Below are 72,089 nucleotides of genomic sequence, written 5' to 3'. Positions count from 1 at the left end.
AGAAAATAGGCGGCGGGTGATTGGGAAGTGGTTAAAAAAATTAAAAATCCTGCCCAAAATATACTGACCCAGACTTTGACCTTTGAGCCTTAGTGGACCCAAACACTAATCTTGGCACTGACCTAGATATAACCTTGATCTAGGCTTTTTAACTTTATTTTTTATTTTTTTACACACGCTTTTTTTTTGTCTCCCTGCAGAAGAGACAAAGTTACAATGTATCTCTCTTCTCCATTCACAGAAAGAGCAACACGGGGGCGGGCTTCACAGTGACTGATCACTGTGATAGCCAATCAGAGGCTACCACAGCAATCAGGTGACCCAAAATCGGGAGTTCTGGGTCCCGATCGTTAGTATGGGGCCCTGGGCTCTCGGTGAGACCCCGGTCTCTGTGCTGGAAGCGTGCTGCGCGGAGTTCTCCCAGCACAAAGGGAAATACGCAAATGTGCGGCCCCACAGCAAAAAACCCCGTGCAGTGGGGATGCATATTTGTGTTACGTCGGCATCAAGGGGTTAACTCATAGCTCCCAACTGTCCCTGATTTTGAGGGACTGTCCCTCATTCAGAACAAAGTCCCTCTGTCCCTCTTTCCTCCTCATTTGTCCCTCAATTTTTGTCTTGTCTATATTGTTAGGAATTGGATGAAAGGTTTAGCGCTGTAAAACACTTTTTGATAGATAAGTAGCGAATTTTATATACAAACCGCTGCATTTGTAAATCCAAAAGCCACTATAAAAAGCCAATATAAAGGAACAGTAGTGGTAGAAAAGTATTTCTGGGTTTAACCAATCATTATTTTTTTATTTTTTGTATAATTTTTCTTTAAGGGGGGGCGTGGCAGGGGGTGTGTCCTATGCCTACATACTTTTGCTAATAGGTGTCCCTCATTCCTATCCCAGAAAGTTGGGAGGTGAGTTACCTTGTGAATGTGGCTGTTTCTATATAGATAAAACAATACAAGAATCGTTTGACCTTTTGTTTTTAAATAAGCAGTGGAATCGCTACAAAGTTGCAGTGGATGCCACATCCCTTGACGACGTCAGCCTATGATGAAACGCATCGGGTGGAGCTTACGGCAACACGCGCTGCCACAAGGAGGAGACGCGGCGTCCATCTTTCTGGTGGGGAGACACACAGACGCGGACCATAGGCAGAGGAACCACTCTAATGCTGTCCTGACTCCACCTCCTGCCTTATGATTTGATGTGTGCAATAAAACCGTTGAACCATAATACGCTATGAGGAATGCCATGTTCTTTTATCTTTATTTGAGCCATCCAGTTTTGGAAGGGAATATATCTGCCACCTTATAAGATTGGAGGAGTAATATTACTACCGATCTGATTGCTGTATATGACTTTTGTAATGGGGGTCCCGGCCATCTGGTAAGAGGCAGTGTGATTTCTGGGCTTGGTGGCGGTTCTCCTGGCTTGCAGTTTCTTACATCTTGTTTGGAGTGGACACTTATTTATTGTGGATTTGTCCTTATTATATGGACTTGTATATCTGTTACCCATTTATTGGATTAATACAATTCAGGGCCCAGACTGCAGGTACCCCCTTTGCTCCTTGAACTCTTCAGGGTCCACTGACTATGTACCCCCTTTACACTTCAGGGTCCTCAACCTAGGTACCCCCTTTACAACTAGCTGACCTTGGATCCCCGAACCTCTTCCGGAGTGGTCCCCTCTGACTCTAGGCAGACCCCCAGGGGCAATCCTCAGTACTCAGGACCTGTGTAGGCTTTCCTGGGACTGGACCTCTCTCTCTCTCTCCACAGGCTCTCGGCACACCGGATCCCCCTCAGCTCAACTCAGCACTCCCTGGACACTCAGGCGACACCCCGAGACATCCACTTTCCTCAGACAGGAGGAGAGACAGCCACACTCTCCTTCCTGGGACTCTGCTCCCGCCAAAGACACCGTGCCATGCACTTCCCCCCAAACTTATAGCCACTCCCAGAATCCCTTGCAGCATAATCTGCCTTCTGGGGTAGTTACAAGCTGGGATGTGTCCCCTGATTGGGCTTCCCACACTGCCCTATGAGAAGCCTCTCACAGGAGCGAGTGGGGATACTTCTTCCCTCAGCAGGCACATCTGGAAACCATGACACCCTGGCTAGATAAATCACAGCCCTGCTGTTAAGCAGACAAGGCCCACTATGGTTTTACCTAGCACCTACCTGTGGGTGCTACAAAAGCATGAACCCAGTTTTACCATGGGGGTCGCCGTGTGGCAATTACACATAATGGTAATTTTCATAAAATCCAATTTCCATCTCTGGATAGGATAAATCCCACCCCACGTGGAGGGGGGACTGGAATGAAATGTTACTCCAATGTGAGTGAAGATGGATCCACAAGCTTGAAGCGACATCCCCCCCTGGCCTAAACAAACCCATAAATTCCTAATCATTCCTACAGTAGGGTGACCAGACGTCTTCGGGTTTCAGGGACTGTCCACGGATTGAGGAGACTGTCCCTGGTCCAAGTCGGTCCCTGGTTTTGTCCCCGGATTCAGGGCAGGATTAATGTAGACAGGGTATCCCATGCTGGCTGAGAAACAGCCTGGTGGCTCGGATGCAGACGCCCCCTGCTGGACGATCTCACTGCCGCTCCTGCTGCTGTTCAGTGGAGGAGAGGCAGAGCCAAAAAAAAAGACTGTGTGGAGGGCTGAGAATGAGAGAAGAGTAGATGGGGGGGGGGGGGGGGGGTCTGTTTGTACACAGATGTGGGCAGTGGGGGTGGAGGGGTCAGAGTTGATGCAGCTGAATGGAGCGATGGAGAGTTTATCCATTGTGGGGGAAGGGCTAAGAGGTTACTGCAGAGATAATCTGTAAGAGAAGGGTGCAGAGGTGAGCTATTGATGTGGGGGGAGAAGAGTCCTCTGTGCATAGAAAACCTCTGAACCCAGCACTCTATGCCTAACACCCTCCTGTATAATATGTAGTCCTGTGCCCAGCGCTCTTTGTATAATGCAGTTCTGTGCCCAGTGCTCTGTGTATTATGTAGTCCTGTACCCAGCGCTCTGTGTAATATGCAGTACTGTGCCCAGCGCTCTGTGTATTATGTGAATTATGTAGTCCTGTGCCCAGGGCTCTGTGTATTCTGTAGTCCTGTACCCAGCGCTCTGTGTATTATACAGTCCTGTGCCCAGGGCTCTGTGTATTATGTAGTCCTGTGTCCAGCGCTCTGTGTATTATGGAGTCCTGTGCCCAGCGCTCTGTGTATTATGCAGTCATGTGCCCAGCGCTCTGTGTATTATGAATTCCTGTGCCCAGTGCTCTGTGTATTATACAGTCCTGTGTCCAGTCCAGTGCTCTGTGTATTATGCAGTCATGTGCCCAGCGCTCTGTGTATTATACAGTCCTGTGCCCAGCGCTCAGTGTATTATGTAGTCCTGTGTCCAGCGCTCTGTGTATTATACAGTCCTATGCCCAGCGCTCGGTGTATCATGCAGTCCTATGCCCAGCGCTCTGTGTATTATGCAGTCATGTGTCCAGTGCTCTGTGTATTATGCAGTCCTGTGCCCAGCGCTCTGTGTATTATACAGTCCTGTGTCCAGTGCTCTGTGTATTATGTAGTCCTGTGTCCAGCGCTCGGTGTATTATGCAGTCCTATGCCCAGCGCTCTGTGTATTATGCAGTCCTGTGCCTAGCGCTCTGTGTATTATACAGTCCTGTGTCCAGTGCTCTGTGTATTATGTAGTCCTGTGCCCAGCGCTCTGTGTATTATGCAGTCCTGTGCCCAGCGCTCTGTGTATTATGTAGTCCTGTGCCCAGCGCTCTGTGTATTATGTAGTCCTGTGCCCAGCGCTCTGTGTATTATGCAGTCCTGTACCCAGCGCTCTGTGTATTATGTAGTCCTGTGCCCAGCGCTCTGTGTATTATGCAGTCCTGTGCCCAGCGCTCTGTGTATTATGTAGTCCTGTACCCAGCGCTCTGTGTATTATGTAGTCCTGTGCCCAGCGCTCTGTGTATTATGCAGTCCTGTGCCCAGCGCTCTGTGTATTATGCAGTCCTGTGCCCAGCGCTCTGTGTATTATGCAGTCCTGTGCCCAGCGCTCTGTGTATTATGTAGTCTTGTACCATTTTCCAATAAAAAATAAAATAAAAATATGTTCTAGATTTAATTTTAAAAATCTGGTCACCTTATCCTACAGGGCCTTGTCTCCGGTGGGTTTGAGAATTTGGACCCCTTTGAGATATATATTGGAAGCCTTCACTCTATTTTTATTTTTTTTTTCAATTTTGCTGCTTTTTTTGTTTTATCTTCTTATCTTTTTTCCCTTGTCTGTTTTAATTATTTTGTAAAATATCTTTGAATGTTAGGATTGTGTCGTTATCTCTTGAAATGCAAATAGGTGTTTGCATGTCTATCCATTGCTATTGTCATGATATATCTATCCATTACTATTGTCATGATATGTCTATCCATTGTTATTGTCATGATATGTCTATCCATTACTATTGTCATGATATGTCTATCCATTACTATTGTCATGATATGTCTATCTACGCTCGATGTAGAGCTCAGCACACGCATGCTTTGTTTACACAAATATGTATAGGTATGGAATGGATTGCTGTAAAGTATTGTTTTTTGGCGCAATGGTATCCATCTCCACCAGGGGGCAGCAACAGCCTACTGCTTGCCCAACTGTGATGTTTAATTTTATTTTTATTTTCCTTTTTTTTTGTCTTCTTTTTCATATTTTTTTTTCTCTGATGTATAGCAACATCCACTTGCGCCCCTAGGAATCAGCCCGATGTGCGTGTGCCACCTGCCCGTATGATTGGACAAGTGGCATGGTTTTCCAGGGCATAGGACGCACCCCCTGGAGAGGTTAGGACCGGGTTTGTGAAGCCTCACACACTGTGGTACCAGGCCAGGTCCTTAGGACTGGTTTCATCATACTTTACTAAGCTTCACACACCGTGGTTCCAGGCCAGGTCCTTAGGGCAGGTCCCATCATACTTTACTTATCTCCACTGCGTGTATCGGCTCGGCTCCCCTCGGCACTGCTTGTCCCAGCTCGGCTCTGTTTGCTTTTCCACTGCGTGGTACGAGTCGGCGCGTTTCGGCACTATATAGGCTCTACTTGGCTCGGTTTGCTTTTCCACTAAAGTAGTAAGTGGGTGGGATTACAATGTAATCTAATGACGGTGACAATTCTCTGACCAATCAGTGGCTAGTAGTGACGACCAATCAGGCTGCATGCGAAGGATTGTGGGATTTGGCATAGGTACGGCATGCTTGGAACCCCAACCGAGGTGGTACTGTTTAAGCGAACACGTACCATGCCGTACCATGCAGTGCACCCACCGTAGTCCCAGGATAGGTCCTTAGGTCTGGTTCCATCTTACTTCACGAAGCCTCACACACCGTGGTCCCACGCCAGGTCCTTAGGTCTGGTTACATCTTACTTCACGAAGCCTCACACACCGTGGTCCCACGCCAGGTCCTTAGGTCTGGTTACATCTTACTTCACGAAGCATTTCACACCGTGGTCCCACGCCAGGTCCTTAGGTCTGGTTCCATCTTACTTCACGAAGCCTCACACACCGTGGTCCCACGCCAGGTCCTTAGGTCTAGTTCCATCTTACTTCACGAAGCCTCACACACCGTGGTCCCACGCCAGGTCCTTAGGTCTGGTTCCATCTTACTTCACGAAGCCTCACACACCGTGGTCCCACGCCAGGTCCTTAGGTTTGGTTCCATCTTACTTCACAAAGCCTTACACACCGTGGTCCCACGTCAGGTCCTTAGGTCTGGTTCCATCTTACTTCAAGAAGCCTCACAAACCGTGGTACCAAGCCAGGTCCAAAGGATCTAGGAGCTTAAGACGTTAGGGGAGTTTTTTGTTATTACGTGAAGTATGATGGAACCAGTCCTAAGGACCAAGCCTGGCACCACGTTGTGTGGAGCTTAGTAAAGTATGATGAAACCAGTCATAAGGACCTGGCCTGGCACCACGGTGTGTGAGGCTTCATTAAGTATGTGCAGTGGCTCCCCTCCTAGCCTTCAGGTTGAAGATGGGAAGGTCTAAAGCAGGGAACCTCAAACTACGGCCCTCCAGCTGTTGTGGAACTACACCTCCCATGAGGCATTGTAAAACTCTGACATTCACAGACATGACTAGGCATGATGGGAATTGTAGTTCCTGAACAACTGGAGGGCCATAGTTTTAAGACCCCATGATCTAAAGTGTGAAGAGCTGGTGGAGGGCTCTCAGCACTCCCAGGGACCGGTGTCACTGAGAGATGAAAGGACATTGTCCTTCCATGTGTAGCGCTGCCCCCTCAGGAGTCTCTGACTATTTTGGGTTCCCTGTTTACTTCTGAGTCCTGGTTGGAGCACAACCCTTGCTTCCACCACCGTAATACTTTGGCCAGATATCCTCCTGGTCATCACACAAAGGATAAACACACCACTTTTGATGAACAATTATTTATAGTTTATAAGAGGACCTCATATAAGAAATAAATAATATACAGGCATACCCCACTTTTAAGTACACAATGGGACCAGAGCATGTATGTAAAACGAAAATGTACTTAAAGTGAAGCAATACCTTTTTTCATTTCTCAATGCATGTAAATACACTGGCTCCATAGGAAATCTTGGTCAGCTTGACATGGCATTGCTCCCAAACCATAAGTGACAGGGATACCAAACTTGGGGAGCATGTTAAGGGGATCCAGGACTTTGACATGGTAGATTATCTAGGCAAGCTGGCTGGCCACAAATAGGATATGTTGTAGTCCCGGGTCCCCTCTCGGTGCTCCCTAAGTTTGGTATCCCTGTCACTTATGGTTTGGGAGTAGTGCCATGTCAAGCTGACCAAGATTTCCCATAGACGCCAATGTTAAAAACTGGGAGTAGTGCCATGCCAAGCTGACCAGGCTGTGTCCGTACTCACGAGTGTACATAAAGTGAGTGTACTTAAAACGGGGTATGCCTGTAACACAAAACAGGGCCTCTTTAAGTAGACCCAATCATCCTGCAGGACTCAGATTTTACCCACTTCAGCCCCGGAAGGTTCCTGACCAGAGCATTAGTTGCACATTGGCACTGTGTTACTTTAACCACTTAGGGGCACCCTGATGGGCACATTTTATGTTAGGGGCACCCTGATGGGCACATTTTATGTTAAGGGTCACACTGATGGGCACATTTTATGTTAAGGGGCACCCTGATGGGCACATTTTATGTTAAGGGACACACTGATGGGCACATTTTATGTTAGGGGTCACACTGATGGGCACATTTTATGTTAAGGGTCACACTGATGGGCACATTTTATGTTAAGGGACACACTGATGGGCACATTTTATGTTAAGGGGCACCCTGATGGGCACATTTTATGTTAGGGGCACACTGATGGGCACATTGTATGTTAGGGGCATCCTGATGGGCACATTTTATGTTAGGGGCACACTGATGGGCACATTTTATGTTAAGGGTCACACTGATGGGCACATTTTATGTTAAGGGACACACTGATGGGCACATTTTATGTTAAGGGACACACTGATGGGCACATTTTATGTTAGGGGCACCCTGATGGGCACATTTTATGTTAGGGGCACACTGATGGGCACATTTTATGTTAGGGGCACCCTGATGGGCACATTTTATGTTAAGGGACACACTGATGGGCACATTTTATGTTAAGGGGCACACCGATGGGCACATTTTGTTAGGGGCACACTGATGGGCACATTTTATGTTAGGGACACACTGATGGGCACATTTTATGTTAGGGACACACTGATGGGCACATTTTATGTTAAGGGACATGCTAAAAGGCATATTTTATATTAAGGGGCACACTGTTGGGCATATTTCATGTTAAGGAGCATGCTGATGGGCCTATTTTATGTTAAGGGGCCCACTGTTGGGCCCATTTTATGTTAGGGGCACACTGATGGGCACATTTTATGTTAAGGGTCACACTGATGGGCACATTTTATGTTAGGGGAACACTGATTGGCACATTTTATGTTAAGGGGCACACTGATGGGCACATTTTATGTTAAGGGACACACTAATGGGCACATTTAATGTTAGGGGCACACTGATGGGCACATTTTATGTTAAGGGGCATGCTGATGGGCACATTTTATGTTAGGGACACACTGATGGGCACATTTTATGTTAAGGGACATGCTAAAAGGCATATTTTATATTAAGGGGCACACTGTTGGGCATATTTCATGTTAAGGGACACACTGATTGGCACATTTTATGTTAGGGGCACTCTGATAGGCACATTTTATGTTAAGGGGCACACTGTTGGGCATATTATATGTTAAGGGACACACTGATTGGCACATTTTATGTTAGGGGCACTCTGATAGGCACATTTTATGTTAAGGGGCACACTGTTGGGCATATTATATGTTAAGGGGCACACTGATGGGCACATTTTATGTTAAGGGACACACTGATGGGCACGTTTTATGTTAGGGGCACACTGATGGGCACATTTTATGTTAAGGAGCATGCTGAAGGGCACATTTTTGTCAAGGGACACACTGAAGGACACATTCTATGTTAGGGGCACACTGATGGGCACATTTTATGTTAAGGGGCACGCTGATGGGCACATTTTATGTTAGGGGGAACACTGATGGGCACATTTTATGTTAGGGGTCACACTGATGGGCACATTTTATGTTAAGGGGCACGCTGATGGGCACATTTTATGTTAGGGGGAACACTGATGGGCACATTTTATGTTAAGGGGCACGCTGATGGGCACATTTTATGTTAAGGAGCACGCTGATGGGTACATTTTATGTTAAGGGGCACGCTGATGGCCATATTTTATGTTAGGGGGGCACTGTGATGGGGACACCTGATTTAAGGTGGCACTCTGATGGAGATACCTGAGGCAAGGTGGCACTGTGAAGGGGACACCTGATGTGAAGGAGCACTCTGCTGGGCACCCCTGATGTGATGGGGGACACCTGATGTAAAGGAGCACTCTGCTGGGCACCCCTGATGTGATGGGGACACCTGATGTAAGGTGGCACTCTGATGGAGATACCTGAGGCAAGGTGGCACTGTGAAGGGGACACCTGATGTGAAGGAGCACTCTGCTGGGCACCCCTGATGTGATGGGGGACACCTGATGTAAAGGAGCACTCTGCTGGGCACCCCTGATGTGATGGGGACACCTGATGTAAGGTGGCACTCTGATGGAGATACCTGAGGCAAGGTGGCACTGTGAAGGGGACACCTGATGTGAAGGAGCACTCTGCTGGGCACCCCTGATGTAATGGGGGACACCTGATGTAAAGGAGCACACTGCTGGGCACCCCTGATGTGATGGGGACACCTGATGTAAAGGAGCACTCTGATGATGACACCTAATGTAAGGAGGCACTCTGATGGGGACAAAAAATGTAATGGATGAGGCACCAGATGTAGGGGGGCCTTCTGATGCAGAAACCTAATATAAGGGGGCACTGTGATGGGAATACCTGATGTAAGTTGGCACTCTGATGGGAACATCTGATTTAAGGGGGTACTCTGATGGTGGCCACTGATTTATGGGGGTAGTCTGATGGGGACACCTGATATAAGGGGATACTCTCGTGGTGGCCACTGATTTATGGGGGTAGTCTGATGGGGACACCTGATATAAGGGGATACTCTCATGGTGGCCACTGATTTATGGGGCTAGTCTGATGGGGGCAGTAAATGTAATGAATTACTCCGGTAGGGGCACCTGATGTAGGGGATAATACTATTGGCGACATTTACATTTACAGAGTATTACCAGAATGTGTGGAGGAAACAATAACAAAAGTGCTAGAGAGCGTGGCTTGTGCCACAAAAAGTAAAGTAGACGCGTACAATCTTTCATGTCACAGACTTGAGATTTGGAGCTCGGCCGGAAGAAAATTTTAGTAACCGGACCTCCATGAATTTTAATTCAATACTCCTGCTATACTAGATCCTGTTAAATCTGAACTGCAAAACACTGCCATCTTGTGGCCATTTAAAATCGTGGAATCAGTAACAATGCAGTTGGTTACACGCTATTTGGGGCCCGGTGTGGCGATTTTGCCTCTGGCTATAAGAGAACCCACATGATTGATAGGAATAATTCTAACACCATGCGCGGGGAGGAGGGGGGAAGTGTTGTATGTCAGTTCTATCCCATACTTCTCCTTCTGTGGAAAACACATTCCTGAAAAGGTATTACAACATTAAAAAAATGAAATGTTTGTGAGGTGTTAGGATGAGTAAGCATCCGGACTGACGGCAAGGTGAAATCAGACCTGACCTATGGAGGATATATTGCCGCCATGTTTTAATGACAATAATGAATATGGCGGTTTATAAATACCCAGCCAGAGCCAAGAGCAGCTAATGGGATTCCTCGCATTGCAATTATATCCAGCGAGTCCTCGGCCAGAATTCCTCGGCAGCGGCAGTAAAGCAAAATGACATCAGACGGGAACACACTGGAAGAGGCAACACGGATAACAAGATTGTGATTACAGCCCGTCTTCATTTCCACTTTATTAATTGAAAAATCTTTGGGACATGTGGCCGGGAGAGGCGGCTAAAGATGGATGCGCCGAGAGATTGTTTCCAGGGCCGATATGTCATGGAGCGCCTTCACCAGCAGAAATCTTAACAAGAAAACTTGGGAATGGAAATGTAGACAATTAATGGCGCCCGCCGAGCTGCGCTAACCTCTGATATATGACCGCAGGTTTAATGTACCAGATGGGATTTCTTCATTCTGTCCACCGGCAGCTTGTCAGGGATTTGGCTGGCAGTGGTTGACCGCAGAGGATTCTGGGAAGGCGTGAGACATTCCATCACGGCTGATAATGAGCGGTTTACACGCACAGAAGAGTAAGGGGCTCAACCAATCAAACTTCCTCCACTGGGAACAAATGGAAGGTTGGAGGAGAGGTCAGATGGAGATAACCTTTATGGTTATAATGCATTTTAAATTGTTTGGAAAGCCTCGGCCTCAAGATATGTTTCCTACAATTCATTTCAACAAAACCAACATGAGCAATGTGCGATTTCCCGGCGTCCTTCACGCCTTCCCCCAGGACCATGTTGGTGGCTTTTTCATATCTGTCAAATAACGGCTCTTTGTCTTCCAGCTGCTGAAATAAATGCGTAAACCATGTAACACCACGAGGTGTCCATGAACTATGGTCTATGGAGGCTTCACACAAGACCCTTCCTCTCCCGGAGAACTGAACTAGAAGACAAATAATTTCAGCCGTCACTATGAGGATTTCCACCTCCTGGACATGTATGGTGTATATCAGGGGTCTTCAAACTATGGCCCTCCAGTTGTTCAGGAACTACAATTCCCATTATGCCTAGTCTTGGCTGTGAATGTCAGAGTTTTACAATGCCTCATGGGATGTGTAGTTCTTCAACAGCTGGAGGGCCGTAGTCTGAGGATCCCTGGTGTATATAGTGCATGGCAATTCATTGTAACAAAAGCAGGATTTACTGGCAACAAGTATAATAGTCATTTCTCTACCAACAACATCCCCAATGAACACCCAAGAACTACAAACCCACCTAACCAAAAAGTTGGGACTTTCAGCCTCAAGCTAATATGTTTTCTCCAATTAATTCAACAAAACCAACATGAGCAATGTGCGATTTCCCAGCCTCCTTCACTCCTTCCCCCAGGACCATGTTGGTGGCTTTTTCATATCTGTCAAATAACGGCTCTTTGTCTTCCAGCTGCTGAAATAGATGCGTAAACCATGTAACACCACGAGGTGTCCATGAACTATGGTCTATGGAGACTTCACAGAAGACCCTTCCTCTCCCGGATTTTGTCATCTGCATTCATATATGGGGGAGTTTGGCGCCATATGCCTGTTGCCTTTTGACAGGATCAGTGCACACTCCCTTCTTTGAATCGCCTCGTGACGCTGGGAGCAGCTTTTGTGCTTTTTTGAGGGGGTATACATGTTGCTCTCCATCTGGTGATCGCCACTTGCCATTTTTTGGTTACACACTGGCTTTTAACTCTACTCCTACTTCCATTCACTTACCTAAGGTAATTTTTCAGTACATTAATCTTTTACTCACCTTATGGTTATTTTTTATGCTTCTTCATTCTCTTCACTTTTCACTGCAGTGAGATATTTGGGTTGTTGCTCACCCTCTTGTTCACTACCACCTTATTCCTTTTCACTCTTTCCTTCAATCTTTGTCCTCCTTGATACACCTGTAGTCACCTTGGGGTTCTTTCTTTTCCCCTCACCATTGTTTCACATTCCTATCTACTCTATCAGCCTGGCATCACTATATACTTACCTTTTTGGGCAATTCTGGTACCGAGTCCTTGCCTTACCATGCATGGCACCCAGCTACTATATCAATTTCCATGATATTTATACTCTTTACTATATGAATATACCTATTATATTGTCATATATATTTATAGGAACCATATTGGACTTCTAGCTGAGGCTGTGGCTTTTACTCTTTGAGATGTTTTCCCTTTTACACCTCTGCCCTCTCACTCCACATGCACATGGCAGTGCTCCCTCAGTTCCCGGGCTAGACGGTCTCCAAGGCCCTCCTTCACAAGTCCCCTTTTGGCTACCATTTGTACCATCCTGTAAGTTTATTTATCCATCATGACAGACATTGCCCTGCTAGGGCTATGACACTTTTAGACACTTGTCACATTTTTTGGCATTCATATTTATTATTATTTTTCTTGCTAGACAAATCGATTGCTTGTGCTCCTGAAGAGTGTAGAAACACGAAACGCGTAGAGCATAACAGGATGCAATCCTCATGTAACCATTTTATATGTGTCTGTCTATAATATGACTGTACTTCATTTTTTTGATACATTATATACTTCTGATATGTCTTGGTCAGACTGGTATTATTTATGCTCATCATTATGTGTTTTTTACATGAATCAATATTGTGACCATCTGTTGTACTTTAATAAATTGATATTTTTTATACTCCTATGTTTTGCAATCAGATCTATTCTCATGCCTCATTCAAAGTCCCAACCCTTCTCCTTTGATTCCTCTCCCGGAGAACTGAACTAGAAGAAAAATCATTTCACCCGTCACTATGAGGATTTCCACCTCCCGGACATGTATGGTGTGTATATAGTGCATGGCAATTCATTGTAACAAAAGCAGGATTTACTGGCAACAAGTATAATAGTCATTTCTCTACCAACAACATCCCCAATGATCATCCAATAACTACAAACCCACCTAACCAAAAAGTTGGGACTTTCAGCCTCAAGCTAACCAACAACCCAACCAACATGAGCAATGTGCGATTTCCCGGCGTCCTTCACTCCTTCCCCCAGGACCATGTTGGTGACTTTTTCATATCTGTCAAATAACGGTGCTTTGTCTTCCAGCTGCTGAAATAAATGCGTAAACCATGTAACACCAAGAGGTGTCCATGAACTATGGTCTATGGAGGCTTCACACAAGACCCTTCCTCTCCCGGAGAACTGAACTAGAAGACAAATCATTTCACCCATCACTATGAGGATTTCCACCTCCCGGACATGTATGGTGTATAATATAGGGCATGGCAATTCATTGTAACAAAAGCGGGATTGACTGGTGTAGGAGCACTCCAAAGGGAGCTGCTGAGTGGGGGTCCCCCTGGGTTACCGCTGGCAACAACAGTACCTTTAAGCATGTTTTCCAAGTGTGAGCACCTCAGACAAGGACCAGTCCAGTCTCTTTGGTTTTTAGGGTTTATTTGAGAACTTGGATGGGAGAAGGGAGAAGTGGGATACTCCAACAACTGAACTATGCACAATTAGGCAGGGGCACAGAAAAATGCTGCTTGACGCTGATTAGCGCTTTCTTGACGCTGGTTAACGCTGACTGATGCTGGTTAACGCTGACTGATGCTGGCCTCAGCTAGGTCAGTTACTAGACTAGACTTAGCAATGATTAAGCACATGGTGTGAAACGCGTCTGCTGATCCAGTTTATCTTGTACGTATGTTCAGTGTTGGACCTTTGATTTCACAATAAATTCAAGTTTCAAGTTTCCTATTACCAGAGATGTATAGTAACTAAGTAGAACTACTGTACTTCACTACTGTATTTAAGTACGGAAAGGCGGTATCTGTACTTTCCTAGAGTAGAATTTTTTTCTCCTACTTCCACTTTTACTTCACTACATTTTTTCGATGATTTCAATACTTCTACTCCGATATTTTTTTTTTGTGCTGCATAGTTACTCGTTACTATTATAAAAATTACCACTGCCAGAACAGTAGATGGCAGATTTCATGAAGCTCAAAGCATGTGTATTATCAGCGCATAGGAAAATAAATGCTACTGTATGTATAAATAAAAGCTGCATTTGAAATAATAAAAAACAATATGATGTTCAAACTTTTGACTTCTTTCTTTAATAACTACATAACACAGTACTTGTACTTTTACTTTCAGTACTTGAGTAGCAACATTTAAAAAAAAAACTACTTGCAATACTTAAGTACAAAAAATGTTGAATACTTTAGTACTTCTACTCAAGTCACTTTTTGATCGAGCACTTGTACTTTTACTCAAGTATGGGTTTCGAGTACTTTATACAACTCTGCCTATTACTGGAGGTGCGGCTTTCTTTCTACAATATATATGGACTTTCCAGGTTGCGGACCTTGGCAAGCACCCAGCTTCTTAGGATTACCACAGTCATCTCAGGATCTCTTGTGTTCAGCTGATAGCCTTTGAGCGGTGATTTGTTTCTTTCCCTGCTCAGTTACTAGACTTCACCTCTGACTGTGGAAAAGTCCTTTGAGCCCCCTGAGGTACTTCTTCCTAGGGTAGCTGTCTTTGATGCAAACTGTATTGCTGAACACTTCAGGGCCCTTGCTGGCGCCCCCTTTACTCCCCAAAACTTCAGGGCTTCACTACTTGGCACCCCCTTTCCTGTGCCCTCCTGGTAAGCTGGCTCCTGGATCCCCTTTGACCTCTCTGGAGGGGTCCCCTCTCCTAGGCAGACCCCTGGGCAGATCTTGAGTACTCACGACACTGTTTTTCCTGAAGATCTCTGTCCAGCAGCTCCACTCGGTCAGCAACTCTGGATTCCTTGCAGCCCAGCTCAACCTCCGATCCCTAGGCCAACTGCCTGGACCACCTTCACACTTTACAGAAGGAGAGACATCCGTCACCTCCTCCAGGGACTGATGCTCCCGCCAAAAGACACTCTGTCACATGCTCCCCTCCAATTTATGTCCAATCCCAGGATGCATTGCAGGAATGCCCTCCCACTGGAACCGACATAAACCAGAATGTGCCACTGGCTAGGTTTCCTCCACTGCCCAATGAGCTCCCTGATTGGCTGCAGTGGGGACACTCCCTCAGACCCAGTGAATCACACTTGGAAACATGTAACAGGCTAAACTAATAGATCAGGCCCTCCTGATAAGCAGACAGGGCCACAAATATGCTTTTCCTAGCACCTACCTAGGAGGGTGCTACATCGGTAACAAGTATGATAGTGATTTCTCTACCAACAACATCCCCAATGAACATCCAAGAACTACAAACACACCTAGCCAAGAAGTTGGGACTCACATCAGTACGATGTCGGACATTGCATGTGATTCGGAGCGCACTGCTCTGCAAATCCCATGCGATGTCTGTGCGATGCGAATTCAGCCATACAGATTGTACAGATTATACGGCTGAATTTGCATCGGATTCGGACACAACTCACACAGGACCCTTTTTTTGGGTCCGCAGCAGAATTGAATCAAAAGGCGGTTCAAACCTATGCAATCCGATTCATGTCCGAGCAGACAGTTCACACTGCGATATGCAAACTGATCTGGGGGTGTCGTTAACTTTGTATTGACACCCCCAGCATATGGCCGTGTGAACTGCCTGTGATTTGAATGCGATTTGGGAACCCGCAGTGGATTCGCAGGGTTCCGCATCGCATAGGTGTGAACCGGGACTTAAGGTACTGTCTATATACAAGTGTCAACCAGGATTAAAAGTGTAACAATGTTTTATTTAATCAAGTATTAAAAAGTATAAAATATCACTTGCCGACCAGCCGCCGTACTTATACAGCCGTAGGTCGGCTCTGTCCCGCAAAATGACGTACCTATACGTCCTTTCACGGGACCGCTAGTGAGGTGCGCGCACGCTGATTGGCCACAGGGGGAGCCAATCAGCTGGTCTGGCGGCTGCAATGTCCGTCGGGCACCCGCGATCGCTCCCCATGGAGACAGAATGGCGGTCTGCAGATGTAAACACAGCAGATCGCTGTTCTGTCAGTAATGAACACAGCGATCCTCTTATTTAGCAACAAAGATCTCTGAGTTCATGCAGCAAGCCCATCCCCCACAGGAAACACCCCCTAGGGACACATTTAACCCTTTGATCACCCCTGGTGTTAACCCCTCCCCTGCCAGTGTCATGATTACAGTGACAGTGCATATTTTTAGCACTGATTACTGTAGTAATGTCACTGGTCCCCCCAAAAGTGTCAAAAATGTCAATAAAGGGGAAGAAAGCTGCGCACAAAAAAGGTGAAGCTAAAGGCTGCTAGTACAAAGTATATCAAACCCAGAAAAATGTAAAGATGGTACAGCGCCACTAAATAGATAACTAACTAATATGAAGGTGAACCAAAGTCCATAAGTCCATAGGAGGGAGATTTCAGATGTTGGGAATATGACCGTGAATCCCACATCAATCTTGCAAGTAGAGTTTCAGGCAGAGATCACATAAACAATAAGGATGTAACCTTACCGGACAGTTGGACCCCCTGTTACGGAAGGTCAAACAGGCATGCGATATCCACCACCAGGGACAAAACTGCAACAGAACTCCTCTCCTATCGACCACAGACACTCCGGGTAACCATAGACCATGGATCCGGCGAACCTCACTGGACCCCAGGTGCACACAGGGGATGACCTCCAATAAGACAAATGGGGGCGCACATAGTGAAGTACATTCAAGTTTTTTATTGAATTAAAAGGTAAAAAAACTCACAATTTAGCTGCTTGACACAGGCATGTTAAAAGTCATTGGCCGTGCCTCGAATAGCGTGACTGCATGGGGGCTTAGCGTGACTGACGCGTTTCGTCCTGCAAAAGGCGTTTTCAAAGGCAAAGGCCCCCCTCATGCAGCACGCATTTATAGGAAACCCCCAATTGTTTGGAATGTGGCCACTTCCGGTGCGTGATGACGCACTTCCGGTTCCGGTGCGCGATGACGCACTTCCGGTTGCGGCGTGTGTGATGCCGCACTTCCGGTTTGGCAATCAACAGCGCGGTGAGGCTCTTGCTGAGCTCCCGGAAGTCTGGCAAAGGAAGGGAGAAATTACCTAGAGAGAAAAAACAAAGGCAGTAGGAGATAACGGTGCCCCAGCCGCCCACGGCAAGCCAGAAGAAACCACTCTAACTGCACTATGTTATTCAAGGCAAAAAACTTCCTTCCGGCCAGCAAAAAATAAAAAATATATTCATTAGCCACTCCAAACAAATGTTAAACAATAAAATATACATTTAAAATCATGTGAGTATACAACCAAATTAATGGCAAAAGCACAGATATAAAAACGAATATTCCATTTAAATAAATTACATGAATTGCAATCTATGTTTGACAATAAAGAAAGCACACGTCTTATCCCACCTGTCCACAATGAATTAAAAAACCACAGTAAGTATGGGGCATTAAACCATACAACCTAGTGTGTGTCCATGTAAACCCTGAAAAAGGTCAACAGGGATCGACAGAACCTTTCCACATCCAACTGAACAGAGGGAGGGATTGGGATAGACGAGATACAATCAATATATGGTGCACACATTAAGATGATAGAAACCTAGATAAACTAAGTACACCCCCTGAAGGTGCACTCAAGATGGTATCTCCCCAAACGTGGGCACATTACCAGGGGATTTAAAAAACAAAAAAGGGGGGGAGGGACCAAAAAGAAACCAGCTCATTGACAGCAAGGGAGGAGAGAACCTAGGGAGTCAATCTGCTCATCAGCTGTTATTAATGAAGCAGTTGACATCCCAATCCACGTTGAGACCAAAGGGGGTATAACACTTCAGGTCAAAAATCCACCTGGTCTCAAGCCGTGAGATCTCCCTCCTCACATTGCTCCCCCTCCAGTGTGGGGTAAATTTGTCAATGGCAATAATCTTAGTTCCAACGGCCTTTTTGTGGTGACATTCTAGGTAATGTCTTGAAACAGAATGTTTGGGAAAACCCCGGCGAATGTTACCCAGATGTTCATTCACCCTGGTTTTCATGGCACGGGTAGTCCTGCCCACATACTGGTACCCGCAAGGGCACTCCAACATGTAGACTACGTTCTCTGTTGAGCAGGTAATGAACGTATCGATGGAATAACTCTTGTGTGTGGCTCTAGAGCGAAAGGATAGAACTTTACGTTCCTTGATGGCATTTGCCCTACAGACCACACACCGTCTACAAGGGAAAAACCCTATAATTTCAGGGAAAAGGTGGGTGATCCTAGCAGGTGGATCCACAATGTTTGGTGCCACCCTAAGTCTCAGAGGTGGCACCAAACATTGGCCTCAGAGGCCTTTGCCTTTGAAAACGCCTTTTGCAGGACGAAACGCGTCAGGCACGCTAAGCCCCCATGCAGTCACGCTATTCGAGCCGCGGCCAATGACTTTTAACATGCCTGTGTCAAGCAGCTTAAATTGTGAGTTTTTTACCTTTTAATTCAATAAAAGACTTGAATGTACTTCACTATGTGCGCCCCCATTTGTCTTATTGGAGGTCATCCCCTGTGTGCACCTGGGGTCCAGTGAGGTTCGCCGGATCCATGGTCTATGGTTACCCGGAGTGTCTGTGGTCTCTGCCTGAAACTCTACTTGCAAGATTGATGTGGGATTCACGGTCATATTCCCAACATCGGAAATCTCCCTCCTATGGACTTATGGACTTTGGTTCACCTTCATATTAGTTAGTTATCTATTTAGTGGCGCTGTACCATCTTATCAAAAATGTCAGTTAGGGGTCCGATCTGTCCGCCGCAATGTCGCAGTCCCGCTAAAAATCGCAGATCTCTGCCATTACTAGTTAAAAAAATGTAAAAAAATAAATAAAAGGACATAAATCATTCCTCTAGTTTGTAGAAGCGATAACTTTTGTGCAAATCAATCAATATACACGTATTGGGATTTTTTTTTTTTTTTTTACCAAAAATATGTAGCAGAATACAAATTGGCCTAAAATGATGAAAACATTTGATTTTTTGATTTTTTTTAATTGGGAATGTTAGCAGAATTATAGCAGAATTGTCGCTCTTTTTTTTTGTATATAGCGCAAAAAAATAAAAACCGCACAGGTGATCAAATACCACCAAAAGAAAGCTCTGTTTGTGGGAAAAAAAGGACGTCAATTTTAGTTAGGTACAGCGTCGCACAACCGCACAATTGTGGCAAAAATTGGCCTGGCCATTCCGGTCTAGAAGTGGTTAACATAAAAAGAATGCTGTTCATAATTTTTTCTATACATATTGCTACCCCACTTTTCTGTGTGTGTGGAGGGGAGGGGGGGGGGGGGGGGGTTACTACATTTGTTAATATACCACAGAGCTCGCTAAACCCTGAGTGTACATACACTATATTGCCAAAAGTATTGGGACGCCGGCCTTTACACACAGATCAACTTTAATGGCATCCCTGTCTTAGTCCGTAGGGTTCAATATTGGGTTGGCTCCACCCTTTGCAGCTATAACAGCTTCAACTCTTCTGGGAAGGCCGTCCACAAGGTTTAGGAGTGTCTATGGGAATGTTTCACCATTCTTCCACAAGCGCATTTGCGAGGTCAGGCAGTGATGTTGGACGAGAAGGCCTGACTCGCAGTCTGCTCTCTAATTAATCATAAAGGTATTCTATTGGGTTGAAGTCAGGCTCTGTGCAGGTCAGTCAAGTTCCTCCCCCCCCCCTAAACTTGCTCATCCATATCTTTATGGAGCTTGCTTTGAGCACTGGTCCAAATCATTTGGTGGAGGGGGGATTATGGTGTGGGGGTGTTTTTCAGTGGTTGGGCTTGGCCCCTTAGTTCCAGTGATGGGAACTCTGAAGGTGTCAGCATACCAAGACATTTTGGACAATTTCATGCTCCCAACTTTGTGGGAGGAGTTTGGGGATGGCCCCTTCCTGTTCCAACACCAGTGCACAAAGCAAGATCCATAAAGACATGGATGAGTGAGTTTTGGGTGGAGGAACTTTACTGGCCTGCACAGAGTCCTGACCTCAACCCGATAGAACACCTTTGGGATAAATTACAGCGGAGACTGCAAGCCAGGCCTTATCATCCAACATCAATCCCTGACCTCAGAAATGTGCTTCTGTAAGAATGGTCCCCTAACTAAAATCTAGTGGAACTCATTGCCTTCAGAAGTCATCTAATTAGTAAACAGAGTCCACCTGTGTGTGGTTTAATCTCAGTATAAACACAGCTGTTCTGTGAAGCCCTCAGAGGTTTGTTAGAGAACCTTAGTGAACAAACAGCATCATGAAGGCCAAGGAACACACCAGACAGGTCAGGGATAAAGTTGTGGAGAAGTATAAAACAGGGTTAGGTTATAAAAAATCTCCCAAGCTTTGAACATCTCACGGAGCGATGTTCAATCCATCATGGGAAAATGGAAAGAGTATGGCACAACTGCAACCCTACCAAGACATGGCCGTCCACCTAAACTGACCGGCCGGGCCCCTACCAAGACATGGTTGTCCACCTAAACTGCCCGGCCGGGCAAGGAGAGCATTCATCAGAGAAGCAGCCAAGAGGCCCATGGGAACTCTGGAGGAGCTGCAGAGATCCACAGCTCAGGTGGGAGAATCTGTCCACAGGACAACTATTAGTCGTGCGCTCCACAAATCTGCCCTTTATGGAAGAGTGAGAAGAAGAAAGCCATTGGTGAAAGAAAACCATAAGAAGTCCTGTTTGCAATTTGTAAGAAGCCATGTGGGGGACATAGGGTAATTGGAACAAAGTGTCTCCTGTGGAGGAGAAGGTAAAGGTGTCTGCATGCATTGTCTTTCCCTTTGTAATGTAAGTGCAGAATGGGCTGTTGCCCGCTCACCAATCCGAGGCCCAAAGAAGAAGATGTTCTGGAACAGACTCTTAGGAGATGCCCGACTGGCAACCGGAAGAACCAACAATTTCTATACAGGTGCCCCACACACAGAACAGGGGTCTGCGGTTAGTAATCTGTAGTCTGCGTTGCTGCTTCCGGGAAGGGTCACTACTTTGCTTAGCCACGATGAAGTGTTGGGGGCCCCCTTGTTATTGGGAGTTGAGGCCATGTTGAGGGCTTGTAGCATGCGGTCTGGTATGGTTTAGTGGGTGGAGGTTAGAAAGAGCTGCCTTGAATATTTATGAGGCCCTGGCCAAAGCCCAGTAGCGGGCTGGAAGGGGGCAGAGCTCACCTCACGAATACACGAGCCATGCCAGCAGGGGCAGTTGGGTGGAAGATGGAGATACAGTGTTGAGGTCAAACATTCCCATAGACACACTCCTAAACCTTGTGGATAGCCTTCCCAGAAGAGTTGAAGCTGTTATAGCTGCAAAGGGTGGGCCAACTCAATATTGAACCCTACAGACTAAGACTGGGATGCCAATACTTACAACATCTTACAAAGCAATCCACAGCTTAGCCCCTAGCTACATCACTAGCCTAGTCTCAAAATACCAACCTAATCGCTCTCTTCGTTCCTCTCAAAACCTCCTGCTCTCTAGCCCCCTCGTCACCCCCTCCCATGCTCGCCTCCAGGACTTTTCCAGAGCCTCTCCAATCCTATGGAACTCCTTACCCTTATCTGTCCGATTATCTCCTACTCTATTAGCTTTTAGGCGATCTCTGAAAACCCTCCTTTTCAGAGAAGCCTATCCTACCCACACCAAACAAATGTACCTCCATTTTCTCCATCAGCCCATCCCCCACGGTTATTGCCTTTTGTTTCACTTGACCTTCCCTTCTAGATTGTAAGCTCTAACGAGCAGGGCCCTCTAGTTCCTCCTGTTTTGAATTGTATTGTAACTGTATTGTCTTCCCTCATATTGTAAAGTGCTGCGCAAACTTTTGGCGCTATATAAATCCTGTATAATAATAAAAAATAATAATAATTAAAGTTCATGTGTGTTTAAAGGCAGGCGTTCTAATATTTTTGACAATATAGTGTCAATATAGTGTTTATATACAGTTAATTTCTCTACACTGATATACATATATATTTAATAAATATCTCTACAGTTGGCATCACTGTATCGTGACTGACAAACATCACTCATTCTGTAATTGTTCTGCCAATGGCTCCAGAGGGTTTAATACTGGAACTCCTATTGGCCTCCACCACCAAAACATCTGAGGACAGAGGACTGGTGATGAGCCGAACACCCCCCTGTTCGCACCAGAACATCTCGAACAGGGGAAATGTTCTAGCGAACATATGAACAAGTCCTCATTTTAAAGGCTTAAATGTAAGTGACTATTAATCACCTGCTGGCCAGGGGCGAACCCACAGCCTCTCACTTGCAAGCCCCTTATTCTACCAGCTATGCCACAGAGCCAGCTGATTAGCCTTGGACTCTCTAGCTAACTAACTTCTATCTGAGTTTGACAGCTCTTTTATAGGGCTCTGACGTCACCAGCGCCCCATAATCCACTGCTGAGGTGCAGTGAATAAATTACAGATGTCAGTAATTTATTCACTGTACCTGAGCAATGGCTGGCTCTGTGGCATAGCTGGTAGAATAACAGGCTTGCAAACGAGAGGCTGTTGTTTTGAATTCCCAGGACAGTGGGTGATTAATATTAATTATGGATTTTAATTAAAACCTATTAATTGTCCCCACCCCTTCTGAAGTGAGGTCAGTAATTTATTCACTTCACCTGAGCAGTGGATTATGGGGCGCTGGTGACATCAGAGCCCTATAAAAGAGCTGTCAAACTCAGATAGAGAATTGTTAGGCAGAGAGAGTCCTAGGTTACTCAGCTGCCCTGGTGGCATAGCTGGTAGAATAAGGGGCTTGCAAGTGAGAGGCTGTGGGTTCGCATCCCTAGCCAGTGGATGATTCATATTAATTATGGATATTAAATAAAACCTATTAAATTAATTATGGATGCGGAGACTCGAAGTTCCCGCGAAGAAGCCCATTTGTTCGCTATTCGACGAACAGGCAGAATTCCAGAAACACGAAGCTCATCACTACAGAGGACACTTCACCATCTGCATCATTCAACACACATCCCAAGCTCAGGCTGTCAGGGACCCACCCCCAGCCTGTGACTAGATAGTGAAGGAGAAGCACGGTAGTGAGAAACTAGTCAATTTCACCCTAAATGTTTCCTCCAATCAGCATGCTCCTTGTCGGCACATGACCTGACTGGCCCATTGTGCTGCTATTTCTTCTTCTCTCACTTGGAGCTCTGCTGTACAGGGTACTGCAGGATGCTGATTCCAAATCCAATCCAAATACTTACACTGCTTACAGGACCATTGCTGGATCTTCCAGGATTTCCAGGATTCCTAGGATCTCCAGTACTAACAGGACCCTTGTTGGGTCTTCCAGGATTGCTAGGACATCCAGTACTCACAGGACCATTGCTGGATCTTCCAGGATTTCCAGGATTCCTAGGATCTCCAGTACTCACAGGGCTCTTGTTGGATCTTCCAGGATTGCTAGGACCTCCAGTTCTCACAGGATCCCTGCTGGATCTTCCAGGATTTCCAGGATTCATAGGACTTCCAGTACTCACAGTATCCCTCCTGGGTGTTTCTGGATTTCCAGGATTCCTAGAACCTCCAATGCTCACCACACCCTTGCTGGATCTTCCAGGATGCCCAGGACCTTCAATGCTCACAGAACCCTTGCTGGATCTTCCAGGGTTTCCAGGATTCCTAGGACCTTCAGTGCTCACAGGACCCCTCCTGGGTGTTCCTGGATTTGCAGGATTTATTCCTAGGACTTCCAGTGCTCACTGGACCCTTGCTAGGTTTTCTATGATTTCCAGGATTCCTAGGACCTCCAGTGCTCCCAGGTTCCCTGCTGGGTCTTCCAGGATTTCAAGGATTCTTAGGACCTCCAGTACTCACAGGTTTCCTGCTGGGTCTTTCAGCATTTCCAGGATTCAAAGGATTTCCACTACCTTAATAACTTCCAGAGTCCACAGAAATTATACTGATCAGAGGGGTATTTAGGTTCCAGCCTTTGCAGTGGCTGGTGTTGTGTCCTATCAGCAGCTACTTGAGTGCTATAATACCTGCCATTTGCCTGTTTGTTGCTGACTTGCATTGACCTAGCTTGTTTCTTGCTTGCCGCCCACCAAGACCCCTGCCTGGACCTGACTATCTGCCTGCCTTGACCTCTCCTTGGATTTGATTAGTCTCCTGTTATAATGCCTTGTGAACAGTCTCCTCACTGTAGTCTTCCCATCATAGGCTCCCCTTGGTGGGGTGATCCTTAGGTCTTCCATCTTGTGCCAATTTTCAACAAAAAACTGATGACTGGTAGAGTCTTTGGCCCATCATCCCTTGTGGGGTGCTCTGGTGAGGACAAAATGTCACTTGGACCCACTCACCTTGTGTGCGGCCACATCACCTACCATGGGGACCATATCCGATCAAAGAGCTAGTCAGTGTAGCATGGGTGTCAGATCAATGGGACTATCATAAATCCATTAACATCTCTATGGTAATAAACAACCAGTAGTTGGATTCACAAAGGTTTCTGTTGTTATCGTGAACTGCTAATAACATTAATACCTGAACTTGAAAAGATCGATTTTACCCGGGGCCTGCGGGACTATTGGGTTCAGGATCAATAAGTATTTTTCTATATCACTGACCAAAGGTTAATAGATGGATTTCCCCAGCTTTCCTTGACTCCCTTACCAGCATTGACACTGCAATTATATTAATATTTTATAATTCTACACCAAACGCAGAATGTTAAGAAATATCAACTCACTGTAAGGACCATATGCATCTATAGTACTTCTTATAGAATAATTCAAATTTTTAATCACTATTCTGGAATTTCCTATTTTGTTGCAAAATGTAATATTATTATTAATCGCTGATCCTGTCACATTATCAAAAATTTTATTGAAATGTTAAAACCGATTCACCATAACTGGGTCAGGGATGAATTTGGGGGTCCACCACTATCATGGGTCAGAGGCTAATCCTCTGTTATGGAAGTTCTTGGTCCCGGCAAATTCATGGACAAATTCCTTGTAACCATAATGCTTTGTATGACCTGTGAACTTAGGTCAGCTGGCTCTGAAGGCCCAATAGGCTTCGTTATGTGTTGGTCCTCTCGTTATAAGCTGGACGGGTTTCCCAGCAGCCATTGGTCAGTGCGTCTTGGAGTAATTTAGGGAAAGATGGCAGTCAGTGTAGGGCGTGTTTGTTGCTACGCTTTGCTATATTATGCTATATTACAGTGGATTGCACTATGTGTTCTTCTGTGACCCCCCCCCCCCCCGACTCCTCCATGTTCACAGTTTATAGATCCAACAGTCCTTTTCAGTAATATTTTTTTGAGTGTGGCAGAAACAACTGTAGTCGCTGTTTAGCTCCTTTACCTCCTTGCACTCTTTTGTTTTATTTATTTTTTTATTATTTTATTCTTTTATTTCACATTATCCATATTTATTTATTTTTTTCTGCTACGTTGAAAAATGGGTTTATTTTTTTATAGGGATGTCCATATAATTTTACTGTGCTTTATTTATTGGGGGCCTTTTTAATGTTTGGGTTCATATACTTGTTGCTGACACAGGTAAAGCTGTCCTTTGTAGCACTTTATTGCATACTTGTGCAGTAAAGTAATGTGCACCAAAACGCCACATATTTATTCCCCCTATTGCCACAGCTGCCATTATGTTTGGGCAATACCCTGTATTAAAAATGTCAGGCATTCCTAAAGGGAGAGGCAGAGGTTCTCCAAGTGGAGGTAGTAGAGGATAAGGAGGTTCTGCGGGTGGAGGTAGTGGGGGTTGAGGAGGTTTTGCTGGTGGAGGCAGTAGGGGGTGAGGAGGTGCTGCAGGTGGAGGTAGTAGGGGGTAAATATAAAACGGTAAAACAGTGCAGCGCTCTATAAATTATAAATGTAATGAACAGCAATGGGATCAAATCGCAAATAAAATCGCAAATGCAAAGTCCATCTATAAAAGTCAGGTAAAAGATCGGGTAAAAAGGATCAAAAGGTTATAGGAGTGATAGTCCTTATAAGGTGCAAAGAATCCCAATGAATTCCAGAGGAGCCAGGTGCAGATAGCAGAAAACACACACACTCCCTCCACCTTCCAGAGTGGCCTCTCACCTTAATAAGGTATTACACGGGCATTGCAAACATAGACAAATCCGACCTCTTGAGAATCCTTCCAGTGGTCAATGATGGACAGATAAACCAAGTGCTTTCCTCCTATTCTTCTGCCCTTGAATATATCTTGAATCAAGATATATTCAAGGGCAGAAGAATAGGAGGAAAGCACTTGGTTTATCTGTTTGGTTTGACATACTGCACTATTGGTCCTCTTTTTCCTTTTTGTTCTTGGCATTTACACTTCTTGGAGACTATTGGGAATCCTGACATGCCATCTGGTAATGAGAATCTGTGATCGATCCTATTACCCCTTATGGGACCTTCTCCTTCTTTGGAATTGTACAACTGCGTTTTTGATCGCTGTGAGAACAGTGATCCACTTAATTTGAGACATACAGGAGTGTGCAGTACAAAGTGGTGTAGGTTCATGCTTACTACAGATTGGTTTCCATCATTGACCACTGGAAGGATTCTCAAGAGGTCGGATTTGTCTATGTTTGCAATGCCCGTGTAATACCTTATTAAGGTGAGAGGCCACTCTGGAAGGTGGAGGGAGTGTGTGTGTTTTCTGCTATCTGCACCTGGCTCCTCTGGAATTCATTGGGATTCTTTGCACCTTATAAGGACTATCACTCCTATAACCTTTTGATCCTTTTTACCCGATCTTTTACCTGACTTTTATAGATGGACTTTGCATTTGCGATTTTATTTGCGATTTGATCCCATTGCTGTTCATTACATTTATAATTTATAGAGCGCTGCACTGTTTTACCGTTTTATATTTGCTACCCAGGTTTTGTTTCTGTGCCTGTTTAGTGTTCAGCTGCTATTCGATAGGGTTGAGCGCTGATATTTCTTATCATTTGTAGTAGGGGGTAAGGAGGCTCTACAGCTAGAGGTAGTAGAGGGTGAGGAGGTTCTGCAGGTGGAAGTAGTAGGGGGGGAGGAGGTTCTGCAGGTAGAGGTAGTAAGGGGTGAGGAGGTTCTGTAGGTGGAAGTAGTAGGGGGTGAGAAGGTTCTGTAGGTGGAGGTAGTAGGGGGTGAGGAGGTTCTGCAGGTTGAGGTAGAAAAGGGTTAAGATGTTTTTCAGGTGGCAGTAGTTGAGGGTGACAGGGTTCTGCAGGTGGAGGTAGTAGGGGGTAAGGAGGCACTACAGCTAGAGGTAGTAGAGGGTGAGGAGGTTCTGCAGGTGGAGGTAGTAGGGGGCAAGGAGGCTCTACAGCTAGAGGTAGTAGAGGGTGAGGAGGTTCTGCAGGTGGAGGTAGTAGGGGGTGAGGAGGTTCTGCAGGTAGAGGTAGTAAGGGGTGAGGAGGTTCTGTAGGTGGAAGTAGTAGGGGGTGAGGAGGTTCTGTAGGTGGAGGTAGTAGGGGGTGAGGAGGTTCTGCAGGTTGAGGTAGAAAAGGGTTAAGATGTTTTTCAGGTGGCAGTAGTTGAGGGTGACAGGGTTCTGCAGGTGGAGGTAGTAGGGGGTAAGGAGGCTCTACAGCTAGAGGTAGTAGAGGGTGAGGAGGTTCTGCAGGTGGAGGTAGTAGGGGGGGAGGAGGTTCTGCAGGTAGAGGTAGTAAGGGGTGAGGAGGTTCTGTAGGTGGAAGTAGTAGGGGGTGAGGAGGTTCTGTAGGTGGAGGTAGTAGGGGGGTGAGGAGGTTCTGCAGGTTGAGGTAGAAAAGGGTTAAGATGTTTTTCAGGTGGCAGTAGTTGAGGGTGACAGGGTTCTGCAGGTGGAGGTAGTAGGGGGTAAGGAGGCTCTACAGCTAGAGGTAGTAGAGGGTGAGGAGGTTCTGCAGGTGGAGGTAGTAGGGGGGAGGAGGTTCTGCAGGTAGAGGTAGTAAGGGGTGAGGAGGTTCTGTAGGTGGAAGTAGTAGGGGGTGAGGAGGTTATGTAGGTGGAGGTAGAAAAGGGTTAAGATGTTTTTCAGGTGGCAGTAGTTGAGGGTGACAGGGTTCTGCAGGTGGAGGTAGTAGGGAGTAGGTAGGTTCTGTAAGTGGAGGTAATAGGGGGTGAGGAGATTCTGCAGTTGGAGGTAGAAAAAGGTTAGGAGGGTCTGAAGGTGGTGGTTGTTGGGGGGTAAGGAAGTTCTGCAGTGGGTTGGGATGCACCATCTAGAGGCAGGGCACATCTTCCTTTTCTATCTAAGAGTGGCCATGCCATACAGCCAGGGCATGTGCAGGAGGTAATTGAGTGTTCAGCAAAGCCTTCCTCTTCCTCCTCCCAGGCACAGAGCAGCCATTTGTCTGCTACCTCTTCTTCTGTTCCTCCTCTTTTGGCAATCCCACCATAGCCCCACAAACTGGCAATGGGAAGTTGGTGGTTTTATTTCATCACTGACTATGCAGGGAAGAGGGTTATAGGGCCATGCAAAGGAAGGTCAAGTGAAGACTTGAATCTCTGCAGATTCCTGCTGCAAATACTCCACCCTCTCCAGCAGCATCCTTCCCAAAGCAGGTGTCTCTTCTGCACTTACTGGAATGGAAGAAAAAATTATCCCCAAGCCATCCTCATGCCTGGTGTCTTAATGCCAGCTTAGCAAAACTGCTGGCTTTGCAGCTGCTCCCACTCCCGTATATAGAATCTGCCTATTTTATTAGTCTATGGCCTCTGCTACAATACAGTGGTTGGTACCCACTATTATATAGGTGGTGGGTAGTATGTGCAGGAGAGGAGTGCGGGGTGTATGGAGGTGGGTAGTATGTGCAGGAGAGGGGTGTGGAGTGTATGGAGGTGGGTAGTATGTACAGGAGAGGAGTGTGGAGTAAATGGTGGTGGGTAGTATGTGCAGGAGAGGGTGCAGAGTATATGGCGGTGGGTAGTATATGCAGGAGAGGAGTGTGGAGTGAAAGGTGGTGGGTAGTATGTGCAGGAGAGGGGTGAGGAGAGTATGGTAGTGGGTAGTATGTGCAGGAGAGGAGTGTGGGGTGTATGGAGGTGGGTAGTATGTACAGGAGAGGAGTGTGGAGTGTATGGAGGTGGGTAGTATGTGCAGGAGAGGAGTGTGGAGGTGGGTAGTATGTGCAGGAGAGGGGTGCGGAGTATATGGCCGTGGGTGGTATGTGCAGGACAGGAGTGCGGAGTGTATGGAGGTGGGTAGTATGTGCAGGAGAGGAGTGTGGAGTGTATGGAGGTGGGTAGTATGTGCAGGAGAGGGGTGTGGAGTGAATGGTGGTGGGTAGTATGTGCAGGAGAGGGGTGCAGAGTATATGGCGGTGGGTAGTATATGCAGGAGAGGAGTGTGGAGTGAAAGGTGGTGGGTAGTATGTGCAGGAGAGGGGTGAGGAGAGTATGGTAGTGGGTAGTATGTGCAGGAGAGGAGTGCGGGGTGTATGGAGGTGGGTAGTATGTACAGGAGAGGAGTGTGGAGTGTATGGAGGTGGGTAGTATGTGCAGGAGAGGAGTGTGGAGGTGGGTAGTATGTGCAGGAGAGGGGTGCGGAGTATATGGCCGTGGGTGGTATGTGCAGGACAGGAGTGCGGAGAGTATGGAGGTGGGTAGTATGTGCAGGATGGTGTCAGTAGTTCTTTATTTTTATTTTTTCATTTTTTTTTAATTTAAATTCAATTTTTTGGGATTTTTTTTTCATTTTTTCAAAATGCTATTTGGGGGCCAGTGGACAGTGTAAGTTGAGCAATGGACAGTGTCAATGTTTTTATTATTTTAATATTTATTAATTTTTACAAATTGATTTAATAATTTTTTAAATAATTGTTTAAATATTTTTTTTCACAGTGCTTCTAGGGGAGGGGGGGGATATGCGGCAGTAGACAGTGTCAGTAGAGCCGCGGGTGGTGTCAGTAGAGCTGTCAGGTCACCTGTGGCCAGGTGACCACTGCACCCTGTTAGAGGCAGGGGCGCAGTGCAAGGTAGTGAACCTGATAGCTGACTGCTGCGGATGGACCGGAACGTGAGCCCAAGATTCCCCAGGGCGCGGAGTCTAAGACCCAGCAGGTGTTCACCAGAGCCTCTTGTGGTGAGGATGGACTTGGCTGCAGCTGGGTCCAGGTCGCGGCCCCTGGGGTCCCCCAGGTCATGCTCCATAGGGAGAGAAGGGAAGCAGCCACTCAGGACACACGAAATGGTGAAGGGTAAGCCGAGGTCGGGGCAACAGGCAGACAAGGGTAACCAAGGGACAGGCCGAAGGTCAGGGTAACAGGCAAACAAGAATAGTCAGAGACAAGCCGAAGTCGGTACACAGAAAGATTGATCAAGCACACGGCAGACAGGAAGACAACTAAAAAGCACTGTTGAACAGCAAAGCAGACCTGCAGTGCACTGGTTAATATAGACTTCCTGTGATGGCCTGGGGTGGGGCTGAACAGGAAGGAGAGATGATAAAAAGTTGCCAGAAAGGTAATCTGGCCTCTAATGCAGACATGAAGGAACAGGTAAGCTGCCAAACGCTATTGCAAGTTCATGACAAGAGCAGTGGACTTTGTCAGTAGTTTTTTATTTTTATGTATTTATTTTTTTACAATTTAATTTGTTTTTCATTTTTTTCACAATGCTTTTTTTGGGGGGAGGGGGGAGGGGGAGGGGCAGTGGACATTGTTAGTAGGACGGGGGGGGAGGTGTCAATTAATATATATATATTTTTTACAATTTTTGTCATTTTTTTACAATTACATTTTTTAATATTTATTGATTTTTGTTTTTTTTTATCAGCCCTGTTGGTGGGCTTTGGTGAGATATCAGGGGTCAAACAGACCTCTGACATCTCCCCTTTGAGACATAGAAAGGGACTGAGGACAGAGATCCCCCAGTCCCTTTCTCAGTAGCCTCAGCATTGAAGATGTACGAACAGGATACAGTCTCCCGTTCATTCATAAACTGAAGCAGAGTTTACCAGCCCCCTTCCTCCGCTCTCCATCCTGACATCCCCCACAGCAGCCGGTGGGAGAGGAGAGGGGGAAGGCAGCTGTGGGGGACGAGGAGGGCTGGAGGAGGAGGAGGACAGGGGGCCAGAGAAGCACAGGGGGCAGAGGAGGAAGAGGAGGACACCAAGGGGGTGGAGGAGGAGGACAGGGGGCCAGAGGAGTGGCCAGGGGAGGAAGGGGAGGACACCGAGGGGGTGGAGGAGGAGGACAGAGGGCCAGAGGAGCATAGGGGGCGGAGGAGGAAGATGAGGACACACAGGGGAGTGGAGGAGTAGACAGGGGGCCAGAGGAGAAGCCGGAGGAAGAAGAGGAGGACATGGAGTGGGTGGAGGAGGAGGACAGAGGCCTGGAGGAGCATGGGGGTGGAAGAGGAAGAGGAGGAAACAGTGGGGGTTGAAGGAGGAGGACAGGAGGCCGGAGGAGCACAGGGGGCAGAGGAGGAGGAAGACACAGAGGGGGGCTGGAGAAGGAGGACAGGGGGCTGGAGGAGCATGGGGGGGAGGGGGTGGAGGAGGAGGCCACAGGGAACAGCCTGGGATCGGTGCGGCGGGAGGAACAGCCGTGAGCACCGATCTCCCAGAATTGCTTTTCAGCTGACAGCCGCTTCTCCTCCTCTCCCCTATGTGACTGTCAGCTGAAAAGTAATGCCGGGAAATCGGTTCTCACAGCTGTCCCTGCCACTGTACCATTACCCTGTGCTGTTCCCTGTGTCCTCCTGCACCCCCCCTCCCCCTGTGCTCCTCCGGCCCCCTGTCCTCTTTCTCCAGCGCCCCTCTGTATCCTCCTCTTTCTCCTCCGCCCCCTGTGCTCCTCCGGCCTCCTTTCCTCCTCCCCCCCCTCCCTGTGTCCTCCTCCTCCCCCCATGCTCCCTGGCCTTCTGTCCTCCTCCTCCACCCCCTCCGTGTCCTCCTCTTCCTCCTCTGCCCCCCATGCTCCTGAGGCCCTCTGTCATCCTCCTCTCCCCCGCCTCTGTGTCCTCCTCTTCCTCCTCCTCCCCTTATGCTCCTCCGGCCCTCTGTCTTCCTCCTCCACCCCCTCCATGTCCTTCTTTTCCTCCTCTGGCCGCAGTAAACACCCTGCACACATGGATGATACACCACTGCAGGCATCCCAATACTCTTGACAATGTAGTGTAGTGCAAAAAACAAAAAGTTTTTGGCAGTGAGAGGGTTAAAGGAGCCCCTGGGATAATTTGCAGCACATTGTAGGAGAGAAGATTTGGAGCAAAGTCTTCTTCTTCCAGATGGGGGGAGGGGGGGGGTGAGAAATTTAATTCAGAGAGAAGCGATATTCTGCGCTCATCCTGTCTGTTATCTGAGACGCTCGGCTCGCTTATTGAAAAATAGCCGGAAGGTTCACCAATCACCAATGAAAGCTTTATAATTAAAGAATTGTGTTAAAGAAGCCGAGTGGAACTTTATTTCAGCGAGTGAATACGATATTCATTGAGGGCGGAGCGCGGCCAACGTGTATTTCTAGAAAATAAAGGAATTTTACCATTTATATCCACTATCAGAGCTCCCAACTGTCCCTGATTGAGAACTAAGTCCCTCTGTCCCTTTTTCCTCCTCCTTTGTCCCTCATGTTGTTCTGATCTTTATATTTGTGTATAAAATGCACTTTTTATCTGTAAAAAAGTGTTTCCCAGTGCCAACCCTTTCATCCAATTTCTAAATTGCTGCATTTGTAAATTTCAAAAGCTGATATAAAGGAATAGAACTTGTGGGTTTAACCACTTGCCGACCGCCGCACGACTATATACGGCGGCGGTCAGCCTCTCCTGGGCAAAGTGACGTAGGGGTACTTCACTCGCCCACGAACCTCTAGAGGGCGAGCGTGCTGCCGCCGGAGGCGCGCTGCCGCCCCCGCTCGTTCCCTGACATCCCCGCGCGAGTGACCGGCGCCTCCGATGTCCGCCGGTCACTCGCGATCTCCCGCTGGAGAGGGAGGAAGGCAGGCGGCTGATGTAAACAAAGCCGCCTGTCATTCTCCCTGGTGTAACTGCAGAGATCATACCATCCTGCTATGTAGTATCGTATGTCTCTGTTATGATCTAACAAGCCACACCCCTTGACAGTTAGAATCACGCCCCTAGGGACATACTTAACCCCTTGATCACTAATAAATTTAACCCCTTCCCTGCCAGTGTCATTTTTACAGTAACAGTGCATATTTTTAGCACTGATTACTGTAGTAATGTCACTGGTACCCCCCAAAGTGTCAAAAATGTCAGTCAGGGGTCCGATCTGTCCGCCGCAATGTCGCAGTCCCACTAAAAAAATGGCAGATCGATGCCATTACTCGTTAAAAAAAAAAACAATAAAAATGACATAAATCTATCCCGTAGTTAGTAAATGCAATAACTTTTGCGCAAACCAATCAAAATACGCTTATTGCGATTTTTTTTTTACCAAAAATATGTAGCAGAAAACAAATTGGCCTAAAATGTTAAAAAATTTTGATTTTTACTTTTTTTTTTTGAGAATTTCATATAAAAAAATGTGAAAAATATTGTTATTTTTTCAAAATTTACGCTATTTTTTTGTTTATAGCGCAAAAAGTAAAAATCGCACAGGTGATCAAATACCACCAAAAGAAAGCTCTGTTTGTGGGAAAAAAAGGACGTAAATTTTGTTTGGGTACAGCGTCGCATGACCGCGCAATTGTCAGTTAAAGTCGCACAGCGCCGAATCGCAAAAAGTGGCCTGGACGTAAGACAACAAAATCCTCCGGTGGTAAAGTGGTTAAACTGTCAGGTTTCTGTGATGTAAAAAAAAGAGACAAATATAAATAATTTTAAAGTTTTTTCCACCTTTAATTTAATCTATAAACTGTACAACTCAGTTGAAAAACAAACTAAAATCTTTAAAGGGGAAGTAAATATAAAAAAATAAAATAATGTGGTTGCATAAGTAAGCACACCCTCTTAGGATGTAGCTGTGTTCAGAATAAAGCAATCACATTCAAATTCATGTTAAAGAGGAGTCAGTACACATCTGCCATCATTTAACCACTTCTGGACCCGAAGGCTTTACCCCCTTAATGACCAGGCCATATTTTGCGATTCGGCACTGCGTTACTTTGACAATTGCGCGGTCGTGCGACGCTGTACCCAAATAAAATCTACGTCTTTTTTTCCCCACAAATAGAGCTTTCTTTTGGTGGTATTTGATCACCTCTGAATTTTTTTTTTTTTTATTGCACCATAAACAAAAAAAGAGCGACAATTCTGAAGAAAAATATATATATTTTTTTCACTTTCTGCTATATAACATTTCCAATAAAAAATTTTAAAAATCTAGTTTTATCATTTTAGGCCAATTTGTTTTCTGCTACATATTTTTGGTATAAAAAAAATCCCAATAAGCGTATTTTGATTGGTTTGTACAAAAAGTTATCGTGTCTATAAACTATGGGAAAGATTTATGTCATTTTTATTTTTTTACTAGTAATGGCGGCGATCTGCGATTTTTAGCAGGAATGCGACATTGCGGCGGACAGGTCGGACCCCTAACTGATATTTTTGACGCTTTTGGGGGGGACCAGTGACATTACTACAGTAATAAGTGCTAATAATATGCACTGTCACTGTACTAATGACACTGGGAGGGAAGGGTTTAACCCAGGGGTGATCATAGGGTTAAGTGTGAGCCTAGTGGGATGTTTTCTAACTGTGAGGGGTGGGGCTTGTGGAATCAATACAGAGACCTGTGTTCCTAAATAGGAGGATCACAGGAGCTCTGTGTACATTCCAGAGAGAACAATGGTCTGTGTTTACAACGGCAGACCGTTGTTCTCTCTCCACGGGGAGCAATCGCGGGTGCATGGAGGCAATCACAGCCACCGGCCCCCATGGATCAGCTTCCAATGGAGTGCTCCTGCCGTACGGGTGTGGCAGTTCACGCAGCTGAGCCAGCATGCCGCAGCACTGTGTTTCCCTGAAAATAAGACCGGGTATTATTTTAATTTTGGCTAAAAAAAACACAGTATGGCTTATTTTCAGTGGATGTCTTATTTATTTACGGTATGTACAGGGACGATCTTAAAGTGGTTGTAACCCTAAAAAAAAAAAAATATATATATACACAGTATATCCTGGTCCTTTAAAGCATGATAGACAGCACAGTGCTTGTGCTGTGTCATATACCCCTCTCTATGCTTTTAACCGCTTGCCGACCGCCTCACGACTATTTACTTGCGGCGGTCAGCCCCTCACAGGCAGAGCCTGTACGTCGCTAGCCTGTAAGGGTCTAGAGAGCAAGCGCACGCCCCCCGGAGGCGCGCTCCTGCTCCCGTGCGGTCACGGACCCCCCCGTGCATGTGACCGGCGGACCCAATTGTCCGCCGGTCACTCGCGATCGTCGGTGCAGAGGGAGAGCCTCCTGTCATTCTCCCCTGTGTAGGAATGGTGATCATAAGGTTCTACTATGTAGAACCATTGATCACTGTTCCTACACCTTAAGCCACAGCCAATCACAGTTAGAATCACACCCCTAGGGACACACATAGCCCCTCCCTCTCAAAAAAAGTTAACCCCTTCACTGCCAGTGTAATTTTACAGTAACATTTCATATATATAGCACTGATTACTGTAGTAATGTCACTGGTAACCCCAAAAATGTCAAAAATGTCAGTCAAGGGTCCGATCTGTTCGCCGCAATGTCGCAGTCCCGCAAAAAAAAACGCGGATCGCCGCCATTACGCGTTAAAAAAAATTATAAAAATATTTCCTTTGGTAGTAAACGTGATAACTTTTGCGCAAACCAATCAAAATACACTTTTTGCGATTTTTTTTACCAAACATATGTAGCAGAAAACAAATTGGCTGAAAAAGGACGTCAATTTCGTTTAGGTACAGCATCGCACGACCGCGCAATTGTCCGTTAAATTCCCGCAGTGCCGAATCGCAAAATAGGCCCTGGTCAGGAAGGGGGTAAAATCTTCCAGGGCTTAAGTGGTTAAAAAAAACTAGAATAAAACAATAAAATATTTTTTAAAAAGTTTTTGTGTCCCCTGTCTTCTCCTCTCCCCCTGTCAGCTCAGGAGTCAGAATTATGACATTCTGTAATCCCAAATATAAACCTTGGATAAAGTCATTTGTAAAATGATGTCATCTGTTTTGTAAAAAGATTATACAATGTCCAGTGAGCCTCCATTGGTAACTTTATTGTGAAAAATGCCTTAGTAACAGCGCCGCCGGGCGCTCACGTGACCCGCCAGAGCTCTTCTTCCCTGCTTCGAATACTGCAGAGGGAGGGGTCGAGATCCCAGCTTACTTCAGCCCTGCTCTGAGCACTGCAGAGGGAGGGGCCACAGACATCAGCCGGGAGGAGAGGAGAAGATCACCCGCTGGTCAAGTGAGCACCCAGCTGTGCTGTAAATACGGTATTTTCTATAATAAAGTTACAAAAGGAGACACACTGCACATTATATAATCTTTTTACAAAACAGATTACATGTTTTTACAAGGGTTTTAACTAGGGCTTATTTTTTGGGATAGGGCTTATATTGCAGCCATCCCCAAAAATCACGCTAGGTCTTATTTTCGGGGTAGTGCTTATTTTCAGGGAAACGGGGTATATCTGCGGTGGGCGGCCGGAAAGGGGTTAAAGTGCCTCTGATTAACCACTTGCCCACTGGGCACTTAAACCCCCCATGCTCTCACATTTTGAATGACAATTACTCAGTCATGCAACACTGTCCCCGTATGAAATTTCTGTCCTTTTTTTCACACAAACAGAGCTTTCTTTTGGTGGTATTTAATCATAATTGGGTTTTTTATTTTTTGCGCTATAAATTAAAAAAGACTGAACATTTTGTAAAAAAAAAGCAATTTTCTTCGTTTCGGTTTTAAATTTTGCAAATTTAGTCATTTTTCTTCATAAGTTTTGGCCAAAATGTATACTGCTACATATCTTTAGTAAAAATAACCCAAATAAGTATGCATTTTTTGGTCTTTGTGAAGGTTATAGAGTCTACAAGCTATTGTACCAATCATTGAAAATTGATCACACCTGATGTACTGAGGGCCTATCTCATTTCTTGAGACCCTAACAAGTCAGGACAGTACAAATACCCCTCAAATGACCCCTTTTTGGAAAGTAGACATTCCAGGGTATTTAGTAAGAGGCATGGTGAGTTTTTTGAAGTTGTAATTTTTTCCCACAATTCTTTGCAAAATGAAGATTTAAAAAAAAAATATATATATATGGTCGAGGGCCAGGAATTTTACCTTCGGCATCTTATACTTGTGGTCATAGGCCACATATCTTCCTAATGGTACATAGTAGTTCCCAATCTACATCGTGTGTAAATGCTTGTTCACTCTTTTCCAGAACTCTTGTCGGGTTTTCCCGACATAGAATGAACCACATTCGCATATCATAATGTAGATTATACCTTTTTTTTTTGCAGTTGCAAAAATGTCTGGGACTGAAATGGTCTCCGTTGGGGAGAACAAAGTCGATAGTTTTGCAAATCACTGAGCACTGAGCACAGCTCCCGCAGGAAAAGGTTCCCTTGGTTCTACAGGGATCTCTTCTTGAACCCTCTCTGTGTTCACTCCGAACTAGGGTTTGTTTGAGAGAGCCTGCTTTCCTGAAGGTGATGGGGGGGTATTCAGGTAGTAGGCTAGAAATGTTTGGTTCCTCTTTTAGGATGGACCAGTGTTTTGATAGGATTCGTTTAATTTGTTTATGTTCATTAGGGAACTTCATTATGATCCTTGTGGTGGGTTCTTTCTTTGTTTTGCCTTTGTTGTCCTTAAAGAGGAGTTCTTCCCTTTCTTTTTGGTTGGCCTTGTTGAAGGCTTTCCTTAGTGCCGTTTTGGAGTACCCCCTTAGAAGGAGTCTATTGGTTAGGGCGTTTGCTTCTGTTTGGAAGTCTTGTGGATTTGTGCAGTTTCTTTTAAGTCGCAGGAATTTACTAAAAGGTATAGAGTTCTTTAGTGGGGTGGGGTGGAAGCTTGAGGCGTGCAGGATTGTGTTGCCCGCAGTCTCTTTTCTGTACAGTGTTGTTGATATCTTTCCAGTGTTGTTTTTACATACCCAGGTGTCTAGGAAGGGGATTTGATCCTTATTGTAGTTCATCGTGAAGAACATATTAAAGGTGTTTTTGTTCATGTCCCTCAGTAAGTCGTGAATCATGTGTTCAGGTCCATTCCATATAATCAAAATATCGTCTATATACCTCTGCCAAATTAGGATGTTGTCGGAGTATTTGGAGTGTTCTTCCTTTGCTAAAAACTCTTGTTCCCATATGCCCAGATATAGGTTTGCATATGATGGGGCGCAGCTCGTGCCCATGGCCACGCCGCAGGTTTGTAGATAGAAGCCTCCACAGAAGGTAAATACATTATGGTTTGGTATAAATTCCAACATGTCCACAATAAACTCGTTGAATTTTCTGTTGTGTTGACTCTGTCTATCTAATGTTTGTCTGACGGCTTGAAGTCCCTTCGTATGCGGTATATTATTGTATAATGATTCTACATCGATTGTAAGTAGGTAGGCGTCTTCAGGTATTGTCAAATTGTTCAGGATCCTCAGGAGGTGAGGTGTATCCTTAGTGTATGACGGTAGTTCTGTCACATGAGGTCTTAGATACATGTCTATCACTTTACTGATGGATTTGGTGATATTACCGTTACCGGGGCCCCGCTGACGAAGTCTCTGACGTAACGCGTACGGGGGAGGAGCCTGCTCGGATCACGTTGTCTTCCTGAAAGTGATGAGAGAGCTGTGTTTTGCTACAGAAAGCCCGCACTGCTTATGTGCATTTAAATGTAAGTGCAATATCCATTATTTACAAAGGAATAAATAGCCTTTTAAACTGAGAGCATTAGATCTGTCCCTCTGTTTTGTATATACCGGGTTCCTGTCTGCATGAAGTGTTAGCTGGAGGCGGTGGAAGAAGGGACACCAGGCTGGTATCCTTGCATCCCTAAATGTGTTTGGCTCTCTGGAGCCTAGTCCTAAGGTGAGCTGCTAACCTACACTTATCACTGGGAGCACTGGAGTGGAGCATGCAGCACTGTTTTTGTGTGAACACAGATGAAGATTGATTGATTTTGGTTCCATTTTTGTTCACTCTTTATTTGGACTATTAATTTCACAGTTATCACACTATCACTTTAATCATTATTTATGATTTGTTATTGAGTTGATATTGGATTGACAGTGATTTAGACACGATTAATTTTTCACCTGGCGCAGCAATATTGTTTATTAATTAGTCACTGGTGTTTTGTGTTTAGCACTGATTGTTTGCAGCCTAGTGTATACCATTTTATATGGTTTTGATTTTTTTTTTGTTTTTTTGTGTGTTTTATGGTTTACGCTGATTATCATTTTTCTATGTGGCAAGTAGTGGCTGTGTGGAACATGTGACAACAACCTCCCGTATTCTTCATATGTCTGGGCTATGGGGGTGGAGTGGCAAGACGGAAACCTTTTCTTACCAAGAAAAACATCCAAGCCCGGCTACATTTTGCAAAAACACATCTGAAGTCTCCCAAAAACAAGTGGGAAAATGTGTTCTGGTCTGATGAAACCAAGGTTGCACTTTTTGGCCATAATTCTAAAAGATATGTTTGGCGCAAAAACAACACCGCACATCACCAAAACCCCATACCCACTGTGAAGCATGGTGGTGGCAGTATCATGCTTTGGGGCTGTCTTTCTTCAGCTGGAACAGGGGCCTTAGTCAAGGTACAGGGAATTATGAACAGTTCCAAATAGCAGTCAATATTGGCACAAAACCTTCAGGCTTCTGCTAGAAAGCTGAACATGAAGAGGAACTTCATCTTTCAGCATGACAACGACCCAAAGCCTCCATCCAAATCAACAAAGAAATGGCCGAGCCAGAAGAAGATGAAAATTTTAGAATTGCCCAGCCAGAGCCCAGACCTGAATCCCATTGAAAATCTGTGGGGTGATCTGAAGAGCGCTGTGCACAGGAGATGTCCTCACAATCTGACAGATTTGGAGTGCTTTTGCAAAGAAGAGTGGGCAAATATTGCCAAGTCAAGATGTGCCATGCTGATAGACTCCTCCCCAAAAAGACTGAGTGCTGGAATAAAATCAAAAGGTGTTTCAACAAAGTATTAGTTTAAGGGTGTGCATACTTATGCAACCATATTATTATTATTTTTTTAACTTCTCTCCACCTAAAAGATTATAGTCTGTTGTTCAACGGAATTTTACAGTTTATAGGTCACATTAAAGGTGGGAAAAAATCTGAAATTATTTATCTTTGTCTCATTTTTTTTACATCACAGAAACCGAACATTTTCACAGGGGTGTGTAGACTTTTTATATCCACGGTATATCTGAAAATGATTCAATCTTGATGTACTGAAGGGCGATCTAATTTCTTGAGGCCCCTAAACGCTAGGGCAGCACAAATACCCCCCAAAGTGACCACTTTTTGGAAAGTACACAGTCTGAGGTAATTAGTAAGAGGCATGGCAAGTTTTTTAAAGTTTTTTTTTTAATTTTTTGTGACAATTATTTAGAAAATGAAGAAATAAAAAAGAAAAAAACTAACAGTCTTTTTTTTTTTCATACTCTCACCATTGCAGTACAGCATTATCATATAAGTGGTGTGGTGGTGATTAGGGACACTGACTGGTGATAGTATGTAAAAAAAAAATATAATATATATATATATATATATATACACATTTTTTTTATTACATTTTACAACTTATTTTTTTAGCACACTGTGGCCAGAGCAATATATTGTTACCATAGTAACACTGTACTACTCTGGGAAAGTGATCAGGATTTTTCTTTCTTTTTTTTTTTTTTTTTTTACACATTATGATTGCTTATACGAATTAATTTCATTGGCATAAGCAACCATTTTTACTAAATGAAACAAATGAATTCAGTGTATTTTGCTGTGATTGGTCAGAGCTAATCACATGATACAGCTGGGCTGTGATTGGCCTGTCTGTACCAATTCATCACTGTGACCAATCACAGCTAGAAACACAATTGTATACAATAGATGGCATGAAAGGAAGCCATTCATTGTTTACAACTGTTATGTGATCTGCTGTGATTGGTCACAGTGATCACATGGTGCTGGCAGTGGGCTGGTGCAGCGATCAGTCATTGACAGATCACGCCGCTGCGGGGCCCCTTGGCCATGAGACAGGCACATTTTGGGAGGACTTTATACGACTTCTTCCCAGATTAACAGTGCTCCCGCCCAGCCGCCATTTTTTTTATAGGCCGGACGGGAATGTGTTGAGGGGGCGTGTGTCCCCTCAACACCCATTAATGCCACCCATTGCCCATCAGTGCCACCCATCAGTGTCCATCAGTGCCACTTATCAGTGCAGCCTCATTAGTGCCTCCTGATCAGTGCCACCTATCAGTGCCGCCTTTTCATTGCACATCAGTGCAGCCTCACCAGTGCACATCAGTGCCACCTTATCAGTGCCCATCAGTGCAGCCTATTAGTGCCCATCAGTGCCACCTTATCAGTGCCCATTAGTGCAGCCTATCAGTGCTCATCAGTGCTGCCTTATCAGTGCAGCCTATCAGTGCCACCTTATCAGTGCCCATCAGTGCAGCCTATCAGTGCTCATCAGTGCTGCCTTATCAGTGCCCATCAGTGCAACCTATCAGTGCCCATCAGTGCAGCCTCATTAGCGCACATCAATAAAGTAGAAAAATTACTTATTTGTAAAATTTTATAACAAACTGAAAAAAGTTTTTTTTTTCCAAAATGTCCCGTAATTTTTTAGCAAAAAATGAACGCCCCCCCCCCCCCCCCCGCCCCGTGGTTATTAAATAAAAAAAAAAGCTCTATTTGTCTAAAAAAAAAGGATAAAAATTTCATTTGGGTACAGTGTTGCATGACCACACAATTGAGATTCAAAGTGTGACAGCGCTGAAAGCTGAAAATTGGAATGGGCAGGAAGGGAGTGAAAGTTGCCGGTAAGCAAGTGTTTAACCACTTGCCGACCGCCGCAAGTAGATATACTGCGGCGGTCAGCCCCTCACAGGCAAAGTGACGTACCGGTACGTCACTAGCCTGTGAGGCTCTGGGGAGCGAGAGCGCGCCGCCGGAGGCGCGCTCCCGCCCGGTCACGAAACCCCCCGCGCGTGTGAGCGGCGGACCCGATGTCCGCCGCTCACTCACGATCGTCCGTGACAGCGGGAGAAAGGCAGGCGGCTAATGTAAACAAGCTGCCTGTCATTCTCCCCTGTGTAGAAACACTGATCATACGGTTCTACTATGTAGGACCGTTGATCACTGTTCCTACACCTCAAGCCACAGCCAATCACAGCTAGAAGCACGCCCCTAGAGACACACACAGCCCCTCCCTCTCAAATTCACTACCTTCACTACCAGTGTCATTTTACAGTAACAGTGCATATTTATAGCACTGATTACTGCAGTAATGTCACTGGTAACCCCAAAAGTGTCAAAACCCCAAAAGTGTCAATGTTGCAGTACCGCAAAAAAAATCGCAGATCGCCGCCATTACGCGTTAAGAAAAAAAAAACAACAAAAATGAAAAAAATCTTTCCCTTAGTTAGTAAACGCAATAACTTTTGCAATTTTTTTTACCAAACATATGTAGCATAAAACAAATTGGCCGAAAATGTTAAAAAATTTTGATTTTTACATTTATTTTTTTTTGGGAATTTCATATAAAAAAATGTGAAAAATATTGTTATTTTTGCAAAATTGTCACTCTTTTTTTGTTTATAGCGCATGATCAAAAAATTGCACAGGTGATCAAATACCACCAAAAGAAAGCTCTGTTTGTGGGAAAAAAAGGACGTCAAATTAGTTTAGGTACAGCGTCGCACGACCGCGCAATTGTCCGTTAAAGTCACGCGGTGCCGAATCGCAAAATACCCCCTGGTCAGGAAGGGGGTAAAATCTTCCGGGGCTTAAGTGGTTAAAGGGTGCCTTAAAGTGGAGTTCCAGCCAAATACATTTTTTTAGCTAAAAATACCTCTAGAATAGTCAGGGCTCGTGCATTTAAATAAAGATATCCAGTAAACTGTCCCCTGTTTTGTTTACATCGCAGCATGAATTACTTACTTTGAGCAGTTGTTGTATAGCGCGGCCACCTGCGGTGTGGGCATCTGAAGCCGCAGTGTCCCTCTTCCGGGATTTAGCGCATGCGCAGCGCATTGCAAGCGAGTCCCACAACTTGCAGGCTGGGTTTCCATAGCCCATTGACTCCTGGGATTGATGAAACTCTTCTCCCAGGAGCCAATGCAAACAGGGCTGGCCTTTGGGGTGTGCGAGCCGTGCGGCCGCACAGGGCGCCATGGCCAACAAGGGCGCCAGGCGGCCATCACAGCTCGCAGAAGATCAGGCCGCACAGCGGGGGGTGAGCGGTGACCGCGGCCTGGACAGGGTTAACACAGGCCGCGGCCGCCGCTTACCTCCCGCTGTGCGGCTGTGCCTCGGTCACCCGTACTGATGCAGTGAGGCGAGCTGTGTATCACACACAGCTCAGCCTCCGCTCCGATTCTTCCACGCTGACAATCTCTCCTCCCTCCCTGCACTGACGCCAGAGGAGAGATCGTCAGCTCCTCCTCGCCCCGCCCCTTCTCCTCCTCCTCCCACCCCGCCCACACTTCCGGGGATGTGTGGGCGGGAAGTTTAAAGAAAAAAAAAGCGGAAGGTAAGTGAGGACTCTCACAAAATGTAAGGGGGGAGCTTTTTGTGGGGAGCTCTGTGTGAGGGGGGGTCTGTGATGTAAGGGGGGCTCTCTGATGTGGGGGGCTCCATTGGGGGGTCTGATGTAAGGGGGCTTTGTGTGGGGGTCTGTGATGTGTGGGGGGCTCTGTGTGGGGGGGGGCTCTGATGTAAGGGGGCTTTGTGTGGGGGGTCTGTGATGTAAGGGGGGCTTTGTGTGGGGGGCCTGTGATGTGGGGGCTCCACGGGGGGGGGGGTCTGATGTAAGGGGGCTTTGTGTGGGGGATATGTGATGTAAGGGGGGCTCTCTGATGTAAGGGTGCTTTGTGTGGGGGGTCTGTGATGTAAGAGGGCTCTTGAGTGTGGGGTCTCTGATGTGAGTGGGGCTTTGTGTGTGTGTAGGGGGTCTCTGATCTTAGGGGAGCTTTGTGTGGGGGTCTCTGATGTGAGGGGGTCTCTGTGTGGGGGGGTCTCTGATGTGTGTGGGGGTCTCTGATGTAAGTGGGGCTTTGTGTGGGGGTCTCTGATGTGAGGGGGTCTCTGTGTGGGGGGGTCTCTGATGTGAGTGGGGGGTCTCTGATGTAAGTGGGGCTTTGTGTGTGGGGTCACTGATGTGAGGGGGTCTTTGTGTGGGGGTCTCTGATGTGAGGGGGGCTCTGTGGGGGGGGGTCTCTCTGATGTAGGGGGCCTCTAAATTAAGGGGGGCTTTGTGTGGGGGGGTCTCTGATGTAAGTGGGGCTTTGTGTGGGGGTCTCTGATGTGAGGGGGTCTTTGTGTGGGGGTCTCTGATGTGAGGGGGGCTCTGTGGGGGGGTCTCTCTGATGTAGGGGGCCTCTAAATTAAGGGGGGCTTTGTGTGGGGGGTCTCTGATGTAAAGGGGGCTAAGTTATTAGTGATCATAAAAAAGAAAAGTCAAATAAAGTGCAAAAAAGGTGCAAGAAAATGCAAAAAATGCAAAAAAAAAAAGAATTGCCAATTCATTTTTAGGATGCACACAAGTGCTGCATGGAGGGCATTGTAAAATGTGGGTGGAACTCCGCTTTAAATGAAAAAAGGTTGAGAAACACTGGCTTACACCTTCCTTACCAATACCAGAGGTTCCTCATCTCCTGAGAGGGCCATTTGTCCCGGGGTCACCAGCTCAGTGACGGACTCCAGGGCTAGTTGTGGTTCTGGTGAGTGGATAACAAGGATGAAGATCTTTTCTTTGTAACCGGAGGTTAAGTAATCTATAACGCAGATATAATGTCTTGTTTGGCATGGTTCAATTTATCTCGCCGGTCTTCCCATGTGCGGGTTCCTGTGGTCAGCACAACGCCGGGGAGATAAGGGCCAATTAAAGAGAAGAGAATGGAGAGGGATGAATGGAAAAGGTGAGGCAGCTTTGAGGAGCGCGGAATAAAACAAATCAAATTTGGAAGGATGAGCGGAGTCTGGCAGGATTTGTGATTCTCCGGAGTCCTCGTGTCCATTTTCATAGCGAGGAAATGTCAGATGTGAAAACGATGTCGACTTTTACCTTGCAGTTATTAGAATGGTTTAACTCCTAACTTTCTGCTGACAGAGCTTCTACTAGAGGACGTACGCCGAGGCCGGGACGTTCATTAGAAGGACGCTTGTATGCCGCAGGGGACAGATCTCCTAAGTGGCGTTCCTCCTGAAAATGATATGAAATATAAAACTTCCAACACTTCCATAGATTTATTTATAGGGATTCCTTTGGAAGTTGTTCTTACCCCATCACCTCACACAAAAATCTGTGTTCCCAAACATCTGCCCCACAACCCCCAGTGCCTGAAAACATGAGGTAGGTAGGGCACTGACGTGTTAGTAACAAGGTAGACCATCAAAAACTTTCACTGGGAATGTTTTTTTTGTCAATCAGGAAACCCATTGACCCAGAGGCGTAAGTAGAACCTTCAGGGCCCCAGTGCAAGAAAACATGAGGGGCCCCCCGAACCACTGGCACTTCAAGTCTGGGGCTCTTCCCACTGATCCTGGGGCCCTTTACTCTCTTTTGTGGGGCCATTTATTATGGTCCCGCAGTGGGACCCTTTCACAAGTTCTGCAGTGGGCCCCCTTCCTGCCATCTTGGGGCTCCCTCCGTGGTGGAATGCCAGGGCCCGGTCGCAAGTGTGACCTTTGCGATCCTGGAAGTTCCCCCACTGGTGTCAGTAGTTTTTATTTTTTGGAATTTTAATTGTATTATTTTTTATCATTTTATTTTATTTTTTCACAATGTGACTGACTATGACTCTGTCCATTCACAAAAGGAAGGAGCTGGTAAATTACATATTTACTGACCCATTCCTGGTTCTCTATTGTGGCACATCCCTTGCAGCAGCCGGCAGGAGAGGGGAGGGAGGAAGCCAGAAGCACAGTGGGGGGGGGGGGGGTACCAAGGGAGCACACAGGGGCCCAGAGACAGCAGAACACAAGTGAACTGGATAGGAGGAGTGGCGGGGGCAGCATACAGAGGAACCAATCTCCTCCATTTTCCTCCTGCAGCTACAGGAGGAAAAAGGAGGACAGTGATTTCTCTACATGCTGCCCCCCCGCCCCTCCTATCCAGGTATACAGGGGAGCCGTACAGACCCCTGGAGCATGGGGCCCGGTTGCAATTGCAACCCCTGTAGTTACACCCCTGGTGTGAGTGACAAGGTGGATCCTCAAAGACTTTCACTGGGAATGGTTTTTGTGTCAATCAGGAAACCATTGACCTGTCTGGTAGAGTGGAAGGTCCTCGTGTTAATACCCCACCCCCTTCTATAGACACACTGATTATATTGATAGACTAGCTATAGCCTGCTGGTTGAGTGATATGTAGCTCCCTCTTAGTAAGGCTGCTTATCCATAGCTCCTGCCAGAGACATTCCAGTAATAGGCAGATGCGCATGCGCGTGTGCAGGAATGCCAATGCCCACGCCTATGTACATGCACGTGCATTAGCATTGGCCCCTAAATGGCATATATAAGGGCAGCAGCTGTGCTGTCTGATCTGCAGCTTTAGCTGAGTTCTGTTCCTGTGCCTGTATTTGATTCCTGTATTGACCCGGCTTGTCTGACCACGTTTGCTTATCTCCAGTCCTGATCCGGCTTGCCTAGACTCTGCTATACCTGCTTTTCTGCCTGGTATCCCGCTGCAAACCTCTGCCTATACACCGACTATTCTCTGCCTGCTGCTTATACCTTATCTGATTATATGCGACTGATCCTGCTTGTCTGACCCTGCTCCTGTCTTTTGCCTATCCTGCTCCGTCCAGTGCCTGGTGACACTGTCCTGCATCTGCACCACTATACCTGCTTCTACCTGCTGCTCAACAATCCAGTCCTGTCCATCGGCCACATCTCGGCTGCCAACGGAAGACCAGCGCAGGCACTCTTACCCCACTGCGCTCTCACATCCACTGTTGCAACTCCAGTGGTGCCTGAGCCAGAGCTGTACGAGAGGTCTCCCTCTGCTACAAAGTACGTGACAGCTCCCAACTGTCCCTGTTTTCGAGGGACTGTCTCTGATTTGGAACAAAGTCCCTCTGTCCTCCTCATTTGTCCCTCATGTTAGTCTGATCTATATAGTTGTATAAAAAATCCACTTTTTATCTTTCAAAAAGTGTTTCCCAGTGCTAAACCTTTCATCAAATTTCTAAATTGCTGCATTTGTAATTTTCAAAAGCCAACATAAATGAATAGCAGTGGTAAAATAAAGCACTTGTGGGTTTAACTAAACCTTTTTTTTTGTATAGTTCTCCTTTATGGGGCGTGGCAGGGGGTGTGTCCTATGCCTACATACTTTTTCTAATAGGTGTACCGAATTTCCATCTCAAAAAGTTGGGAGGTATGCTAATGTTTTGAAGAAGCACATTGTCAGTGTGAAACGCGTCAACCTTTCCATGGTCTGTGTCCTTGTCCTGGTGGCAGTTTTTTTACATGTTTCAATAAATCTGTTGGACCAGCGGAGGCGTGCAGCCAATTTCTTTCTCAAGTTGTATACACGGGGGCGAGCCGGGGCCAGCACCCAGTCCCACCTGTCCAGGAGCAGCAAATTGGCCTTTCTGTTTCCCAATGTTTTAGGTAAATGTAGTTTTGCCTTCCCCGTTGCAGGGAAGCAGTGTTGGCTTTTGTCTGTTCTGGGTTCTTCAGGTGCAGACTGAAATACATTGCTCAAAAAAATTAAAGGAACATTTTGAAAACACATCAGATCTCAATGGGGAAAAATATCATGCTGGATATCTAGATTGATATGGACTGGGTAATGTGTTAGGATCTATACTGGTATGGACTGGGTAATGTGTTAGGATCTATACTGGTATGGACTGGGTAATGAGTTAGGATCTATTGGTATGGACTGGGTAATGTGTTAGGATCTATACTGGTATGGATTGGGTAATGAGTTAGGATCTATACTGGCATGGACTGGGTAATGTGTTAGGATCTATACTGGTATGGACTGGGTAATGTGTTTGGATCTATACTGGTATGGATTGGGTAATGTGTTAGGATCTATACTGGTATGGATTGGGTAATGAGTTAGGATCTATACTGGTATGGATTGGGTAATGAGTTAGGATCTATACTGGTATGGACTGGGTGATGTTTTAGGATCTATACTGGTATGGACTGGGTAATGTGTTAGGATCTATACTGATATGGATTGGGTAATGAGTTAGGATCTATACTGGCATGGACTGGGTAATGTGTTAGGATCTATACTGGTATGGACTGGGTAATGTGTTTGGATCTATACTGTTATGGATTGGGTAATGTGTTAGGATCTATACTGGTATGGATTGGGTAATGAGTTAGGATCTATACTGGTATGGACTGGGTGATGTGTTAGGATCTATACTGGTATGGACTGGGTAATGTGTTAGGATCTATACTGGTATGGACTGGGTGATGTGTTAGGATCTATACTGGTATGGACTGGGTAATGAGTTAGGATCTATACTGGTATGGACTGGGTGATGTGTTAGGATCTATACTGGTATGGACTTGGTAATGTGTTAGGATCTATACTGGTATGGACTGGGTAATGTGTTAGGAAGGAAAGGATGCCACATTGTTTGATGGAAATTAAAATGATCACCCTACAGAGGGCTGAATTCAAAGACACCCTGAAAATCAAAGTTTGAAAAATGATGCAGCAGGGGAGTCCATTTTGCTGAAATTTCATCTTTTCTGATTTTTCTTTCAGTAGTTTTGTATTTGGCTAGGGTCAGTGTCACTACTGGTAGCATGAGTCGATACCTGGACCCTATAGAGGTTGCACAGCCAGTCCAACTCCTCCAGGATGGCACATCAATATGCCAGAAGGTTTGCTGTGTCTCCCAGCACAGTCTCAGAGCATGGAGGAGATTCCAGGAGACAGGCAGTTACTCTAGGAGAGCTGGACAGGGCCATAGAAGGTCCTTAACCCATCAGCAGGACCGGTATCTGCTCCTTTGTGGAAGGAGGACCAGGATGAGCACTGCCAGAGCCCTACAAAATGACCTCCAGCAGGACACTGGTGTGAATGTCTCTGACCAAACAATCAGAAACAGACTTCATGAGGGTGGCCTGAGGCATTGAAGTCCTCTAGTGGGCCCTGTGCTCACTGCTCGGCACCGTGGAGCTCGATTGGCATTTGCCATTAAACACCAAAATTGGCAGGTCCGCCACTGGCACCCTGTGTTGTCACTACGTGATGGCTACGTGCCCGCACGTGTTTTCCATTCTGCACTCATATATGAGGGGGGCGGTCTTGGCGCCCTGCTTCTGATCAGCTGCCGACGTCAGAACTGGGATCCATTTCCTTCCCCCCTCTCTTTGAACAGCTGGGTGACGCTGGTAGTCACTCCTGCACATGCCTATGGGAGGAAGAGGATTTATCATTCCCATTACTTCACCTGTAATCTTCCTTTGCACCCCTTTTGGAGATGTTTGGCCATTTACTCTTTTTATGGGAGTTTCTATAATATTCAAGGTAACTACCCCATGACGACATTCTACCCATACTCTCTGTTTTATATTAGGACTCTCCAGACCGCTCTCCTTTCTTTATTTGGTAAATTTGTGTCTCTGTCTCTTTCTTTGCACCTACCATCTACCCTGTCTTACTTTTATTCTTACTCCCTGCCATTACACTTTTATCTTGTCTCCCCTTTTCACACCATATTGTCCATCTTTCATGTGTACTATTATGTATATTACCATGTACATGTACCATGTGTACGTTCATCATTATTCTCCCAAATGCAGTTTTTTTTCTCTCCCTGGTATTCTTGGCCATTCACTATGTAATTCATCACTCACCTTTTCACTTTCAGATATTCCCTTACCGTTTTTATTTATACTTGTCATTCTCACATCAATTGCATTAGGCCCATTCTATGGGCTGTTTTGTTGGGGGAGGGGTATCAATGACTGTTTTTATTTAGAATCACACTCTTTTTTTCTAGTGCTCATATACCCATCTGGGTGTGCGGGGGTATGGCTCCATAGTTCCCGGTTCAGACATTGTCCCGGTAGACTCTCCACCCCATATGATGTTTGGCGACAGACGAATTTGAATCGTAAGATATTTTTTGTGCAAAGTAATATTCATGGATATAATATTTCAAACATGGCTGTTAATTTGCACGTTTAGATGCATGGACTGCACCTGCTCCTGAGGAAGTGTTTATACACGAAACGCGTAGAGCTCAATTGATGCAGTCCTTTTAGTCCTATTATATGTCTTGAACATTGATCATATTGATTTATGCCAATCATGAATATTGCACATATTTTTATTATTACTATTATCATGTTTATTCAATCTCCTTATTTACTTTTAATTGTTATGCTTCATGAATTTTTTTCTTTGGGCATATGGATATAATTTCTATGTATCATATGTATTATGTGATATGAAATATTATTTTTCCATTTATACCCTTTCCTTATGTCCAAAAGGTGCGTATATAAACCAAGCCCATATATGCACTAGCAGCGCTATACCAAGAGCAGCGAATATGTCAATAATTCAAATAAATGAATGTAATCGGGTATAATCTTAATCAATCAATGTAAATGTCCTGTTGGCAAATCAGCATGCAACAATAGATCATGCAAGTCTCTTTATCACAGCAATGGAAAGATTAGAATAGTGTGGAATAGTCCCAAGACAGATCTTCCTCTATTCATCAAAACACCACCAAGAGCCTTCACCACACCGACGTGCTCCCCTAGGTATTAAAAACGTACCCTCATTACAAGGATCAAGCGCTTTAACCAAATCAAGTGATCCTCCACTATCAAATGGCGATCCACCTCCAGGTCCTGTGTGGCGGGATGGGAAGGTAGGGGGTCACAGGTAGGACCTGTAGAAGGTGGAGTAGATGGTGGTGAAGGTGGAGTAGAAGGTGGTATTGGTGGAGTAGAAGGTGGTGAAGGTGGAGTAGAAGGTGGTATTGGTGGAGTAGATGGTGGTGAAGGTGGTATTGGTGGAGTAGAAGGTGGTGAAGGTGGAGTAGAAGGTGGTATTGGTGGAGTAGATGGTGGTGAAGGTGGTATTGGTGGAGTAGATGGTGGTGAAGGTGGAGTAGAAGGTGGTATTGGTGGAGTAGATGGTGGTGAAGGTGGTATTGGTGGAGTAGATGGTGGTGAAGGTGGTATTGGTGGAGTAGATGGTGGTGAAGGTGGAGTAGAAGGTGGTATTGGTGGAGTAGATGGTGGTGAAGGTGGTATTGGTGGAGTAGATGGTGGTATAGATGGAGCTCAGTCTAGGCATTTCCTCCTCTCCCCAGTCTCTCTCCTCTACCTGCCCCGTCCAGAGGGCTCCGCTCTCCTCCCTTCTCCACTCTCCGATACACCTTCCTGGCAAACTTTGCACACTTCTCACCGCACCTCTGTCATTCCTCAGCCTGCCAGCCGCGCACACCCTTTCCTTATGTGTTCTTGATATTATTGAATAAATATGTGCTTTTTTATTTAGATTACCATTGTATGCTCATATAGAGACACATGAGTAGTACTATTTATGCATTTTCTGGTCGCACACCTCATGCAAAGTCCCAACAAGCTCGCTTTTCCTTTCTTGAATCCAGGGTTGGAGGCATATCAGTATTATGTCTCATATAAAGTCCCAATTTTTTCCTTCCCATTTATACTGTGCTTTTCACAGATGAGAGCAGATTCACCCTGAGATCATGTGACAGAAGTGAAAGGGTCTGAAGAAGCGGTGGAGAACGTTATGCTGCCTGTAACATCATTCAGCATGACCGGTTTGGTGGTGGGTCAGTGATGGTCTGAGGAGCCATATCCATGGAGGGACGCACAGACCTTTACCGGCTAGACAATGGCACCCTGGCTGATCCAAAAGAGTGCAGCGCCATTTGAATGCATACATATATATTATAAATACCTTTCATATATATAAGTTAATCTAAGTGAAATAAATAAATAATATTTCATTCATTTTGTTTAAATACAAATAGTGAAAAAAAGTATTTTAAAGTGAATAAATATTGAAAAAAACTTTCAAAAATGAGCAAATATATAAATATAAAAGTCCTGTGCTATAAGAGTGTGCAAAAGTTGTGCAAAATGACCACAAATATCACAAAATAGAAAAGTGCCAGTGGTTGAAAGTGAATCTTCTGAGGTGCAATCCTTTACCAATAAAAAGTGGCTGCTTCTATGTTGGAGGGGATGCGGTAAACCTGGGTCCCTCCTACATATGTTATGGCAATGCCCACGTTTGTCGAAATACTGGAGAGCGGTCTCGACTCTCATGACCAACATTCTGGGCTTCCCATTCCAATTGCCCCCCCCCCCCCATCTAGCACTTTGTTCTTTGGGTATCGCACAGATTCCCAGACACCTTAGAACGGTGTCTGTCCACATTTTGCTGGCATCATGTTTAGTCATCCTCAGACACTGGAAAAAATGTAATCCCCCTGACATTGGTGAGACCATTCAAACTGTTCATACCCACGTAAATTACGAGCTAATGTTCCATTACTGTGACACTTACCCCCCCTTAACACTCTTGTTAATTGTCCCCGTCAGTTGGAAGTCGGCAAATCTGGTGTACTTCGTTTGTGCTCGGGCCTCTCGGGCGGTTACCTCCCTCACCATAGTTGAGAGATCGGGGGGAACGCTAGGGGGTCTCTGAGTTCAATTCCGCAAACTGTTCTTTTTTCTCAGTGCATATGATGTCAGTTTCTAATTGTGCAGCTACACTACTGTCGATGCTTCCAATGGATGTATTTCTATAACCTGTTAACTCTCTTTTGTATGCTTCTTTGTTACCTATGCTGTTTTAACAAAACTTCTAATAAAAATGTATTGAAATAAAGATAAGTGGCTGCTCACCTCCCGTTCTGACCCCAGTGTTACCAATGGGTCAGAAATAGCTGTTCCCAAAGAGGGATATATTCCTAAGAATGATGACTGCCCGATGATCCTTCAATCTCCAATCTTGTATCCCCTTAGTTGTGTCTCAAGGATAAGACAAAAAACGGGACAGATCTAGTGCTCTCCGTGTAACAAAATTTATTGGAAAACAAATTACAAAGTAACAGACTCACATTAAAAGGCACATCAAGGCTGTGCGAGCCAGACAAGATCAATTGGAATACTCCGATCTCTCATCAGTATAATCAGCAGGGAGACATCTGACAGCAGGCTCCTTCCCCTGACTGCCATTAGGAATTGGGATGAAATCCTTGGAACATTGTTAGACCCTACACTGGTGCAGTGGGTCCTGGGTTCCTCCTGGTGTATGACAATGCCTGGCCTCATTGGTGAGGGTATGCAGCCAGTTTCTGGAGGATGAAGGACTTGGTACCATTGAATGGCCCCCCACACTTGCCTGACCTAAATCCAATAGAACATCTGTGGGACATTGTGTTTCGGTTTATCTGACGGTGCCAGGTTGCACCTCAGTCTGTTCAGGAGCTCAGTGATGCCCTGGTCCAGATCAGGGAGGAAATACCCCAGGACACCATCCGTCATCTCATTACGAGTATGCCCTAACATTATCAGGCATACATACAAGCACGTGGGCCACACAGACTACTGAGTACCATTTTGAGTTGCTACCATGAAATTTCAGCAAAATTGACTAGCCTGCTGCATCATTTTTCACTTTGATTTTTAGGGGTATATTTGAATTCACCCCTCTGTAGGGTGATAATTTTAATTTCCATCAAACAATGTGGCATCCTTTCCTTCCTAACACATTACCCAGTCCATACCAGTATAGATCCTAACACATCACCCAGTCCATACCAGTATAGATCAGTCCATATCAGTATAAATCCTAACACATTACCCAGTCCATACCAGTATAGATCCTAACACATTAACCAGTCCATACCAGTATAGATCCCAATGCATTACCCAGTCCATACCAGTATAGACCCTAACCCATTACCCAGTCCATACCAGTATAGATTCTAACACATTACCCAGTCCATACTATTATAGCTCCTAACACATTTCCCAGTCCATACCAGTATAGATCCTAACACATTACCCAGTCCATACCAGTATAGATCCTAACACATTACCCAGTCCATACCAGTATAGATCCTAACACATTACCCAGTCCATACCAGTATAGATCCTAACACATTACCAAGTCCATACCAGTATAGATCCTAACACATTACCCAGTCCATACCATTATAGCTCCTAACACATTACCCAGTCCATACCAGTATAGATCCTAACACATTAACCAGTCCATACCAGTATAGATCCCAATGCATTACCCAGTCCATACCAGTATAGACCCTAACCCATTACCCAGTCCATACCAGTATAGATTCTAACACATTACCCAGTCCATACTATTATAGCTCCTAACACATTTCCCAGTCCATACCAGTATAGATCCTAACACATTACCCAGTCCATACCAGTATAGATCCTAACACATTACCCAGTCCATATCAGTATAGATCCTAACACATTACCCAGTCCATACCAGTATAGATCCTAACACATTACCCAGTCCATACCAGTATAGATCCTAACACATTACCCAGTCCATACCAGTATAGATCCTAACACATTACCAAGTCCATACCAGTATAGATCCTAACACATTACCCAGTCCATACCATTATAGCTCCTAACACATTACCCAGTCCATACCAGTATAGATCCTAACACATTAACCAGTCCATACCAGTATAGATCCCAATGCATTACCCAGTCCATACCAGTATAGACCCTAACCCATTACCCAGTCCATACCAGTATAGATTCTAACACATTACCCAGTCCATACTATTATAGCTCCTAACACATTTCCCAGTCCATACCAGTATAGATCCTAACACATTACCCAGTCCATACCAGTATAGATCCTAACACATTACCCAGTCCATATCAGTATAGATCCTAACACATTACCCAGTCCATACCAGTATAGATCCTAACACATTACCCAGTCCATACCAGTATAGATCCTAACACATTACCCAGTCCATACCAGTATAGATCCTAACACATTACCAAGTCCATACCAGTATAGATCCTAACACATTACCCAGTCCATACCATTATAGCTCCTAACACATTACCCAGTCCATACCAGTATAGATCCTAACACATTACCCAGTCCATACCAGTATAGATCCTAACACATTACCCAGTCCATACCAGTATAGATCCTAACACATTACCCAGTCCATACCAGTATAGATCCTAACACATTACCAAGTCCATACCAGTATAGATCCTAACACATTACCCAGTCCATACCATTATAGCTCCTAACACATTACCCAGTCCATACCAGTATAGATCCTAACACATTACCCAGTCCATACCAGTATAGATCCTAACACATTACCCAGTCCATACCAGTATAGATATCCAACATTATAGTTTTCCACATTGAGATCCGATGTGTTTTTAAAGTGTTCCTTAAATTTTTTTGAGCAGTGTACTTTTAGGGGTATATTTGAATTCACCCCTCTGTAGGGTGATAATTTTAATTTCCATCAAACAATGTGGCATCCTTTCCTTCCTAACACATCACCCAGTCCATACCAGTATAGATCAGTCCATATCAGTATAAATCCTAACACATTACCCAGTCCATACCAGTATAGATCCTAACACATTACCCAGTCCATACCAGTATAGATCCTAACACATTACCCAGTCCATACCACTATAGCTCCTAACACATTACCCAGTCCATACCATTATAGCTCCTAACACATTACCCAGTCCATACCAGTATAGATATCCAACATTATAGTTTTCCACATTGAGATCCGATGTGTTTTTAAAGTGTTCCTTAAATTTTTTTGAGCAGTGTACTTTCCCCTGCATCCAACTGAATGCTGGGGTACAGGGCCGGTGCTAGACTATTTTACGCCCCAGGCAAGACCAGCTACTTGTGCGCCCGCCCCCAAAAAAATAAAAATAAAAAGGGAAGGGGTTAAAAACTCCTCTATGTCATACCCAGTGACCCTGATCTGAAGGCTCCTCTATGCTGTCATACCCAGTGACCCCCACATTCCTCCATGTCACACCAGGGGCACCTGATGTTCCTCTATGTCATACCCAGAGACCCTGATCTTTTTCCATGTCACACCTGGGCACCCTGATGTTCCTCCATATCACACCTGGGGACCTCAATCCCCCATGGCACACCCAGGGACCCCAATTCCTCATGGCACACCTGGTGACCTTGAAACCCTGTTACACCCCGTGACCCCTATCCCCCATGGCACACCTGGTGACCCTGATTCCCTTTCACACATGGGAACCTCCATGTCACACCCAGGGACCCTGATCCCCTGTTCTGGGGACACTCACTGGGCGGTATGAAGAGAGTGGCCCGCACTCTGCCCTCCTTCACTGTGATCCTGCTGATTCCTTCTCCTAGGATGCTCCTCTTCTTGACTCACCACAGCTCCAACCAGCTCCTGGTGAAGGGAGAAGCAGCAGAGAACTCCGCACGTCCCTAATCCCCAACCTCCTCAGACCATAGTGGTGCCTCGTCGTTTCTGCTCCAGTAAAAGTGCCACCCTCCAAGCTTGGGGTCAGGTTCAGCTCTCCTCTGCTCCCTGCTTAATACCGACCAAGGGAAATGAACGGCTGCCCACCAGCTCAGTGCAGAGAGTCACTTCCTGCCCAGGGTTTACACCACTCAGCTCCAGTCAAAGAGGATCATCATGCAGGCAGCACTCCTGTGGGCTCCCTTCCTGCCTCTTGGGCCCCCCCCCCAACAGTGGTGGAAAGCCAGGGCATGGTAGTTCAACCACTGCCCCAGACACCTGGCATCTTCCTCTGTCCATTCTTCCTCCCCCACTGCCGCCTCTCCCCTCAGCTCACAAGGATCATTCAGAGAGTGCCGACTCATGGCTGCGCCCCTAGGTTGCAATGCGCCCTAGGTGGCTGCCTAGTTTGCCTAGTGGAAGCACCGGCCCTGCTGGGGTATAGTGGGCAGGAGAGTCTCAATCTGGCCCGCATATTCATGCACTATTAACCAATCCCTGGTCAGGAAAGTGAGTGACCAGCAGGAGGCTGAAAAGGAAATAAAAAGGCTGGAGCCTTGAACAGCTTCCCGGGGGAGTAAAACCCAGCCTAGGGGCTGAGGTACCAGTGAAAGGCCAGCTATAGCACTGAAAAAATCCTTTTGGGGTTGTGACGAACGCCCATTTGCTGGGACGTTCGCCACAGGCTACTGGAGGTGTGTGGAGGCCAGACTCCTGCCCAGACTATGGGCCCTGGCCTGTAGGGGAGCAATGTGATGAAACCAGCTATTCGGACATATAACCTGTGTGGGGGTATATGCTGGAGGACCATGGGAGTAGTGTTACTTTGGACTAAAATCCATGTCACCTATTGTCTCTTTCCAGACAGCCAAGGTATGTTAACTATGTTCTGTATACAATTACATTTGCATATGATAATGAAATCAAAAACATGAGACTGTATATTTTGGAAGTGAGTTGTTGAATAAAGTGTCTTTTGTTTTACCCTTCATCGAGCTTAGGCTGATGTTTGGGGGGGAATTGAGGGGCCAGGTCACTGCATCACGTGAGATTCTGGAGACCTAAGACAGAAATACTTGGTCCAAGTATTGGGGATCTGTTACACTGGTGGCAAGCGGTGGGATTCTTCTCTGAATAGATCCCAAACCAGGAATGCAGTGAGGAGCCCAGCAGCATCTCGGTCTAAGGAGGAACTCAGGAGATGGAGCGAGCAAGCCCCTGGGCAGTGTCCCTATATGAGGTGGAGTTCCAGCGGAGACTACAAGACATACTGGCAAAGGAACAGGGCCATATGTCAGCCAAGCACAAGGGGAACTGGAGAAAATATGTAATGCAAGAACTCTGGCCGGAGTCCATGGAGGTAGCACAGCTTCGGCGGAAAGAGAAGCTTCCAAGTACAGCGCAACGCTGGCAGGAACAAGTGAGCCAACGGATGTTTATCCCTGGAGAACAACGCTTGACACAGTGGGAAAGACACCTTGAGTGCCTGGTCCAGAGAGAAATTATGCTGGACAACTCGTGCCGGGCACTAACAAGCTTAGGCTGATGTTTGGGGGGAATTGAGGGGCCAGGTCACTGCATCACGTGAGATTCTGGAGACCTAAGACAGAAATACTTGGTTCAAGTATTGGGGATCTGTTACAGGGGTCTCAGCTAGTGTTGAGTTTAGGACCTCCATCCAGGAAGCTCTACAGAGTGATCCAGACCACAGGGACCAAGTACAGAGACTGGCTGGTACTACAGGACACATTACAGTAGCCAGAGCACAATACTCATATTAAAGCGATATTAAACCACTTGCCTACTAGGCCTATTTTTGACATTTGGTGTTTATAAGTTAAAATCAGTTGTTTTTGCTAGAAAACTACTTAGATTCCCCAAACATTATATATATTTTTTTTAGCAGAGACCCTAGAGAATAAAATGGAGATTATTGTAATATTTTTTATCACACCGTATTTGCGCAGCGGTCTTCCAAACGCAATTTTTTTGGAAAAAAAATCACTTTTTTGAATTAAAAAATAAGAATCCAGTAAAGTTAGCCCAATTTTTTTCCATAATGTGAAAGATAATGTTACCCCGAGTAAATAGATACCCAACATGTCATGTTTCAAAATTGCGCACGCTCACGGAATGGCGACGAACTTTGGTACTTCAAAATCCCCATAGGCGACATTTTAAAAATTTCTACAGGTTGCCATCTTAGAGTTACAGAGGAGGTCTAGGGCTCAAATTATTGCTCTCGCTCTAATGATTGCGGCGATACCTCACATGTGTGGTTTGAACACCGTTTACATATGTGGGCGGGGTTTCCGTGTGCATTCGCTTCTGCACGCGAGCTAACGGGATGCTTTATTTTTTTATTTTTTTTTTTACTATTTATTTTATTTATTATTTTTTATTTTTACACCGTTTTAAAAAAAAAAAAAAAATTGATCATTTTTATTTCTAATACAAGGAATGTAAACATTCCTTGTAATAGAAATAGGCATGACAGGACCTCTTTTTTGTGAGATCTGGGGTCAAAAAGTCCTCAGATCTCACAAGTACACTAATAAAGATGGAAAGGAAAAAAAAAAATGACAAAAAGAGCACAGAGCAGCCCGGATCCTCCTCTTCTCGGGTCCCAATGGCATCCGCTGCCGTGTCTAAGCCAATCAGAAGATTGAGTCTCCGCAGAGGCAAGGCTCTGCTGGACATCACCAGATCGAGAGGGGGCCCTGGTAAGAATTAGGGGAGACTGGGGGAGGGGGGGTGCACACAGAAGGTTTTCTTATCTACATGCATAGAATGCACCTTCTGCCTTTACAACCACTTTAAGGATCCTAGAGATTTTCCTTGTCACCTTTGGGAGATCATTACAGATTACTCAGGGCTATACCCATATTGAGGAGTTCCTGCATTAAAGTTCATTTAAAGTGGTTGTGAAGGCAGAAGGTGCATTCTATACATTAGGATAAAAAACCTTCTGTGTGCAGCTCCCCCCCTCAGCCCCCCTAATACTGACCTGAGCCCCATCTCTATCCAGCGATGTTCCACAAGAGACTTAAAGTGGCAGTATACTCTACTTTTTTATTTTTACCTACAGGTAAGCCTATAATAAGACTTACCTGTAGGTAAAATTAATATCTCCTAAACCTGCACGGTTTAGGAGATATTCGCCCTGCATGCAGCTGCTGACACCAGCGACGGCGTATCTTGCTGGACCTTCAGATCTCCTCGCAGCTCCTTGCCGGAAACTGAACCAATGAGGAGATAGAGGGGGGGGGGGGTTTGCCTCCATGTCTGAATAGATGCAGAGCAGTGGCTTGGCTCGGGACAAGGACCTAAATTATCAGTTTACTAACGGCTGCTGCACTGCCTGTCAGTCACCCCCTTTATCAGATGCTTCTCCGGTAACGTAAGCCTATCAAAGTGTCCTCTCAAGTGCAAGGACTGTTAAAGTACCGCCAACATTGCCTGGGTTGAAGAAAAAGAAACGGCTGCACTCCAGATGAGGTCAAAATCCAGATTTATTGACTGGACATGACAATAGTGACAAGGTAGATGCGTTTCACACACTACAATGTGTGCTTAATTAAGCACACATTGTAGTGTGTGAAACGCGTCTACCTTGTCACTATTGTCACATTGGGATATCCAGGCAATAAATCTGGATTTTGACCTCATCTGGAGTGCAGCCGTTTCTTTTTCTTCATTGATTATCCACGGAGGCGAGCCGGGGCGTGCACCGGTGTGTGTCATTTGGCTTATAGACCACCTTGAGCAGTGAGTTCTTTTTCTTGGATAACATTGCCTGGGTTGCCTGTGATAATAAAGGAGAAGTACGGGGAAAGCTTGTTTGGCTTCTCCTGTGGGTCACAGGAATGCAGTACGTTCTGCACTCCTGTGACCCGTTTTCAGCAGACAGCAGGCTGAAGCCCGCTGACGGCAATGTTACAGAGCCAGTCCAGGCTCGGGAAAGATCACGACCATATGGTCAGGATCCACTTACATGCCCCCCTTCCCCCCGCCCCAAGGCACCCACCCACCCATCTGGCCTGGTATGATTCAGGAGGGGGGGAGCACTCGCTCGCCCCCCTTTCCCTTTCCTGACCTGCTGGGCTGCATGCCTGGATAAGGGTCTGCATGGATTGGGGGGGGGGGGGCTGTTTTTTTTATTTTTTTTATTTTGGCAGGGTTTTTTTCACACTTTTTAATTGTCAGCTGTAAGCGGGGGAAGCTAACGGTTGTTAAGGATGCTGCGGCCGGCTTTCGGGGCCGCCTCTTTGAAACCAGCTATTTGTCAAAGAACAGCCTGGGGGTCCCCCGGCCCCCAGGCTTTTTTTTTAACAAATCCTGGTCTACTCCTTAGCAACCATCTCAATGCGGTGAATTATCGCATTAAATAATGCGGTCATTTCTGCTAAATCTAACAAATACCGCATTTGGTATTTAACGGTAAATTCCTAGTGAATTGAACTTTCACAACTCATTTACTGCATGCGGTATTTTACCGCATTTTATTTGCCATTATTTAACTCTTAGTGAAGCGACCCCAAAGAGGCTGATTTACTAAAGGCAAATAGGCTGTTGGCTTTGCAAGAAAATTTCCCCAGAGCTTAGTTAAGATGGTGAAGTTTCACTTTGCAAAGAATATCCAATCACATGTAAGGAAAATAAAATTAAAGAAAAAAAAACATTTTTCCTTGTATATGATTGGATGATGGAAGTCACCTCATTCACTAAGCTCTGGGGACAATTCCCTTGCAAGGTGGACAGTCTATTTGCCTTTAGTAATTCACCCCCTTAGGCTGTGTGTGATGGCATGATGGTCTTTAGAAAGGTCTTTGATATTACTGGTTGTTCTGGTCACCGCTATTCAGTGGCGGCTGGTGTTTACATTTTTTTTTTTTCGGGGGGGGGGGGGGGGCGCAAACAGAAAAAATCTAATAGGCATTGCTTTGCGGCAATAAATGCGGCAAAAAATTGAATGACTTTGAGGTCACAAAAGTGTGAAAGGGGCCTTCAGTGATCAAAATATAGTGTGTCCCCTTTCAATGCAGAGTGACCACAGCATGCCCCCATCAATGCAGAGTGACCACAGCATGCCCCCATCAATGCAGAGTTACCACAGTGTGCCCCCTTTCAATGCAGAGTTACTACAGCGTGCCCTCTTTCAATGCAGAGTTACTACAGCGTGCCCCCTTTCAATGCAGAGTTACTACAGCGTGCCCCCTTTCAATGCAGAGTTACTACAGCGTGCCCCCTTTCAATGCAGAGTTACTACAGCGTGCCCCCATTCAATGCAGAGTTACCACAGCATGCCCCCACTCAATGCAGTGACCAGCATGCCCCCCATCAAAATAGTGAAAAGCGTGCCCCCATCAATATAGTGACCAGCGTGCTGTGTCCCCTTCAATGCAGAGAGACTTACCTGCAGCGGCGGCTTCTCCTCAGTCCCCCGGCGTCTTCTCGAGTCCTCCCGCCTCCTCCTCAGCCAATGGCATGCGTTCGCATTTCGGATATGCTTCCTGATTGGCCAGGAGGAGGATCCGTGTGACAATAGCAAATTTTCATTCGCTATTGTCACACAATGGGTGGGCTTGGGGCGCACTGCTCTGCGCCCCGGGTCCACCCTCTTCTGAAGCCTATTAGAGCCTCTGGCTCTAATCAGGTGATTGAAAAAAAAATCCCATTGAACTCCATGTGTCCGGCTCCCCGCATGCAGATTAGGGGTCCGGACACATGGATGGGGGGGTGGCCCCTGCACCCCCAACGCACCAGCCGCCACTGCCGCTATTCTTTTTAAACTCAAAGTGAGATGTTCCTGGTTGACTGTCAACATCTTAGCCCAGATATCCATGTGTCACATTGACCTTTAAATCTGAGCAGAGGAAAAACAAAAAGGTTTCTATACAGGAGGCGATTTTGGGTGATCAGCAATAGGGATCGACCGATTATCGGCAAAGCGGATTATCGGAGGGCCAATTTCAACTTTTCCCGATATATCGGTATCGGCCCCGGAACTGGCCAATATTACCAATATTTTTGTGATGTCATTCTGCCTTCTTAGCCGCCTCCCTCACCTCGAAACCCTGTGCCAGCCAGCCACCCACACGCACAGGCCCTGTACCAGCCAGCCACAGGCACTGTACCAGCGAGGCAGCCAGCTACCCACAGGCCCTGTACCAGCCAGCCACAGGCCCTGTACCAGCCAGCCACCCACAGCCCCTGTGCCAGCCACCCACCCACCACAGGGTGCCAGTCAGCCACCCACCCACCACAGGATGCCAGCCAGCCAGCCAACCACTACAAGGTGCCAGTCAGCCAACCACCACAGGGTGCCAGCCAGCCAGCCACCCACCACAGGCCCTGTACCAGCCAGCCGCAGGCACTATACCAGCCAGCCAACCACCCACAGCCCCTGTGCCAGCCAGCCAGCCACCACAGGGTGCCAGCCAGCCATCCACCCACAGGCCCTGTACCAGCCAGCCAGCCAGCCACAGGCCCTGTACCACCCAGCCAAAGGCACTGTACCAGCCAGCCACCCACCCACCCACCACAGGGTGCCAACCAGCCACCCACCACAGGGTGCCAGATAGCCAGCCACCCACCACCACAGGGTGCCAGACAGCCAGCCACCCACCACAGGGTGCCAGACAGCCAGCCACCCACCACAGGGTGCCAGCCAGCCACCACAGGGTGCCTGGCAGCCAGCCACCCACCACAGCATATTAAGAAGTATAAAAACTGAAGATTTACAGACTCACATTCCGAAAATGGACATCAGGCACATCAAAATCGTTCAAAGTAATTTAAAAAAAACGAACACTCGGCTGTGAGAACAAGCGATCGTGCCATCGTGTAATGACCAATAAATCGTTCAATGGACATAAATGAATCCGTTTTTTCACATATACCGGGTGCAAACAGTTTGGATGAGAAACACAATAACCTTCCAATTTATCGTTCATTCGGCAGAAAATTTACAAACTTGTTCTTTGTTTTTTCGGCTTATAAACATCACAACCGATTACCGATTCATCCCCATTAACTGTCCAAATGACCGAATTTCGGCAGATTTTTTTTTTTTTTATATAGTGTATGGCCAGCGTAAATTACATTTCTGACACTTTTGGGGGGACCAGTGACATTACTACAGTAATCAGTGCTAAAAATATGCACTGTCACTGTAATAATGACACTGACAGGGAAGGGGTTAACACCAGGGGCAATCAAAGGGTTAAATGTGTCACTAGGGGGTGCTGTCTAACTGTGTGGGGGATGGGCTTATGGAATGAACACAGGGAACTGTGTTCCTAAATAGGAGGATCCCTGTGTTCATCGCTGACAGAACAATGGTCTGCCGTGTTTTCAACGGCTGACCGCCATTCTGTCTTCATGGGGAGCGATCACAAGCAGTGCCATCTTAAGAGCATTAACCACTTCTGGACCGGAAGGATTTGCCCCCTTCCTGACCAGGTCATATTTCGCGATTCGGCACTGCGTTATTTTAATGGACATATTGCGCGGTCGTGCGACGCTGTACCCAAATAAAATTGACCTTTTTTTCCCCCACAAACAGAGCTTTCTTTTGGTGGTATTTTATTACCTGTGGGATTTTTAGATTTTGTGCTATAAACAAAAAAAGAGCGACAATTCTGAAGAAAAAAAAAAAAAAAACAATATTTTTCACTTTCTGATATATAACATTCCCAAAAGAAAAATTAAAAAATCTAATTTTTTAACATTTTAGGCCAATTTGTTTTCTGCTACATATTTATGGTAAAAAAAAAAATCGCAATAAGTGTATATTGATTGGTTTGCGCAAAAGTTATCGCGTCTACTACGGGAAAAATTTATGTCATTTTTATTGGTTTTTTTTTGTTACTAGTAATGGCGGCGATCTGCAAATTTTTGCGGGACTGTGACATTGCAGGGGACAGATCGGACCCCTGACTGACATTTTTGACACTTTTGGGGGGACCAGTGACATTACTACAGTAATCAGTGCTAAAAATATGCACTGTCACTGTACTAATGACACTGGCAGGGAAGGGGTTAACACAGCAAGTGATCAGGGGGTTAAATTTGTATCTAGGGGAGTGTTTCTAACTGTATGGGGGCGGTGCTTGTGAAATGACCATAGAGACCTGTGATCCTATATAGAAGGCGCTCTGTGGTCATTCCAGGGAGAAGAACGGTCAGCTGTGTTTACAACATCCGACTGTCCTTCTCTCTCAGCGGGGAGCGATCGCCTGTCCCATGCTTTGTAGTCCCCGCTGGCGCACGACCAACGTATACCTACGTCGGTTCGCGCAGGAGGGCCGCCCTGCCGCAGTATAACTGTGGCGGACAGTCCGACTGTCCTGTGTGCGCCTGTTCCTGTGGAGGTGGACAGGCATTCCTGCAGTTGTGGGCTCCCCCTCCATGGCCCAAGTGGCCTGACGGCAGCACAGGGCTGACAGGCGCTTGCCACCTGCTAGAAATTGGGACTAATGCTTGGCTGGGCCCGGTGATCACACACACGGACGGGAGTCAGACTCGACTGTTCTGTCTGCGCCTGTTCCCGTGGAGGTGGACAGGCATTCCTGCAGTTGTGGGCGCCCCCTCGGTGGCAGGGTGCACATGGCAATTGGGACTAATGCTTAGCTGGGGCTGGGCAGGTGGGGAAAATGCCCAGCGTGCCCATGCGGTAAAATGGCCCTGATCGTGGGTGCCCGGTGGCAATCGAGGCCACCAGACCCACAGATCAGATTCCCCTGTGGCGAATGGGCCCGCGCACATGTCTCCGGCAGGGCACGCATGCGCCCCCACTCGCGGTCCTGAAAAGGGACGTACAGGTACATCGTTTCACGGGTACAAGCCGACCTGCTGCAGTATATGTACAGCGGCAGGCCGGCAGGTGGTTAATTAATGCCAGTATGAATTCCAATCTATTTATCGGCACGCGCATTTTGTTATTTTGCCATTTGTATTTTGTGGCGCCAAGCACCCAAATGAATAAAGCGTCTTCCAAAGTGCTGTGTAAACAGGACGTGTCCATAGAGGTCACACTGTCTAGTCAGTCGGTGCCCCCTGTAACTGGCTTTGCGCACAATGTACCCGCGCTCAACCTCGGAGCCGCATGCTTTGGTTTAACAATGATGTCTGTGTCTTGAGGGCCGCTGAATGTCAAGGAGCCCAGCCGGGAAGATTGATAACTTGTACATTTGGCTCTTAGAGCAAGCTGTGGGGGCAAAGGGCACAGGAAATTGAATTGTCAGCCCCCACTTACTTCTGATATGACTTGACAGGGAGCTGGGCAATACAATTTGCAGTGTAATCAGAATAAATGCGAGCCTAATATCATTGTGTGGTGGCCGGGATCCAAGGCAGCAAAAAGAAGAACAAAACTTCCTTTTACTAAACAATTATTATTTTAACCCTTTCTGAAGGGCCAGAGACTGGATGGGGGCATTCGTAGAAACGACAAATTCTCCCCCCGTAAGATAATTCAGCAACAAACTCAAGCCGCAATTTGTATTTTTATCCACTTCAGCCCCGGAAGATTTCACCCCCTTCCTGACCAGGCCCTATTTTGCGATACTTTAACGGACAATTGCGCGGTCGTACGACGAAGTACCCAAACAAAATAGAGATTTATTTTGGTGGTATTTGATCACCTGTGCGATTTTTATTTATTGTGCTATAAACAAAAAAAGAGCGACAATTCTGAAAAAAAAAAAATATTTTTCACATTCTGCTAAATGACAAATTTAAAAATCTAAATTTTTTAACATTTTATGCCAATTTGTATTCTGCTACATATTTTTGGTAAAAAAAAAAAAAATTGTGATTGGTTTGCACAAAAGTTGCTAACTACAGGAAAGATTTATGTCATCTTTATTGTTTTTATTTATTTTTTACTAGTAATGGCGGCAATCTGCGATTTTTTGCGGACTGCGACACTGCGGCGGACAGATCGGACCCCTAACTGACATTTTTGACACTTTTGGGGGGACCAGTGACATTACTACAGTAATCAGTGCTAAAAATATGCACTGTCACTGTACTAATGACACTGGCAGGGAAGGGGTTAATGTTGTCTGTGATCAAGGGGTTAAATGTAAGCCTAGGGGAGCGATTCTAACTGTGGGGGGAGGGGGGCGTGGCTTCTGAGATGACCACAGAGACCTGTGTTCAGTGGCGTACCAATAGGGGGGGCGGTCCGCCCCGGGTGCCACACATCAGGGGGGTGTCAGCGAGCACCAGGGTGACACCCGGGGCCGGCCGCCGGACTGCCTCCGCCGCTCGCTTATACAGGAGCGCAGAGGAGGACAAGCTGTATAGCAGAGAATGGGAGAGAGACTCACTTCGCTCACGAGCCCTGCATACACAGCGGGAAATGCCGAAGTTAACTCTGCTAGATAATGAGAAGGCGATTGGTTGCTAGGACCGCCTAGCAACCAATCACGGCTCATTAACTAGCACTGTAAACTTCGGCATTTCCCGCTGACCGCTGTGTATGCAGGGCTCGTGAGCCTCTCTCCCATTCTCTGCTTTGAACAGTTCCTCCCTCTCTGCTCTCCTCCTCATAAGGTAAGGGGGCGAGGGGGGGGGGGGGGACAATTGTATTGTAAAGACAGTCGGGGGGGGAGGGGGTCTGCATTGTATAGGGGTTTTATTGGAAGGGGGGGAGGGGTTGTCTGCACTGTAAAGGGGTTTTATTGGGGGGGGGGGGGTCTGCATTGTAGAGGGATTTTATTGGGGGGGGGGGGGTGTCTGCATTGTGGAGGGATTTTATTGGGGGGGTGTGTCTGCATTGTAGATGGGTTTTATTGGGGGGGGGGGTCTGCATTGTAGAGGGGTTTTATTGGGGGGGGGGGTCTGCATTGTAAAGGGGTTTTATTGGGGGGGTCTGCATTGTAGAGGGGTTTTATTGGGGGGGGGGTCTGCATCTTAAAGGGGTTTTATTGGGGGGGTCTGCATTGTAGAGGGGTTTTATTGGAGGGTCTGCATTGTAGAGGGGTTTTATTGGGGGGTCTGCATTGTAGAGGGGTTTTATTGGGGGGGTCTGCATTGTAAAGGGGTTTTATTGGGGGGGTCTGCATTGTAGAGGGGTTTTATTGGGGGGGGGGTCTGCATCTTAAAGGGGTTTTATTGGGGGGGTCTGCATTGTAGAGGGGTTTTATTGGGGGGTCTGCATTGTAGAGGGGTTTTATTGGGGGGTCTGCATTGTAGAGGGGTTTTATTGGGGGGGGGGGTCTGTATTGTAAAGTGGTTCTATTGGGGGGGTCTGCATTTTAGAGGGGTTCTATGGGGGGGTTGTATTGTAAAGGGTTCTATTGGGGGGGTTTGTATTGTAAAGGGGTTCTATTGGGGGTCTGCATTGTAAAGGGGTACTATTGGGGGTGTTTTTATGTAAAGGGGTTCTATTGGGGGGTTTGCATTGTAGAGGGGTTCTATTGGGGGGTTTTGTATTGTAAAGGGGTTCTATTGGGGGGCTGTATAATTTAAAGGGTTCTATTGAGGGGGGGGGGGGCGAGGGCTATGTCATGTAAAGGGTTCTATTGGGGGGGGGTGCGGAAACTGTGTAATGTAATGGGTTCTATGGGGGGGTGGGGGCTGTGTAATGTAAGGGGTTCTTTTGGGGGGCAGGGACTGTGTAATGTGAAGGGTTCCATGGGGGATGGGGGCTGTGTAATGTAAGGGGTTCTATTGGGGGACGGGGGCTGTATAATGGAAAAGGTTCTATGGGGGGCGGGAGCTGTGTAACATAAAGGTTTCCATGAGGGGGGGTGTGGGCTGTGTAATGTAAAGGGGTCCAGGGGTACGGGGCTGTGTAATGTAAAGGGTTCCAATGGGGGGCTGTGTAATGTAAAGGGTTCCAATGGGGGGGGCTGTGTAATGTAAAGGGGTCCAGGGGTACGGGGGCTGTGTAATGTAAAGGGTTCCAATAGGGGGGCTGTGTAATGTAAAGGGGTCCAGGGGTAAGGGGGCTGTGTAATGTAAAGGGGTCCAGGGGTACGGGGGCTGTGTAATGTAAAAGGGGTCTTCCTACATTTTACTCGCAGTTATTACTGCAGTCCTATAGATTTTTTTTCTGCATTTTCTGAAAGTGCACCAAAAGTCTTGCATGCTGCATCTTTGGCGCGCTTTCAGAAAACAGGAAAATAATTTTTTGGGGGGGAGCGACACCATGGTTTACTGCACCAGGTGACACCAACCCTAGTGACACCACTGGCAGTAGCACACAGTAAGTATGCCACTGCCAGTTACATGTATTTCTGTCTGGCGCCTCAAGTCAATCGGAGCCGTTTTTGCAGAGGAGGAGGGGCCTGGTCGCCGGGTCAATGTGCGGTTCGTCGCCTGCACGCCGGGGGGGGGGGGGGGTGCCAGATATAGGATCCACCCCGGGTGCCAAATGCTCTAGGTACGCCCCTGCCTGTGTTCCTATATAGAAGGCGCTCTGTGATCATTCCAGGGAGAAGAACGGTCAGCTGTGATTACACCATCCGACCGTCCTTCTCTCTCAGCGGGGAGCGATCGCGGGTGTCAGGCGCCAATCAAAGCCGCCTGCCCTGTGCATCAGCTTCCCCGATGATGAGCGAAGGCGGGAGCACGCCGGCGGTGGCGAGCGCTCGCCCACTAGCCTCCTGAGAGCGAGCACCGTACATGTGCGGCGATTCGCGCAGGCGCGGCTGCCTGCCGCAGTACATCTGCGACGGGCGGTCTTAAAGCGGTTAAAGTGCAATATATAACAAAAAATATCCTTTTATTTAAATTCACTTTTTCCACATTTTGTTATGTTGCGGCCTTATTCCAAAATTGATTAAATTCATTATTTTCCTCAAAATTCTACAAACAATCCCCCATAATGACAACGTGAGAGAAGTTTGTTTCAAATCTTTGCAAATTTATTAAAAATAAAATAGGAAAAAATCCCATGTACAGAAGTATTCACCCCCTTTGCTCAATACTTTGGTGAAGTTCCTTTGGCACCAATTCCAGCCTCCAGTATTTCTGAGTATGATGCTACAAGCTTGGCTCTCCTATTTTTGGGCAGTTTCTCCCATTCTTCTTTGCAGGACCTCTCAAGCTCCATCAGGTTGGATGGGGGAGGGTCGGTGCTCAGCCATTTTCAGATCTCTCCATAGATGTTCAATCGGGTTCAAGTCTGGGCTCTGGCTGGGCCACTCAAGGACATTCACAGAGTTGCCCTGTAGCCACTCCTTTGTTATCTTGGCTGTGTGCTTAGGGTCGTTGACCTGTTGGAAGATGAACCTTCACCCCAGTCTGAGGTCCAGAGCGCTCTGGAGGTTTTCACCAAGGATGTCTCTGTACATTGCTGTATTCATCTTTCCCTCCATCCTGACTAGTCTCCCAGTTCCTGCTGCTGAAAAACATCCCCACAGCATGATGCTGCCACCACCATGCTTCACAGTAGGGATGGTATTGGCCAGGTGATGAGCGGTGCCTGGTTTCCTCCAGACATGACGCTTGCCATTCAGGCCAAAGAGTTCAATCTTTGTTTCATCAGAGCAGAGAATTTTGTTTCTCATGGTCTGAGAGTCCTTCAGGTGCCTTTTGGCAAACTCCAGGCGGGCTTTCATGTGACTTTTACTGACAAAGTGGCTTCCATCTGGCCACACCCATACAGGCCTGATTGGTGGAGTGCTGCAGAGATGGTTGTTCTTCTGGAAGGTTCTCCTCTCTCCACAGAGAAACGCTGGAGCTCTGTCAGAGTGACCATCGGGTTCTTGGTCACCGCCCTGACTAAGGCCCTTCTCCCCCCATCGCTCAGTTTGGCCGGGCGGCCGGCTCTAAGAAGAGTCCTGGTGATTCCAAACTTCTTCTATTTACAGATGATGGAGGTCACTGTGCTCACTGAGATCTTCAATGCTGCAGAAATGTTTCTGTACCCTTCCCCCGATCTGTGCCTCCATACAATCCTGTCTCCGAGGTCTACAGACAATTCCTTGGACTTCATGGCTTGGTTTGTGCTCTGACATGCACTGTTAACCTGTGGGACCTTATATAGAAAGGTGTGTGCCTTTCCAAATCATGTCCAATCAACTGAATTTGCCATAGGTGGACTCCAATCAAGTTGTAGAAACATCTCAATGATGATCAGTGGAAACAGGAGGCACCTGAGCTCAATTCTGAGTGTCATGGCAAAGGGTGTGAATACTTATGGACATGGGATTTTTTCCTTTTTTTATTTTTATTAAATTTGCAAAGATTTCAAACAAACTTCTTTTACATTGTCATTATGGGGGATTGTTTGTAGAATTTTGGGGAAAATAATGAATTTTATCAATTTTGGAATAACATAACAAAATGTGGAAAAGGTGAAACGCTGTGAATTCTTTCCAGATGCGCTGTAAAGTAGAACTGTCACTTACCATAGAATAAAGCATTGAAAATCACCCTTTGTTAACTTTTTATTTAATGTAATGCATCTTTATTTAAAAATTTAAAATAAAGATTTAGAAAAAGGAATCACAGTTACACTCAGCCCCACAATGAGACACCCTAAGGGTATAAACCGAGAGAGTGAGAGACCCCCTTAGAGTCAAATGTTTAGTTACACGAATGTATATTAACAAATACCTCTGAGCTGGGATATCTCAGCCGCTGGCAGCCGATGCCTTTCACCATAGCTGAATAGTGAGAAGAGATCAGTACAGAGGTGCAGCACAACAACCAGCGCCACTGCCTGCCAACGAGATATCTTGGCTCCCCACAACTTAGCAAGCAAGCAGCAACCTACCTGAACCAACCTGGCGGAGCACAGGCATGAGAGTACAGAGGTGGGAGCGGAGATAGAAGGGGAGTCAGTGGCGTAGCGTGGGTTGTCAGCACCCGGGGCAGGGCAAGTAATTTGCGCCCCCTAACCCGCGGGATTTTAGCACTCGAGTCTCTTCCACTAGATTGGTTAACCACTTGCCGACTGCCTAACGCCGATCTACGTCGGCGGTCAGCCCCTCACAGGCAAAGTGACGTAGGGCTACGTCACTAGCTTGTGAGGGTCTAGGGAGCGAGCGCGCGCCCCCGGAGGCCCGCTCCCACTCCTGCGTGGTCACGGACCCCCCCGCGCGTGTGACCGGCGGACCCGATGTCCGTCGGTCACTCGGCGATCGGCGGGGGAGAGGGAGAATGTCAGGCAGCTTGTGTAAACAAGCCACCTGTCATTCTCCTTGCTGTTAGGATACTGATCACTCGGATCTAGTATGTA

This window comes from Pelophylax lessonae, assembly GCF_965119305.1.
Source record: "Pelophylax lessonae genome assembly, chromosome: 4".
Taxonomy (NCBI): domain Eukaryota; kingdom Metazoa; phylum Chordata; class Amphibia; order Anura; family Ranidae; genus Pelophylax; species Pelophylax lessonae.
Note: the sequence above shows the minus strand (reverse complement) of the source record.